Source organism: Schistocerca cancellata, chromosome 1, assembly GCF_023864275.1.
Source record: "Schistocerca cancellata isolate TAMUIC-IGC-003103 chromosome 1, iqSchCanc2.1, whole genome shotgun sequence".
In the NCBI taxonomy this organism is placed as follows: Eukaryota; Metazoa; Arthropoda; class Insecta; order Orthoptera; family Acrididae; genus Schistocerca; species Schistocerca cancellata.
In genome coordinates this window covers 751879025-751951113 of record NC_064626.1, presented here as the reverse complement: position 1 = coordinate 751951113, position 72089 = coordinate 751879025, and the positions used below count along the sequence as shown (strand labels likewise).

At 40.2% G+C, this 72089-nt stretch overlaps 1 protein-coding gene across 1 annotated transcript; it reads right to left on the bottom strand.

Annotated features, from left to right (window-relative positions):
• Window positions 1–13611: 13611 nt before the first annotated feature.
• Window positions 13612–62048, bottom strand: LOC126186134 (probable ATP-dependent RNA helicase pitchoune). The gene is made up of 12 exons (XM_049928184.1): window positions 61785–62048; window positions 61132–61239; window positions 57197–57346; window positions 52484–52744; window positions 45035–45184; window positions 44769–44933; window positions 44490–44630; window positions 27052–27212; window positions 19697–19849; window positions 19441–19611; window positions 16694–16871; window positions 13612–13897 (listed from the first exon to the last, which is right to left on the bottom strand). The coding sequence occupies exons 1-12, from the start codon at window positions 61879–61881 to the stop codon at window positions 13728–13730; spliced, it is 1905 nt and encodes a 634-aa protein (XP_049784141.1). The 5' UTR covers window positions 61882–62048; the 3' UTR covers window positions 13612–13727.
• Between the last annotated feature and the right edge of the window lie 10041 nt (window positions 62049–72089).

The window sequence follows — 72089 nt, the reverse complement described above, 5'->3', positions numbered from 1 at the left end:
GTTCTGTTTTTGTCCAATGCTAACCTTGAAGTAGCGCTTGGTTAACATATTTCCCACAAGTGTCAGTTTCTTACTTGGGACATGCTTTTTTAACTTCAACAGTAGTCCATCTAGCCACACAGTGTCATATGCTGCTGACCGATCAACAAAGGCCACTAATGTCTTTAATTTCTTTTGAAATCCAGCCTCAATGTAGGATATAAAGGCTAGGACCTTTTCACAACAGCTCCACTTGCTTCTGAACCCAGCCTGATACGTTGGGGTTATGTTGTGTGTTATTCCTTGTATTCTGTTATGGATGAGTAGTTCCAGTAGTTTGAAGCACATGCTCAGCAGTGCAATTGACTGGTAACTTGAGGGGTCATGTACTGGCTTTCCAGATTTGAGGATTGCCAGTGTGTGTGATCTTGAACTGTTGAGGCACCCTTCTGGTCTTGAGTATATCATTGTAGAACTACTTCAGTCAAGTTCTTTCATGTTCCCCTATGTGTTTTATAAATTCAGGGAATATGCCATCCAGTCCTATGGCTTTTCTCATTTTCAGTGTTTGGATGGCCTCATTTACATCTATTTCAGAAAAGGGGTCTGATAGTGTGTTATCAAGGACATGCCTATTCACTTCATTCAGTTTGTTCTTGACTTTTTCTTTCATGTCTATAGGGACCTTCTCAGCTCTTGATTTTATGTGCAGTGCCAGTTCTGATGGCGTTATCTTCAGTTGCTGATTGCAGATGATGTTTGCAGTGCCAAGTTTTGTTAATAATCCCCATGCCTTTCTGCTTGAACGAGTGAAATTTAAACTACACATCAGGTTCATCCATTTCTGCTTTCTTGCTTCATTTAGTCATTCTAATATTATTTTACCAGTATCAGGGTTTTTAGCTTGTTAGTATTCTGCATGCATGGAATTTATTATGGGTATCTCCAGCCCAGTTTTGATTATTGATTGGGCGGTGGTGGCTCTTGGGAAGCCATTTAGAACTTTCCTTGTATGACCCAATGGAGTGTATGTTCATTGGTGGAGTGGAAACACAAGTCAGGATTAGTCAGTGTGCCACCTATCAGAGTGAACGGTTTTTGGTTCTTTAGTATCGTAGCTGAGATATAGTTTTTCTCTTTCTGACCATTCCAATAATTTTTCTCCATTTATGTCACTGTTTGTGTAGCCCCAGGTTGTGTGGTCGCTGTTGAAATCACCTAGATATATGCATGGCTGGGGTACAGATGGCAAGACTGCAGTGGGCCACTGGACGTTCGGTGGTTTGTAGACTGAGACAACAGTTAGGCCACTCAGCTCAAGAGTTATCACTCCTGTATCACTGATCACCTGGCAGCACACTCCTTTAATATCAGAAAATAGAGCCATGTGTAGATGATGGCAAGTATACTATCATTTTGTAACCTGTAACCTTTCCCCTTGCTATATTGTCTACATTTATATGGGATTCCTGGAGGGCTATGATATCAGTGCCATGGTCTGTGGCCAGTTTGCTGAACTAGTCACATTTGTCTTTTGTCAGTCCTACATTGATTTGTAAAATACTAATACTCTGTCCAAAATTCTTCATACTCTGACTGGCTCTGAAAAGAGCCTTTCTTGTAGTTTGTTTTCTTGTGCTGTTGTCTTGAGTAGCCATGAGAGACTGAACTAGTATGGCTGCCGGAAATGCAGAATTTTCGCCGTCCTGCCTTTGTAGTCCATTGTACACCATCTCTGAGGTTGTCTACACGTCACATCCCCTTACCTACATACATACCCTGCAAACAAGCATACAGTGCACGGCGGAGAAAAGAAAAGAAACAAGCTGGTACAACATGGGGTGCCGACGCATCGACTCTACATACCGCAGTACTTACGTTGGTGTATCCAGTTGCCGAATACTGAGCACCAGTGCGGCAACATAGTGCCCACACGAGGAAGCTGGACATTCACCTGAATGAGTCAATGAGGATTATTATGGGCACAGAAAAATTTACCTCGATCCCCAGGGTGCACTCCATCAGCAACATCCCACCACCTGAATTACGACACCAAGAAGCAATCGATCGAGAATGGAGGAGACTGCACCACCTGAACCACTTCTAGACATTTCCTTTCCTGCTCGAACAGTCCGCAGGTATACTGCCGGTTCATAGTGCCCAACGGGCACAATATTTCAGCGATCACACATGTCGCCATCGTCAGGTGCGCTGACAACCGCGCGCCGGCAGTCGCGAAGACACGGGCTTCAGATCTGTCGCAGCGTCGATGTGCTTGCTACGTCCGCCCTGGTCGCCAGTTCCTACTTCTTGCTGAGAGTCTTCTTAATTACATTCAGTGCCGGGTCCCAAGCCTTGCTGAGATTGTAGGAGCAATCTCGGTTGATAAGATCTTCCCTGGTGCGAATTTCGATAACCTTCCTTATAATGCTGTCCCAATGTTTACAGGTCTGAGCCAGGATCTTGGTACGCTCATAATCCATCCTGTGTTTCTTGGACAAACAGTGCTCTGCTACTGCCGAATTATTTGGATATTTCAGTCAAGTGTGCCTTTGATGTTCTCGGCAACGATCTTCGATGGTGCGTACTGTTTGTCCGATATAAGTCTTCCCACACTCATAGGGAATTTGGTATATGCCAGCCTTCCTCACCGAGGTCATCTTTCACACTTCCCAGTAATGCCCGTGTTTTATTGGGTGGGCAAAAGACGGTTTTAACTCGGTGTTTCTTTAATATACGTCCGATTTTCCCCGATAGTACGCCACTGTACGGAATAAAGGCAGTGGTTACCTCATCTTCCATGACTTCATCCGTCTCCACAGGTTGTGCTGTAGTGGTGGGACGGAGAGCGCGTCTAATCTGCCATTCAGAGTACCCGTTTTTTCGGAACACGGTTTTGAGGTGTTCCATTTCCTGGGGCAGATTCTCTGCGTCTCAAATGCTGAGTGCCCTGTGTACCAGTGTTTTTAGTACTCCATTCCTCTGAGAAGGGAGGTGGCAGCTGTCTGTATGCAGGTACAGGTCAGTGTGTGTTTTCTTCCTGTACACAACCGTGGCTCAGGGAACCATCAGCTCTTCTCTTGACCATGACGTCCAGGAATGGTAATCTTCCTTCTGCTTCGGTCTCCATAGTGAATTTGATGTTTGGATGTATGGAGTTTAGGTGTGTAAGGAAATCCAGGAGCTTGTCCCTACCATGGGGCCAGATGACGAACATGTCATTGACATAACGGAAGAAACAAGTAGGTTTCCAATTGGATGACGCCAAGGCTTCCTCCTCAAAGTACTCCATGTACAAATTCGCGACCACCGGCGAGAGTGGACTGCCCATTCCGACTCCATCCGTTTTCTCATAGTATTCCCCATTAAACAGAAAATACGTGAGGTCAAGACATGCCTAAAGAGTTCGGTGGTCTTCTCGTCAAATCTCTGCCCAATAAGCTCGACTGACTCTCATAGAGGCACCCTGGTGAATAGTGAAAAAATCGGCCGTATATTAAGGAAACACTGAGTTAAAACTGTCTTTTGCCAACCCAATAAAACGCAGGCATTACTGGGAAGTGTGAAAGATGACCTCGGTTTGAGGAACGCCGGCATATACCAAATTCCCTGTGAGTGTGGGAAGACTTATATCGGACAAACAGTACGCACCATCAAAGATCGTTGCCGAGAACATCAAAGGCACACTCGACTGAAATATCCAAATAAGTCGGCGATAGCAGAGCACTATTTGTCCGAGAAACACGAGATGGATTATGAGCGTACCCTGATCCTGGCTCAGACCTCTACACAATGGGACAGCGTTATAAGGCAGGCTATCGAAATTCGCACCAGGGAAGATCTTATCAACCGAGATTGCGGCTACAATCTCAGCAAGGCTTGGGACCCAGCACTGAATGTAATTAAGAAGACTCTCAGCAAGAAGTACAAACTGGCGACCAGGGCGGACATAGCAAGCACATAGACAGATTCCGACGCCCACGTCTCCGCGTCCGCCGGCGCGCAGGCGTGGATAGCAAAGAGAGCGGCAGCGGAGGGAGGGGATTTCAATCGGCCACCCGCCGTTAGGAGCTCAGTTCGTCAGCGCACCTGACGATGGCGACATGTCTGATCGCCGAAATATTGTGCCCGTTGGACATTATGAACCGGCAGTATACCCGTGGACTGTTCGAGCAACAAATACGCCGGGAGAAACTGAAGAATCATTTCCTTTCCTGTTCCACTCAGAAATAGTGTGTGGAAAAAATGCCTCTCTATGATCACTAATTTCTCATCTCTTATCCTTGTTAGTTTTTACACAAAATGTTATGTTGGCTGGAGTAGAGTTGTTCTGCCAGCTTAAAAACACCATTTCTTTATATTTTCTCAGTAGCGTTCCTTAAAAAAAAAATTGTCATCTTACCTTCAGAAATTCCCACTTGAGTTCCCAATGAGCTCTCTAACACTTGCGTGTTCTTCAAACTTACTGGGGACAAATCCAGCAGTCTCCCTCTGAATTGGTTTGATGTTTTCCTTTAATTCGACCTGATTCAGATCCAAAACACTCTAGCAATACTCAAGAAAAGTCGCACCCTACATGCGATCTCCTTTACAGATCAACCAGACTTACCTAAAGTTCTCCCAACAAACAGAGGTACACCATTTGCCTTCCCTACCACAATCCTTAAATGCCAGTTCAATTATTTAATGCACGAACCAAACAGTGTACAGATATCATACATATGTCATTTTGAAGAGAACCCCTGAAAGAGTTTTTTTTCCATGTATACCGCCACAGCGTAGTTTGGTAATTTGCTGATAGTCAGCACTAGTCGCAAGTTCAGGTGCGGAGAGAGCTGTTTCATGAAATGGCCTCCCCGATCACCTGATCTCACTCTTTTTTTCTGTGGGGCCACATTAAAGATCTGCCTCTACCATTTGATGTAGCAGAGCTCTGGGAGAGAATACGGGAAGCAGCTGCCACAGTCGAGGATGCCATGCTGGGACGGGTATGGCAAGAATTCTATTACCATATTGCTATATCCCTGGTCACTCATGGTTTGCGTATCAAATGTTTGTAAAAAAAAAAAAATCTGAGTTTCTCTTCAAAATGAAAGATGTAAGACATCTGTACACTGTTTAGTTCTTGTGCAATAAATAATTGAACGTGTTCCCTGACTTTATGTACAACCTATATTACGCCCAGATATTTAAACAAAGTGTCTGTGTCAAGCATGACACTACAGATGCTGTATACACACTAACATCAGTTCCACTTGGTCAAATTTCCTTTTAGTTTACTATATACAACTTTTACACCATAAATGTTTCCTGTAAAAAAAGTTGCTAGGGGGCCGTTATTCTCCCTATCAGTGATTAATGTTGGAACTTCTCAAACAAAGATGGAATAGTATTAGGAGGCAAAAACCATAATAGTTACACAAAAATTGTTTATTTGCCCACTATTGCTAAAACACTAAAAGAAACTGTTGCAGTTAACATACTAGTCTCCCAAACTTACTAGAGTAGCTATCCAAATATTAGTGGCCATAGCATTATTTATTTTTTAACTGGCTCTCACAAAGCTAGTGACCATAGGAGGCACAAAAAGCCGAAGGATTACTTCAGGAACTTGTACATTCTGAAGAGAGTAATTGGACACAATAGGAGCCAAATCAGAGAAAAGATGTGGACTTTAACATGAAAGAGAGAGGATTACCTAACACTATTGATCTGTGTCTAGTCTGACAGAGCATTCCACGACACAAAGAATCAGGAACAAACACTTAAAACACAGAAAAAGGGGTGTCCATTTATAAGCCAGTTTGAAATAATTGGCTGCATGTCTCAGAAATTTACAGTAAATTCCCCTGCATTAATACTGTTTTATAAGGAAACAGGTAGCAGCATACAGGACACTATTGGTTTCTCACCTCAAAGTGTTGTGACATTTGAAGAGAAGATGAAAGAAGTCAAGCAGACATTGACAAGGAAGACAAAAGCATTAAAGGCTAGTGATAAAATTGTGCATCGCTTCCTGTATACGATATCTAGGAAGGACTATTCATATGAAATCTATGAAACAGATAATATAAAGAAGTTTACCTCATATGTAGAGCCTTACTGAATTATTGGCATAAATTGCCTCAACACGCTAAGAGTTGGAGGATAGGAAAAATAAAACAGCGCACAGCAAGGAGAATCCAAAATATGACTGAAGTACTGCACACCAGAAGCGTTGGGAAAACGATTGGGGAGGTGGTGGTGGGCGGGGGGGGGGGGGGGGCGGGAATGCCTACTTGGCCTTGTGTGCAATGACAGTGATAATAGAGTGGGTCTTCATTGATATGGAAAGACCTCAAGAGTTATCTGCTGTTGGGGATGCAAATTCTGAAGTACTGCATATTTTTTGTCTTATTTAAATGATACATTATGAACAATAAATCAGTATGGCAACAAAACCTATTGAATATTTTTAAGCAAACTGGATGTTGGATACTGATTACAAAAATCTGTAAAACCCAAACAGAAGACATGTCTTAACAATGAGGCACAATGCTTACTCACCAATATTGCACAGTGACCTGATAAATCGTAAGACTGGGACAGGTGTCCTAAACCAAATATTTTTAATAGTCATGAGCACATTGTGTTGTGTATTGTTGAACTTTATAATAGAAACAGCACTGGATATCCCTACTTCACATCAGCTGCTGTCAAAGTCACTGGCATGCATTTGTTTCCAGAATAGCAGTAGCTATTACGAGGGCTGTTCAGAAAGTAAGCTCCGATTGATCGCGAAATGGGAACCACAGTGAAAATTAGAAATGTTTTATTTTTAACAGTTAGCTACACCATCCAGCTACTTCTCTACGTAGTTGCCGTTCTGACTAAGACATTTGTCGTAGCGTTGTACCAACTTTCCAATACCCTCATCATAAAAGACAGCTACCAGTGCTTTCCGCCAATTCTCTACGCTGGCCTACAGCTCGTTTTCTGTGCCAAAATGTTGTCTTCATAGCCAGCGGTTCATGTGAGCAGAAATGAAATGCAGGGGGAGTCAATTACGGGCTGTATTGTGGGTAGTCAAACATTTCCAATTGAAAACGATGAAGGAGCATCTTCATTGCCCCTTCAGAATGCGGCTGAGAATATTGCCTTGTAGAAGAAACTGCACGACAGTTATGTAATGTTGGCTGTATAGCTTCAGGCGAAATTTCTCACCAGGTCCTCGTACTTGGCGGGAGACATTATTCTCTAGACAACTTTACGCGGTCACTGTGAGCTCAGAAATGAGAGGAGTGACGTGATGCTATCTAGGGTCATACTAGAGACACTGCCCAACACATCTGTGCAAAGCTTTATCGGATTATCATAGTCGTCTCCATTTCGCGATCAATCGGAGCTTACTTTCTGAACAGCCCTCGTATATCAAAATTTTAGAAGTAGTCACAATCAAGCTACAGTAGCACATTACAAACAGTATTGTAAGGTGCCTAAAAACGTTATCAGAAAGGCAAAGAGTATGTGGTATGAAAATAGAATAGCTAATTCACAGGATAAAATTAAAACCATGTGGTCTGTTGTGAAGGAAATGTCTGGTCAGCAGCACAAGGTCGACGATATACAGTCACTTCATAGTAAAAATATTTCTGTTACTGATAACTCATATATGTACAGCATTTAACAATCATTTTCTGAGCATTGCTGGTGAATTAAATAAAAATTTGGTTTCTACAGGAAATCATATAAATTTCTTGGCAAATGCCTTTCTGAGATTGATGTCTGAAATACTCCTCTGTGGTGCAGACAAGAGGAAGATAGATTCAATAATTAAATCACTGAAGACTAAGGACTCTCATGGTTGTGATGGAGTGTCTAGCAGAATGTTAAAGTACTGTGCTGCATATGTTAGCCCTATATTTAGCCATATTTGTAATTTTTCCCTTTAGGAATGGTCAGTTTCCTGAGCGATTAAAGTACTCAGTACTACAGCCGCTTTATAAAAAGGGAGAAAGGGATAATGTAGAGAATTTTAGACCTATTTCTATGCCATCAGTGTTCGCAAAAGTTATTGAAAAGGCTATGTATGTAAGAATAATTGATCATTTTATATCACACAATTTGCTATCAAATGTACAGTTCAGCTTTAGAAGTCGTTTAACAACTGAAAATGCTATATTCTCTTTTCTCTGTGAGGTACTGGATGGGTTAAACAAAAGGTTTTGAATGCTTGGCATATTTTTTTATTTAACTAAGGCATTTTATTGTGTTGATCACAAAATATTGCTCCAGAAGTTGGACCATTACGGAATACGGGGAGTAGCTCACAATTGGTTCACCTCTTACTTTAGCAACAGGCAGCAAAAGGTCATTATTCACAATGTTGATAACGGCTGTGATGTGGGGTCTGAGAGGATTACTGTCAAGTGGGGGGTGCCCCAGGGTTCAGTTTTGGGGCCACTCCTGTTCCTTATTTATTTAAATGATATGGCCTCTAGCATTACGGGTAACTCTAAAAATATTTCTGTTTGCTGATGACACTAGCTTGGTAGTAAGCAACATTGGCTCTGTTTCAAATAGTGCAGTACATTACCTCAGTTCATGGCTTGTAGAAAATAAACTAAACTAATGCTAAATCACAGTAAGACTCAGTTTTTACAGTTCCTAACACACAATTCAACAAAACCTGACATTTTAATTTCACAGAACGGTCATATGATTAGTGAAACTGAACAGTTCAAATTTCTAGGTGTTCAGATAGATAGTAAGCTGTCGTGGAAAGCCCACGTTCAGGATCTTGTTCAAAGACTTAATATGGTCATTTTTGCTATTTGAACAGTATCAGAAGTGAGTGATCGTTCGACACGAAAATTAGTCTACTTTGCTTATTTTCATTTGCTATTGTCGTATGGTATTATATTTTTGGGTAACTCTTCCCATTCTAAACAGATATTTTTGGCTCAGAAACAGGCGGTTCGGGCAATAAGTGGTGTTAGTTCACGAACCTCTTGTCGACCTCTGTTCATGAGTCTGGGTATTTTGACATTGGCTTCTCAATACATATATTCCTTATTTACGTTTCTTGTTACCAATATTAGTTTATTCCCAAGAATAAGCAACTTTCACTCGGTTAATACTCGGTAGAAATCAAACCTGCGTTTGGATCGGACTTCCTTAACTCTTGTGCAAAAAGATGTGCAGTATATTGCTGCATCCATTTTCAATAAGCTGCCACTCGAATTCAAAAATCTTAGCAGTAATCCAAGTGCTTTCAAATCGAAACTGAAGATTTTCCTCATGAGTCACTCCTTCTATTCTGTCAAGGAGTTCCTTGAAAAATTAAGCAAATTTTTATTGTATTACTGATAGCATTTACTTAAACGTATGGACTGACTTTTTTTTAGGTTCATGAACACTCGTTTTTATCTGTTACTATGTTTATGTTGTATTTCATGTACTGACACATTCCATGACCTTGGAGATTTGCTCCTCAATTTGGTCCTACGGTACTTGATGAGTGAATAAATAAATAAATAAATAAACAACCACGAACCTACCACGGTGTCGTAGCAGGCGGAGAGGTGATACTCCGACGTGGCGCGTCCCAGGTGGCGGATAGGGGGGTCCTCACCGGCTTGCCGGCGGACTTGAGTGAAATAAAATAGCTCTCGCGGACCAAACACACAACATCAAGAAATCCATTAGTGTCTGTTCTGGTATCCAGCGACTAGTGGTCTGCGTCTGTTTACCTAGTTGGTGCGGCAGTGAAATATGGCTTGATCTCAACAATCAAGTCTGCAATTACCGTGATCTTGTTAAAGGTCACCACAACCAACTTCAACTTGAAGTAATCATGATGGAACAAATGAAAAGAAATCCGCTACCCCAGGCCCCAGTCAACGGACTGGACTTTCCTGGTCATCGGATTCTGGGGGACCAGGAACATCATGAGGAGAAGAGTCAGAGCTTCTCAAAACCTCTTCGCAAGCACTACCTTGGCACTCTCAATGCAAACACACTGTTAAATCTTGGAAAACTAAAACAACTGACAGACATGCTAGATTTCACATCAAAATTCTTGCCATTCAAGAGACGCGCTTCGTAGATGAAAACCATTTCGACACAGAACATTACAGGATTTACAAAGGTAAACCTGCTGTCAGAAGAGGAACACTATTATTGTTTGGTACAGGGTTTGCAGTACGCAAATCAGTCATGGATAACATCATAGACTTCAATTCAATATCAGAACGTATCTCGACACTGTCCTTCAAATCAGGTAATAAAGCATACACAATTATCAACGCACATGCACCTACAAATGACCATAACAGAAAGAAGCCACAAGAAATTGAAGACTTCTGGGAAGACATGGAGGAAGTAACTAACAACGTACCAGAAAGACATGTGAAAATTCTAATGGGTGATTTCAATGCGCAGCTTGGTAAGGAGAGAAAATTCAGAGAAATAACAGGCCCATACTCAGCACATATTCGCACGAACAGAAATGGGGAACACCTCATAAAATATTGTCAAAACTTTAACCTCAAAATCATGTCAACACAATTTCAAAAACCAAGACGAAAACTTACGACATGGAAAGCACCCAACACAGTGTGGGGAGAATTTCAGATTGATCATGTGGCCATATCCAAGAAAAATTCGCGGGAAATTCTAAATGTCAGAACACGTAAAGGAGTCCTCGAGTCTGATCATTATTTGCTACAAGTTAAGATTAGGCCAATCCCAAGACTGAAACAGACAGCGCAAAACAAAATAGTCAAACCTGATCCGGAATACTTGAAGATAAACAGGGATAAAATCGTTGAAGAAATTAATAGGCATTCAATAGACACATGGACAGATCTGGCGAAGGCAGTTCAGAAGACTATGTGCTGGGGACAACCACCTAGAAAACGCAAACATAGGTGGTGGAACGCAAATTGTGATGAAGCCATTGAGAGAAGAAAGCAAGCATGGGACAAGTTCAGTAGCTACAGAAATTCAGAAACATGGAAAGAATTTCACGAAGTTCAGAAACTAGCATCGAAGGAAATCAGAAGGGAAAAACGAGCATATGACAATAACAGACTAAAAGAAATTGAGGAAGATTTCAAAAGAAATAACACAAGAAATTTTTACAGAACTTTCAAAGAAAATATTAAGGGCTATCAACCCACTAGCCTCTGCTTCCGAAGAACAGATGGATCCCTGGAAACAAACACAAAAGAAAACTGTAAAATTCTCAAACATTACTTTGATAAACTTCTTAATTGCAAAAAACCTACAGGAAAATTAACATTCCAAAAGACCACACCTAATGCCGATTCTGATCCACCCACAATAGAAGAGGTAGAGGAAATCATAAAACAAATGAAAAATAACAGAGCTGCCGGAGAAGATGGTATTATCGCCGAGATCTGGAAACTCCAAGATGAAAACATCACCAAAAAAATCCATAAGATTATCTCCGAAATTTGGATCACAGAGAAAGTGCCAGAGGAATGGAAATGTGCATTGATCCATCCGTTACATAAAAAGGGTGATAAGTCAGATCCAAACAATTACAGAGGCATTTCGCTAGTACCAGTTACATACAAAATTTTCTCTAAGGTGCTATTAAACAGACTAGAACCACAAGCAGATCTGCAAATTGGGGAATACCAGGCAGGCTTCAGAAAAGGGAGATCATGCATCGAACAGATCTGGAACTTGAGAACACTTTTGAAAGTCAGACAGGCAAGAAACACTGTAGTTACCTTTGTGGACTTTAAAAAAGCATATGATTCCATAGACAGACAGACACTCTTTGACGTGCTGGAAGAATATGGTATCGACAAAAAAACCAGGGCACTTATACAACAGATGCTTACAGACACTACCTCCAAGATTAAGTTCATGGGAGAAATTTCGGAACCCTTCCACATACACACAGGTGTCCGACAAGGAGACGGGCTCTCACCAGTCCTGTTCAACATGGTGTTAGACAAAATTATCAAGCAGTGGGAGGAACAAGTTAAAGGAATACAGCTGGGAAGAACACGTGAAACCAAAACAATCATAAAATGTCTGGCATTTGCAGATGATATAGCCATACTCAGCAATAATACACAGGAGGCAAAGGAAGCACTGGAATGCTTGCATGAAATAGCTGCCAAAACAGTTCTGCAGGTATCTTACGAGAAGACACAATATATGGAACGACAGACCAACAATGTACACACCATGCATACTGTATATGGATCCGTAGAAAGAGTCAAAAAATTTAAGTATTTAGGGGAGTACATACAAATGGGAGGATCAAACAAGGCGGCTAACATGGAACGAACGAAGAAACTCCAGAAGGCATACAAACTCACATGGTCACATTATAATAAGAAAAGCATATCGAGGCAGGCCAAACTTAGGCACTACAAAACAGTTGTATTACCAGAAGCATTGTACGCGTCAGAAACAACCACAATTGGAGCATCAGGCATCATAGACACAGAAAAAATAGAACGCAAAATTCTCAGAAAAATATTTGGACCAATTCACAGAGATGGCATATGGATGAAGCGACCTACCAAAGAGCTGTACCAGCACACTGACAGACTAACAGACGCGATCAGAAAACGCAGATTAACTTTCTATGGGCACATACAGAGAATGGACAACAACCGACTTACAAAGAAAATTTTTGATGTAGTAAACAGCTCAAGCAAGAAAACAAATTGGTATCATGAAATAGACGAAGACTTAAGGCAGATAGGGATCAACAGGCAAATGATAGGAGACAGGAAATACTTCAGAAACAAAGTTAGGAGTGCAAAATTTATTGTAAAGGAGAGAAAGAAGACAGGAACATTATGGACAGAGCAAAGGAAACAGGAGCACAGCCAAAGGATGAAGAGATTTTGGGAAGAGAAGAGGAAGAAAGGAAAGAAGTGAAAATTGTGTCATCATGTGATTTTCGAGTTCAAACACTGTCCATAAGGGCAACAATGAAATGAATGAAAAAAAATGAAATAAATAAACAAAAAAAAAACAAAAAAAATATGCAATGGAGTGAAAAACATACTCCAAAAAAGCATACTCCATAAACTTTACTTAAAGTACCTTAGCAGTATATACTAAATGTTATTAATGTCAACAGAGAGGAAAGTTATAGAAGCACAGTAATTTTAAAATAAAGAATGTATTCTACTACAGAATCGATGTAATTCAGATTTGTTACTGCAAGCAATTTTAAATATGGCAAACAGTACTGTTAATGTGGTACCCAAATGCAGGTAGCAAAGAAATGCCACAACAAAAGCACCTATCAGTGCAGTAAAATATTCTAAAACATTTAATGCTCTCCACTAAGTATAAGATGAAAGGAGATGAGGCATGTGAAATGTTAGCTGAAATCATAGATGAATACATACTTTATTGGCACTGCACGTAGTATTTTGTACACAAACTGTGTTGTTGCAACACAAGTAAGTAAATCAGTCACCAAGACATCCACAAAACTGAACATCAGAGTGAGATGAAAACAGTACTTAAAAGGATTTTCATTAAAGACTACCACAGGACTTTTGGGCAAATGATGAGTTCCATACTGCTAAGAGAATGTAACAGCAACATACTGTAAATATTAATCCTGACAGCACAGAAAAACTGTAATTACGAAACTTAACATGGGACTTTATTTGTTTCTCTTTTTTCACATAATATCTACACTGAATTGTACACTTCATCAATCATTGTCCTTTCCCAATATGAGATAATGTGTCCTGCCACTACCGAACAAACTGTCTCTTATCACCAGGTTTATTTTTATGTGGCTGCCTGAAGATCATTGCTTTGTGTTCCATCTTGCCTCCTCCAGGTTTATTCATAGTATTAAAATATCCAAAACCACCACCACCAAGTCTCTTCCTAGGACGGTTCCCTTTGCTACTGTTGACATCTGAAAAATCTATTAAGGAAGGTACAACACAGGATAACAGATTTGAGCAACTTTTATAACACTGAAAAGGCATAACCTTTAGTTGTAGAAGGCTAAGTACTACAAAAGTTCTTGAAACAATTCACATGCAATGATGGAGGATGGGATGATAAGTTTATATCAGCATAAATCACACACATAACAGTGATTTTATTAGTGTAAGCCGCATAATTAATATAATGTGCATTTTATCAATAATAGATTCATAACACATACAATGTAATGCACTTCAGCTTAAGCCATCTCTGAATCATTTGTAATATGGCATCAATATGCAGTATCTGGTCAGATTCCTATTTCCAAACACATACCATAAACTACTTAAGATATTTAAGAATCTGACAAGATGTATGTATCTATGTCCTTTAAAATATGATTCTAAGATTGGCATAAGCCAAAATGAATTAATTTGTATGCTTTATGAAATTAGAAGGTTTTGTAAGTGGATATAACACAAGGCATCATTCAAAAGATGTTAATGATATTACTGATGGAGCAATGAATACAAATTACCACTCTGCCAACGATGCACAGATTTTTACGAAAGATTTGGCTCAGTTGCAATCAAACCAGTCACGACAGTTCTTGAGAAACAACCTACAATACAGTACTAAAAAATATATGCATTAATTTAACAGCTGTCAATAGAAGTAATGAGGATTGTGCAAAACTCATGATTGAAAGAGGCATGTACATGTCAGGTGGCTCTAATTCAGTAAAACTATTCTCAGCAGTCCTAAACAAACTTTTTTATCCTTAAACTGGGAAAAGAAAGGAGTAATATGGATTTGCTTAACTGATGATAAACTGTTTGTCTTTAATGCTGATAAATTTCAACAACAGATGAAGAAACTTCACAGATCCTGTTGGAAAACAGGCTTTAACAATTACAACAAAACTATCAATCACAAAATTCAGTTTCCCAAAACGTTAAATTATGTGGCTATTATTTACTCTGTTGAGACGAAATTTCTAGGTTCTCCCAACAGAAATAGCTACAAGCAGAGAATACTAATCCTAGCTTTCAGAAACTGTATGTTTCTTCCTCAGGAAGGAAAGATGAGTTGGAAACAAGGGACAAGTCACTCAGTTCTAGGTTGAGAGGGGCAAATTCTAGTTGGGCCACTTATTTTCCCCCCCAGTCCTTTTTCCTTCCTGAGGGAAGAAAAATAAATGTGATGACAGGCAAGTACCACACTTTTTAGTTGAACATATTCCTATCAGCGGTACTAGGAATCAGCGTTTCTTAAGGTAAGTATTGGCCAACCATTCAGTATCCCTGTATAATCAACACAAAGATAATAATATTGCACAAATTATCAATGCGGCTGACTAATTTTTATGTGTACAGCAGCTAAAGACAGCATCTAGATGATCAGCAAAATGAAGAAGAAGAAGGAAAAAAAAAAAAAATTCTGAAAAGCAACAATGGCTCAGAGTGCCATTGATGATCTAAAAATAATTTCCTGAATGTGGTTTTCAATAAGTGGGTAACAAAATTTTTGATCCACATGAATTACTAGTTTTAATTTATGGCAGTGAGACAGGACTTACAATGCAAACACCAGTCAAAAACTGTGTGTTCCCAGCAAGCAACTGAGAGATGTATGATGGGATTCATTTGAGGGGAAAGTGGCAGTAGTAAAACAAATAAATAAATCACAGAACAAGTAGAGTTACACTATATAAGGGAAGATCAACACAGTGACCTAATGTAAGGTGAGCAAATGATAGAAGAAAAAATGTGGGAGACACATGGTTGTATACAACAAAAGACTCATGCATACAGTCTTGAGGTGGCCTATACCCAGCAATAGACACATCAAATGGCTGACGATGATAATGTTTGGCATCTGACAATCATTCTGTTCCTGGATTCAACAACTATCTTATGTAATACACTCACAATCTGCCAGCATAACACCTTTCAGTTAGATTTTAGTACAACACAGATTCATAATGAGGCACTAAGAACCAGCATCACCAACGCCATGATGTATTCAGCAATAAGAAATATTAAAACCAAAACTGAGAAAAGAGCAACAATGGTATTTTTTCAATATAAACCAGTAGTGGATTGTGTATTACAGACAGAGATATATTGCTTACTACTACTTTAGAAATCTTTATACTTAACACCATCTAGTTTCCCCCAACATTTCGTACTTCAGTTCCCAGGATAATTTTAGTTAAAAATTATTCAAACCATTGATTTTACACACTTGGATTGAAATCAACATAAGATGTGTGTGAATGAATGCCAGGAGAGAAGAAACGTCAGAATAAAAATCTAAATTCCGGTTGAATATAATAAAATCTCAAATGGTTGAAATGGAAGAAAAGAAAGTCAAGGTGCAGTAATCGAAAAAAAGCACATGAAAACTTGATGTGATGGTAACTGCTTGGTAGTTTAGTTAATTTTTGATGGGGAATCTTATGATATTTTAAACAGAAAAACCATTCTACTGCATGGTGAGTGTGATCATTCTTCTATCACTGTGTCTCCCACACTGGCTTCTTCACATCTGCTCACTGATAACAGACAGGAGATTTGGAAGACACAAAAACAAGAACAGCCACTTCTTTGAGTGTACTCGGTAGCAACTTAACTGCTGTTTGAAAGGACACAATTTTGCTTGAACTGGGGAAAGGAGAATAGAGGGGAGGGAGATGGAAGTATAGTGGTAGGGAAGGAGAGGTAAAACAGTAATCTTAACATACTAATATCTATAATCACCTAATTGCAAAAAAGGATACGGAGATCAACGCTTGGTGGTATTTTAAGTCCAAATGACAGAGCGACCTTTTGCAGGTCTAATGTCTCCACATTAAATATCTGCTTCAAATGGTGAGAATCGTATGCTCTTACATATGCCTTGTATGCTTCTTTTGCCGACATATTCAAGAAGTAATTTTTACCAATCAGTTTTTCCAGCTGAAACAATACATAAAGTAAAGATCCAGTTCTTAGAAGTACCTGCAGTTTGCATTACACAAAAAATTCAAAAATTCACATATATATATATATATATTGCAGGAGACCAATGGCTGGGGAAGATAAAATCACATTATGAAAATTGTTAACTATTTTCAACAATGGAGGTGTGTGTGTGTGTGTGTGTGTGTGTGTGTGTGTGTGTGTGTGTGTGTGTGTGTGTGCGCGTGCGTGCGTGTGTGGGTGGGTGGGTGTGCGTGTGGCGGGCGGGGGGGGGGGGGGGGGGGGGGGGGGTGCGCGCGTGCGAGAGAGAGAAAAGAGAGAGAGAGAATTTTGACCTAATGTAGATCTGATACACTGGGATCAGACATTAATACCATACTACGTATATCACATATCCCTAGTCCTCGCACTGTCCCCAACAATCCACAGCAAAGGAGCACCCGTCCCCCTCATTACCCAATATCACCCTGGATCCTGGATTGGAGCAACTGAACCCTGTCCTTCACCAGGGCTTTGATTTATCTATCGTCATGTCCTGAGATGAGTGACATCCAACCCATGATCCATCTCACCCTCCCAAAGTGCTATTCTGTTGCCTACCCAACCTACACAACATTCCTGTCCATCACTACAACATTCCCACTCTCAACCCATTGTATCTCATCCAGGTGTAAGACCTGCCAAATACGCCAACCAAACATATCGTATTACAGCCCTGACACAGGTTTGTCCTAACCCCTCAAATGTACAGCCATCTGTGAAACCAGCCATATCATATGCTGGAATATTTGCACAGTATTTTATGTGGACATGACAACCACCAACCAGCTATCACTCAGAATGAATAACCACCACCCAGCTGTGATCAAGAAGAGAGTTACCACCCAGTGGCACAACATACTGCTGAGCACTACATGCTAGAGTTCAGTGGCTGCTTCACAACCCAAGCCATCTGAATCCTCCCATCCAAAACCAGTTTTTATGAAGTACAAAGATGGGAGTTACATTGCAACACATCCTCTTGCTTCCGTAATCTCTGCTAACCCATGCCCTCTATCCAACTGTTTCCCCTGCTCACATCTTTTCACCCCCTTTCTAATCAGTGCCTCCACATCCTCTTCCAATTCACCAGCTCTTGTGCCTGAGTGTCACAAACCTAGTATGTGCACCTGATACCCCTCCTCCCACATTCTCATCCTGCGCACCAGCTGCCTCCTCCTGAGCTGCTAGCTATCCAGCCCATTTGTGCTCTAGCTCATCAAACAATTTCTTCTGAAAGGTAGCAAAGTTTTCATTCTTTTTTGTAGGCCTGTCAATGACTCAATGCTTCTGTAAATTAGCTGTATCAACTAGAGATTGATAGAAGGAAATTAGAAAATAACAAAAAGCAAGGAAGAAATTTCAAACTTTGGGACTCATTCCTTCAACAAAAAAATATGTAATGAGGAGAAAAAAATTAAAATATTCTGGAATTTTGTATCATATGGGGAAAGACCAGTTGGCACATGGGACTGAGGGACAAGGGAAAGTTATTGCAAACTAAAATAAAGTCATGATATAATTTGCTGGGAAATACATGCTTTTCTGTTTGCACTACGTCTTGCTTCTTTCAAACACTTATGTTTTCTTATGTTGTGAATCCAGAAATAACTCCAGACAGCTCCAAAAACTTGAGACTCTACATTATTTTTAATAGCACAAGCAGATGGAATATTGTTTTTTTGGCAGTATAGTTCATTCATCTACCCTTATTGCCTTCAATTTTAGATATTTTCAAACCATAAATAATATTATAATCAGTCCAACCACGACAGATCTGTTCACTTTGGATTGGCTGAATCAGGGTATGATACCAGATGCTGAGGACTGTTCATTGTTTGTACATAACTATTGTCTTCAACACAATATTGGTTGATTTCTTGTTAACAAATCTGGGCTTTACATTTACTCATATTGGTTATACTGAGAGCATAAAATTGATGAAACCAAAAAGAAATCAATGAGGGAAATATAATTGGAAATACACGAAGTTCACTTCTCTAGTATGAACACAAAAACATCACCAATTTATTTCTATATATGATCATGTTCTCACAGTTTCTGTTCCCACCATTTTATTTTAATAACAAAGGCCAAAAGGAAATAAGTAATTTTTTTTAAAAATGGTGTGATTGTACTGTTGTCTTTGACACTACAATAAATTACTAGCTTATCAGTATGTAATATAATTTCTTCTGTGCTTGATTAATATAATTTGCAGTATATTCAGAAATACATATTCTTAACATGCTAAAATATAATTTAATAATTGCTTAAAAAGTAAAGATTCAGTCAATAAGATGACAAAATATTGTGTAATATTATGAAACCTTGTTGACTTCCTTCTATTTCCATCAAATTTCACGACAGGAATTACAATGAAACAATGGCTACAAAAACTGGCTCAAATAAAATTAAAATTCGATAAGCCGCTGAAAAGAAAGAATCAACTCAACATATCTGTGTTCAGTAATCCTGACATGCACAAACACCAACATTTTACACAGCTCTGTTGAAAGTTAATTACCTGTAACTGAATATCAGCTATTTTATTCCAGCTGAACTCAAATTCATTGAGAGGGACTTTGGCTTGCTTCAAATATCGCAGAAAACCTAGCTCTTCTGGTCGAAGGATCAAGAGGGCATGTCCTCTACCACCTTCTCCTCTTGCTGTCCTACCAACTCGATGAATGTATTCCTGCGTGTCAACAACAAAACAATTTTTACTTCAATTGCCTCAGATTTAAGCTATTTAAATATAACAGCACCTAATTATTACTAACCTTTGGGTCATCTGGTGGATCATATTGAACTATCCAGTCCACAGCAGGAATGTCTAAACCTCGAGCAGCAACGTCTGTACAGAGGAGTATACCTGTCTCAGCATTACAGAACTGGAAGAAAGTGGTGGTACGTTTTGTCTGTTTTTGTTTTCCCTGAAACACAGAAAAAAACAAGTGTCAAATGTTTATTATATTTCTCTCAAGCCATTGTTGTCCTTAGAGCAACATTTGGCGGGTTCACTGGAGTTGTAAGCCATATTTCCACAGGCACGAATTTCTTACATGTGCATTAATTGCAGCAATGTGCAGTAGCGAGACTATGTGAATCATGTAACACACCAGCCAATAGGGACATTCTGCTGCATCACTGTAGTAAACAAATGTCGAGTATTTAGCATAAGTGTTAATTTTCCTAAGAAACAAAACAAATCTATACTGTAATTTTAATGTTAATATCCATTATTAGCCAGTCAGATCTCAAACTTCAAAAAGGATGTAGAGTGGAGGAATGGGAAGTAGGAACTTTGCAAATGAATGTAACAAACAACAGATCAGATATCAGATTTCACTTTTACATCCTGAGAGTACGCTGGGTGCCTCTTCTCAGAAGTGATTTAGAGAGTGACACAACGAGGCCTCATTAATGAGATCCTCAATGACTAACGATTGAACTTAATGCCCAATCACAGAGAGATGGCACAACAAGAAACGGAATCTGGCAACTTGTGGTGCCAGCACTAAAAGCCCAGTCATGGGGCAGCACCAGAGGTGTCTGGTACATGCATGGTGTACTGTATAGGATGACAGTTTCCAATCACGGCATCAAGTTTTCAGCAGGACTTGCCAGTGCCGATGGCAGCAGCAGCCTCTCTCTCTCTCTCTCTCTCTCTCTCTCTCTCTCTCTCTCCTGAAGATAGCACAGTCCTGCTGCAAACTGCAAACCCTAGAAGACTAGCAAGAATTGTTAAGCCTGCAAAGCCTACACAGTCATGGCAGCTTGTGGTATTTTGGCAGTGGCTGCAGCACAGACGGATTACCAAATGTTTGAACTAATGTAACTAGTAGACTGGTAGCAGAAATAATTCCAAAAAGAGACAAGGGAATGTTCATGAATGGAACAAATTGAAAAATAAAATTATGCAAACCATTTCAGTGACTTTCAACAATTTTGTAAGGTTAGCGCCCAAAATGAGAATTTTAAAACAATGGGGCCATGACTGTACATGGCCTATTGCAAATGGGTTGAGGAAATTGAAAAAATGTTTCTTGTGTCAGCTCATATGTTAATTCTAAGCACTGTAGATTTTGCTGTAACAGGACGGTTAGTAAATTAAAACCTTCAAATTAACAAACCTGCTTTTTTCTGTCGGTCCCAGCGACAGCCCCAAAAGAACAATGTTGTTTCCCTCCAGTTTAAGAAAAACTCTGCTTTTAAGGGCTAAACATAAAACATTCTGCCCATTAAAATCCAGTTTTTATACAGTTCCTAAAATGTCTAAGTGGGCTTTTGATTTCTTTTAGTTTCACACATGTCACACTTTGTGTCATATGATGGCTTTATATGGCTATCAACGGATTCCATTGTAGCGATACCAGGAAAAGCATTTAATGAATAAGGTAGCGATTTCGGCCCTGCCTCCCAAGTGACTATGGTCACATGACCTGACATCACTGTTGCCAAATTCTGATTTACGAAGTGCAAGCCACAAAGTGTTGTCGCTGTTGCTGTCGAATTTACCTGTTTGCTTTTGTGGGGTTATGGTTTCCAAATGTAGAAAGCTTACAATTCAGCAAAAGCTGATGATTATTCACAATGTGAAGACATTTACAACATAAAACATTCTGACATGACGAAGAAGTACAAATTGGCACAGCCGTCATTGTATGGCATTCTCAAAAACAAGGAAGCATTGCTAAATGCCAAAGCTAGTGGTTTCTCTGGATGTAAAGAAAGAACATTCACATGTCAACATTCAGTGACACGAAAACTAATTCTTTTAAAATGGTTTCAAGGAATGAGAAGTCGCAGCATTCCCGTAAGTGGAAACATATGACAAAATCGCCCCGTGTATGTGTGTTAAAAATTTCAGTGCATCAAACAGCTGCTTAGATAATTTCTCAAAAAAACATCATAATCTCTCATTTCACAGTGTAAGTGGAGAGAGTGAGGCTGAGCATGTAAAAACTAAACCATTGGAAGTACCTTACATTACTAGGACTAATACAGAATTTGAGCCAAGAGACATTTTTAACACAGATGAAACACCTCTTTTTACTTCCTATGAGAACTCATTCTGTCACGGGAGAAGAATGCCATGGAGGTAACAAAAAGTAAAAAAAGAATGACTGTGCTATTGTACGTAAATAATGATGGAAGTGAGAAGTTGCCTCCAATGATAACAGGGAAATTTAAAACTCCCAGGTGTTTTAAAAATACAAGAATGCTACCATGTACTTACAAGTACAAAAGCAATGCCTGGATAACACTGGAAATCTTTAGAAGATTTCTCAGGCATTTATATGCCAAGATGGGTGCAGCAGATACAAAAACAGTTCTTATGATTAACTGATGCTCTGTACATCTCAAGGAATGTACATGTTGTGCTTCTTCCACCAAACTGTACAAATAGAGGCTCAACATTTTACAGGCTTCATACACATTTGTTGCTGCTGGCTTTGTGTAACACAACAGACTTTCTATTCCTAACGCTGTCAGTACAAGGGTGATCTGCAATATATGATAACTGAAGGAAACTTCACAAGCCAAGACTGCTAAAAAATCATTTTACTGGATGACCAGATTCATCACTGGATCTTGTGCTTTAAAATATTACAACATACTGTCTATCAGTGTTGCAGGTCATTTCACACTGCATATACACTTCAAACACTACCATGATTATGATGATGGGAAAGGTATATGTACAATGTGAAGCGACTTGCAACAGTGATGGACAACACTTTGCAATCTTTTAAAGCATAAGATCCAAAGAACCAGTCATCAAATAAAATGCTTTTTAGCAACCTTAGATTGTGACGTTTTCTTCAGTTACCACAACAAACTGTGCTGAATTGTTTTGTAAAGGCTAGTTGTGGTATATCAGTTGCTGACTAAGATGAAATTGTTCCACAAGAAGAATTCAGTGGAGTCACAGATTTTCCTGGCAATGTGAGTTTCCAGAAGTTTGTTTCTTGTGATGATGACATTTGTACTTTCACATCTGAGATTAATGTAAGTGAAATTCTAGTGAACAAACAGTGAATACAAACTAGTGGTGACAACCATCTTTAAGAAGAAGAAGAAGAAGAAGAAGAAGAAGAAGAAGAAAACAAAAACGAGGACAACAACATTACATAGTCTTGCAGCTGCTTTGCAAGGATTTGATATCACCAGGAACTACTACTCTTAATGCAACAACTTATCTCACTGGTACAGCAAAATAAACAGCTCATCTTGATTTTAAAAAAGAAGAAAAAACAATGTGTTCTTAAAAAAAAAGTGATGTATGTTATATCTCGATGGTAGCAATGAAAACCTCGTAACACCATTTTGTCAAACGTTACAGGAGAAGCAAAAACAGAGTCTTAAAAAATATCTGAAGTGATACAAATAATGTTGCTACATGTGTAACTATGTAGTAGAACTTATAATAAAATGTTTCCCCGAGACGTTTAAGTCTCTAATTTATATACAAAATGATCGAAGCAGAAGAAATAAATTAAAATTTGTAATGCAGCCGGGACTCGAACCTGGGTCATCTTGTTTGCTAGGCGGAAATGCTAACCATTACACCACCTAGTTACTGACAGACTGGCAAATTCCATGCACTTCACTTTCAAATCTTGCTTTAGTATCAGAGGTGCCAGTTACTTGGTGTGTGTGTGTGTGTGTGTGTGTGTGTGTGTGTGTGTGTGATAGAAGAAATGACTACCTAGAGATACACAACTGGCAGGACTGACTGCTTGATAAAATCCATGGTTAAACTCAATGATGAATAGCAGAGACACTAGACAGTCCAGACTAGAACTCTCAAGCAGCAACAACTGAATTACTTTCATAACAATACACATTTCTGCCTAACACAAAGGAGACATTTCTAAGTTTGTGACACCACACTACAGCTTTGTGCTGCAGCTAAAAGGAGTTAAGGAGTAATTGTTTATGGGAACAATATGCTGCTGTTGGTATAGGGTGAGACCAGATAATATGATGAAAAGGAATCTGACACAGAACTACCAGGAGAAACTGCATTATGTTAAACCCTGTTCACTGCTTGTAATAGGTAGCTAACGGGTACTCCATTTCCAAAGGGAAATAAGAGAAATCAGACATGATAGCCATATAACCAGGGAAGTAGTATGTATTTAATGAAACCATTAACTTTCAACCTCATATCAAAAGCACATGTTGGAATGATCTGATGATAATGGTCATGACAACTGAAGGAAACAATGTGGTTTTTGCTGGCAGGTAAAAGCCAGAAGAAAATACCAGGAATTCCATGCCAGTTTTTACCAACAAACTGGTGTGAACGATGTGTTAGTGTAGTACAACAAGTACAAAATGTTGTATGCAGGCTATAATGTATGCCCCCTTAGCCATTTTGGGCATACGTTGTCTCCTGATCAGCCATTCAAAGCATATAATACTGTTACAAGACAAAATAGATGAAATATAGAAAAAATTTAATGCATCCCATGCCTCCCTCTTAAAGGGTCTCTTCGAGGGCCATCTATTACTGGTATTCTTGGAGTCCAATAGCTGAACATTTTATTTTATGAAACTGTCAAATTCCTTATGATTAACACTGAACTGATCCTTCAACTCAACCTCCTGTCAGGTAGTCAACCACATCATTTGTGCTCACATCAAGTGTAACAATAAAAGCAGTATCTATGGTTTCACACCTGTCATAAAGTCTACATCACAAACATTCTTTCTTTGACTGCCTTAGACTATAGGCAGTCCCCTCTGATGAAACATTGAAGATATTAGCTATCCTTTAAGTGGTTTCAAATCTCAAAATTATTTAAAAATGACACTTCAGCAAAGCAAGAAATGGCATTCATACTATAACAATAATGTATCACCATGGGCTAGAACTAATCAATCTACAGCAATTCCAAGGATATATCTTCCTTGAGACATGCTGTAAAGTGAGACTGACACAGTATCAAACACCATTGTCAAATTTCTCCCAACACACACTATGAACACAACGGCCATATAACATCTGAGCTTACAGCACCCTAGGCAGACTGCAGTGGATCATATTTACTAAGTCCACAAGTTCAAAGCCGTACTCAATGCCCACTAACCAACTCAAATCCCAGAACCCCAAAACTGGCAAAAACTTGCAAACCAGTGGAAGGGTGGCATGAGAGAGTATAAAGCGAATTAACTTACTCGCAATTCTGTGTAGCACTCTGTACCTGCATGACCTCCACTCAGCTCTCAGTCAGAATAAATGATCACAGTTCCTCCAACAGCCTACTCTGTAACACACATCCTGTTGCTGAACACTCAATGAAATGGAGAGACCAATATACTAGGCAACTCATATGCTACTTTAATCCCTCCTTTGTCCCTTTCCATGCTATTAAACAGCCTTCATTTCACCCTGTTCACATATTGCGGCACCAGGGGCTGCCACAAATTTCCCCAAGTGAAATTCTCTGATATTTCCTTGATTTCTAGACAAGTTTTGGCATTTTTCCCTGACAAATTAAACATTGGCAGCCCCAATCCTTTACGGGTACCTGCAGAAACAGCCTACAGTTTTGGTCTGTCATGGAAATCCACTCGTGTGGCCAGTTATTCACGAGCCACAGACAGCATGTTGTTGAAATAAGACCACAGTGATCAATCCATGCAACAGGTAACTTGCTCAAATACTCTCAGAATCAATAATAATGAGGGTAAGTAGCAACTCACCGTAAAGATGACTACTGAACTGCAGACAGGCACATAGGAAAGACCATCACACCCTTAAAACTAGTCACAGCTTTTGTCAGAAAACAAGAGCAGTCACTCAGGCACAACTCATGCAAACACGATCACTGTCTCCACCCACTGCATCTACAATCTCTGGGAATCAGATCCAAACAAACAACTCTCATGCCTCCCTGCCTCTTACCAGCAGCTGCTGATTTCCAGAACCTGTGGCAACCCCACGCACTAACAGCTTGGCTTATTTTCTGACACTGTCATCCCATTTTGGCTCATCTCCTTTTATACCACCTTTCTTTGCACTGTTTTCATTTGCATTGTGCAACTATTTTTATTTTATGTCTCTTCCTGGACCTTTTATCTGCTAACAGATCACTATAATTTTCTTAATTTTGTACCTGGTCTCTTATTAGTCCACTGTTACTTTTCACTCTTTTCCTGCACCTTCTGAATATTAATGAATATTTTCCTTCCTCTAGTACCATACACTTTATACAGTACATGGCCTTTTTACATTTTCTTATTTTCTACCTTCTCCCTTTGCTTGACAAAGGAAACACTTAAAAGTTTTGTGCATTATTTATTTGTGCTCCTGTCCTTTATTTTCCACTTGTAAATGCTTTGCCAAATGCTGTCTCAAAAAGTGGGAATTCTAATGCTTTACTTCCTACTGTGAATTAGATTAATAATGTGTGGCAGGAAACTAATGTGCAGCTAATATCTCATTATAACAGATTTCCACCTTTTGATTCATTAGTAATTTTACTCATACACAAACTGTATCTCTAGTCCTAATTTAGAAGGTCAGACATTGCAGAAAGTCATTCATCTGCAGTGCACAAGTCACTCATTCTACACTGCCTTGCAGAACATGAAGTGCCCTCTTCACTTATCCAAGACAGCACCATGTATAGAAATTGCACAATGCTGGTTAGAAATACAGACAGACATACATACATAAATTTCCATTATGAAGAATGATTGGAAATTATGTAGTAAAGCAAAAGTTTTTATTTTAAGTGCCATAAGGTGTCAGTAAAAACATGTTCAAATTAGGAGTGAGGATGGAACTGGCTTGATTACTTGTTAAGAAAGTGTTAGCAACAGATTACGGGCACAGTCTTCAATTATTCAGAGCTGCATTACGTTGTTTTAAATACCAGTTGTATAAAATTGAATTATATGTTATTTTGAGCAATGCTGCAAATTAACAGCCAATTTAAAAAGCTACTTTATAGACGTACTGCTAACAAAAGGGGCACCGGGGGTAGTAGCACACAGCACGCAAATGCCTAGAGTGAGCTGTGCAGTGATCAATGTTGATGAGTAAGTTATTACACCCACGAAGAGGGTATCTATGCACTGCAAATAAAATACAATATAATACACTTAGCCATATACTTACATGTATACACATAACAGGTAGGTCAATGTAGTTGAGTAACTCATGATGGTATTTCACCGACATACATGAGCTGAAGAAAACCATAACTTTCTTCTTTCTGTTCTTCTTAAGGAATGTAAATAGCAACAGAAACCTCTTCTCTGAAGGACACACAACGTAACCTGTAAAAATGAGGAAAGGTAACATTAACTAAACTTACACTACAATTTATTAAAAGTTGATACACTGTGGTTTCTATTTTGCAATCTACACACATTAAAAAAAGTTTTGCATCATCCCGGTTCCTAGAACTCCTGAAGATGGGTGTTGACTGTGAATATTGTATCACAGACATAGTCCCTTTGACTGTTCAGAGATGTCACTAAACCAGCCCAAAGATGTAAACAACCTTGCACGAGCAATGCCTATTAGTCGGAGGGGATCCGACAGCAGATCAGTTACAGTCACTCCACCAGGAAGGAGGTACATGGCTCATGTTATCTGCAGTTCAACCATGCCTAGATGGTCAATAATGACATTCAATCACGTCCACATTGTTACTTTGTCCAGGAAGGGCTCTTAACAAGGGAAGTGTCGAGGCATCTCTGAGTGAACAAAAGCGGTGTTTTTCGGGCATGGATGAGATTACAGAGTGGCAGGAACTCTCGACGATACGCCTCGCTCAGGCTGTCCAAGGACTACTACTGCAGTGGATGACCGCTACCCAAGGATTATGACTCTGAAGAACCCAGACAGCAACGCCACCATGTTGACTAATGTTTTTTGTGTAGCCACAGGATGTCAAGTTAGGACTCAAACTGTGCGCAACTTCACTCCCAACGTCCATGGTGAGGTTCAGCTTTGAAACTATGACACCATGCAACACAGTACAGATGGGCCCCAACAACATGCCAAATGAACCGCTCAGGATTGGCATCACGTTCTCTTCACCGGCAAGTGTCGCATAGACAATCGTTTGAGACATGTTTGGAGGCAACCCAGTCAGGCTGAATGCCTTAGACACACTGTCCTGCTAGTGCAGCAAGGTGGAAGTTCCCTGATGTTTTGGGGCGGCATTACGTGGGGCCGACGTACACCAATGGTAGTTATGGAAAGCGCCATAACGGCTGAATGATATGCGACTGCCATCCTCCGACCGATTGTGCAACAATATCGGCAGCATATTGGCAAGACATTCATCTTCACGTACGACAATTTGTGTCCCCATTGTGCACATCTTGTGAATAACTTCCTTCAGAATAACGACATCGCTCGACTAGAGTGGCCAGCATGTTCTCCAGACATAAACCCTATCAAAAATGACTGCGATAGATTGAAAAGGGCTGTTTATGGGCAACGTGACCACCAACCACTCTGAGGGACCTACGCTGAATCGCCATTGAGGAGTGGGACAATCTGGACCAACATTGCCTTGATGAACTTGTGGATAGTATGCCACGACGAATATAGGCATGCATCAATGTAAGCGGATGTGCTACTGGGTATTAGAGGTACCGGTGTGTACAGCAATCTCTATCACCACCTCTGAAGGTTTTGCTGTACGATGGTACAACATGCAATGTGTGGTTTTCATGAGCAATAAAAAGGGTAGAAATTATGTTTATGTTGATCTCTATTCCAATTTTCTGTACAGGTTCATAATGAAACTTGGGGAGTCTGCTGACAAAATATTTCTGGTGATTTAGCAGGCATTTGGGATGAATATCTATCATTGCAGCAGGTGTTCCAGTGGCACAAGGCATTTTTGGAAAGCTGGATTGACATCAACAATCAAATTCACTCTGTAAGCCCTTCAGCATTGAAAGGTGAAGACATGCCAACTCAGCACTTATCTGATAGCTCACTCTCTGTATCTACCCAAAACCATTGTCCCATGAGACTGTAACCAAACAATTGTAAACTGAAGTGTGTGCAAACTCTGGTTCCAAATATTTTTAGGAACAACCGCGAAGCCAACAGAGTGCTCATTTGTGAACTTCTAGAATTGTTAAAAGTGATGCTGCTTGTCTGGGCGACGTCATAATGGGGCAATAGTTAGGTTTTCAAATATGGCCCGGAGTCAAAAAGACAAAGAGTTCTAAGTGACACACTTCACAGTCAACATGCCCCAAGAATGCATGCCTTAGCCGACATAAAGTGAAGGCAATGTGATTGTCTTTTTTAATGCTAGAAGTGATACTGTCCTTCATGAGTTTGTAGCTGCTGGACAGACTGTCAATGCTGCCTTTTATGTGGAAGTGCTGAAAAAGGTTTGTTTTTTTTGTGGGGGTGGGGGGGGGGGGCAGTAATCATGAGCATCAGATTAGCAATAGCCAGTTCCTAGAAGCTCCACCATGACAATGCACCCAGTCACTCCATCTGGTCAAAAACAACTTGGCAATGCAGCCACACCCCTACTCCTACAGTTTTTTTAACTGTTTTCCTGGTTCAATACACTCTTGAACGGATACCATATTGCAATAAATAACAACTTGAAAGAGTCTATAAAGGACATTACAACCCACATCTTCCTGAGTGCCTACAAGACTCTGAAATCTCACCGGCAAATACATATGACACAAGACAGTGCTATATTGAATAATTCTTGTGCATTATACCACTCTGATCAATAAATTATTTTTTATGGAATTAGTGACATTATGTTCCGGACAAGCCTTGTACTCTTATCTTCCTGTTGATCTGTCATTCCGTCTGCTTTATGACTGCTGATAGGAAATTCATTTTACCAAACATCTAATACTGATTTCTATATTTTTTCTTGCAAATCTAAGTCCAGCAATGAACCACAGACCTTACCACGATAAGGTAGCTTGTGCTGTACCATAAGTGCAACCTTATCAGAGAAGTATGTGTGGACTGTGATTTCGTAGAAAGGTTCTGGTATAATGTAAATAGAAGTAAAGGATACTCGCTGTAAAGCGTAAGCACTGACTCTTCTACAGGCAACAAGCACAGGTGCACACAAAAAAAGAAGAAAGAAAACTTGCTACCTTTCAGAGTATTTATTTTAGCTACAGTACAACTACACACAGAAAACACATGCACCCACGTCCCTACATGCTCCAGCTTGATGAACAATGCCAGTGCTGCATTTCAGCAGGTGGACTATGTTGGGGTGGCGGTTGTGTCAGGTAGGATGGGTAGAGGGAGAGAGAGGCAGGAGGCAGGGAAAGGGGTTGGGGGTTGGTGGTTAGCACCTAGGAGGGGGGCAGCCAGTCTGCAGGAGGGAAAGGTGGTAGGTGTGTAGTAGAGATGGGTCGTTCGCGAACTAACGGGTCCAAACAACGGTTCACCAAGATGAACGGAAGGAGAGAGGAACAAATTCTAAGGAACGGTCTTTCATAATTCACTTTGGTTGCAGCTTTCTACTTGTAGTTCCCAGGAACGGGGAATGGTCGGTCTTGTTACCACTGCAGCACATCAGGCGGTCTCATTCCAGCCTTGGTCCCATTCCCGTCTCTGTCTCTGTCTCCCTTGGCCAGATTCGTCCTCCTTCACATGGCTACTTTTTGCAGTTCTACTGCCAACTGCTCCTAGTTAGTTCAGTATCAGAGTAGTTGTTCGTTTCGTTCGCTGCGCACGCCCATTCTAGATCTGTTTCAAACCTTTCTTGAACCCTGAACTTCTGGTTCTTTTTGTATTTTATTCAGCATCCATGACTGGTAATTAAAATGTATTTTATATTTACATAAACCACATAAACATTCATTGTATGTAACACATACATCTTTTCAGGTAACAATAGGGCATATCAGCTTACTTCATTATTTCGGTAAACAGCACAAGATATACTTACAAAAAGGCAACCTTTTTTGTTATTACACATGCAAAGGAATTCGGTACGGCATTCACGTTTGGCCATTTTCAGTCTTTTTTTGACCCAATGTAAAACAGCATGTTCATTGTTCTGGAAAGCAGACAGGCTTAAAAAACGAATGAAGCCTGCACTCCATAATTGACTGTCTGTCTCATATTTCATAAAGAAAATATAATAACTTCTACAACATTAATTCAGGGGCACAGGGTGGCACACGAAAAATCGACCCTAGTACTAGACTGCTCACTGTCGCACATCAATCATTATCTATTGTTTTGAAGTTATTTGCATTAGCTTATTTGCTATTTCTTTACTGCCTAATTACTACATGTTTCGCTATTCTGCTCGTAGTGGTCAACAAATCGTGCGTAACTGGCAAGCTGTTTGCACTCGGGGCTGGTTTTTCGTATGCTACCTTATATTATTTCACTGCTATCAGCCACATAACGCTACAGTTGGCTAAACGATAGATTATGCAGAATTGTGGAAATTACTTCTACAAGTCTGTGAGAATCCTGTACTGAATAAATACTCTGTACTCCAGGGGAGAGGCAAGTGCCCCCTCTTGGCACCTTCCATCCTTCAGTCACCTATGCTACTAATTTTCAGTTTTTCATAAGCACCATATACCATGCACAAATGAACAGTGAAGGAGTAAAAATGAATGGTTCCCAAAAAAAGAGCGAGCACCAGTGAACTAATTCCCAAGGATGAATGAGTTTGCCCATCTCCAGCTGTATAACCCACCCTGGCATGTGATACACAGTTGTCAGAGCCAATAGAGACATGATTTGGGAGAAGGTGACAAGACAAAGGAAGGTGGTAGGAAAAACTGTTTGGTGGAGGGTGTGGGGACAGTGGGTTACCAGAGACTGAGGCCAGGACAATTACGGCACAGAAGAATGTTTTGCGAAGGGTAACTCCCACCTGCATAGTTCAGTGTAACTGATGGTGGAGGAAAGAATCCAGATGGCCCATATTGTCCGTGGCAACTGTTTGACCATTCATCCTGGTGGACAGCTGGTTGGTATTCAGATTGACATAAAAAGCTGCGCAGTGTTTGCAGCAGAGCTGGTATCTGACATGGCTCCTTTTACCAGTAGCCTGGGCTCTGATGGGATGAGACAGGATAAGCCAGTGACAGGACAAGAGAATGGGGCAGGTCTTGCACCTTGGTCTTCCACTGGGATATGATCCCTGTGACAAGTGCCTGGGGAGTGGGAGTGGCATAGGGATGGATGAGGAAGTTGTGTAGGTTGAGTGGGCAATGGAACACCACTTTAAGAGGCGTAGGAAGGATCTTGAGTGATATGTTCCTCATTTCAGGGCATGATGAGAGAAAAGGCCCTGGAAAAGGACATAGTTCAGTTGATCCAGTCCAGGGTAACACTGGATGACTAGGGGCAGCACTCCTTTCTAGCTTATTGTTGAGGGTGGTGGGAGGATTGGATGTGTATTAGGATATACCACAGGAAATCTTTTTGTGCACAAGATTAGGGGCAGAGTGTCTGTTTGTGAAGGCCTTCATGAGACCTCGAGTATACTGGGCAAGGGAGATCTCATCACTGAAGATACATCATCCACAGACTGTATGGGAGGGATGTTTTAGTGTGGAGGGGATGGCAGCTATTGAAATGCAGACAAAACTGTGGACAAAACTGTGGATGGAGCCATCAAGAGGTGGAGGTCAACATCCAGGAAGGCAGCACCATTGTGTTTAGAACAACCAGGTGAAGTGAATATGAGAGGGGATACTAAGGTCGACAAGGTATCAGGATAGGGTATCTTGGCCCTCAGTCCGGATCATGAAGATATCGCCAATGAACCGGAACTAGACAGAGGTTGCCACATCCTTTTTCAGAGTTTTGATAATCTCCCATCATGCCCTGAAATGTGGTACATCTTACCAAAACTGCTTCCCACCCTTCCTAATGTGGTGTTCAGTTTCCCACCCAACCCATACGACATCCTATTCCATATCTATGCCACTCACACCCCCAACCCATCCCCACAGGGCTCATATCCCTATGTAAGACTAAGGTGCTAGGCCTGCCCAATCCACTCATCGAGCACTTCTGGTCACATGCTTATCCTAACCAATCAGAGGCCAGGCAACCCATGAAAGCAGCCATGTCTTATACCAACTCCGTTGCAAACACTGCACAGCTACCCTTGCAACACATCCTTCACTGCCGTAATCTTCCTGGCCTCTACCTCTACATCTGGTAGCCCACTGTCCCCGCAGCCCCTACCCAATATTTTCCACTTCCTCCCTCTTGTTTCCCCCCTTCCCTCTCAACTCATGTACAACTGTTCATCATGTGCCTAGCACACCCACCTGAAACACCCACTCTCACATTCCTAGCTGGTAAACTGACTGCCTCCCTCTGAGCCACTAGCCACCCAACCCCTACCTCTATGCGTCCCACTTGATACCACCATATGGCTCCTAGAGGAAGCCAGTAGTATTTTCAGTAACAGCTGGGGCAACAGTCTGAATGGGAGAACCGACCTTGCAACATCAACCATGGCACTGTCGTGTTGGTACAGCAAATGACTGAAAGCAAAGGGGAAACTATTATTGTTATATTTCTCAAGGACATGCAGCTCTATTGTATGGTTTGATGATGACAGTATCCCCTTGGATAAAATATTTCCCCCATTCAGACCTCCACATGGGGACTATTCACAAATATATCATGAAGATAAACAAATTTGGGTTTCTTGAGACTGCAGCATGGGATCACTTAATCCGGTGGATACGTTAGATGATTTAAAAAGAGAAACTGATATACTGAAGTTAGATTCAATGCAGATTTGATATGAGCAGTTTAGCTGAGTACAAGGTAATAAACACAACATCAAATAGGGGAAATGCAGGAGTAGATCTAATAATGAATAAGAAAACAGGAATGCAACTGAACCACTATGAACAGCAAAATGAACATATTCTCATATCCAAGAAAGAGACAAAGCATTCACTATATGCATATAACTCAGAGCTTAATGAAGAGACAGAAAGAATGTACAATGGGATAAAGAACTGTGCAGATTGTGAAGATACAAGATAATTTAATAGTGATGCAGGACTGGAATCATCGTTATAGAATGCAACTATTTAAATATTTCTATGTTGGTGATATTCAGTCATCTAGGAACTATATTTAGATTATAAATTACAACAGTAGCTATAACTGCATATTATTGAAATTATAGGGGGACATCATAAAGAAAGATGTAGGGAAGATATTTCATTAAATGGGCTACAGTGTCACATGGCAATTAAAAAAGGAGGAATAAGCAAGATATAGGTTGCAGGAATGGAGATTAAATGTAGTATGCATTTAATACAGTGGCAAAGTTTTGTATATGTGTGTGTGTGTGTGTGTGTGTGTGTGTGTGTTGTTGTTGTTGTTGTTGTTGTTGTTGTTGTTTGGAGAGTTGCAGCACACCAGTCTTCACACTGAATACCACAGCTAGTTGATCCAGTGGAAGTCTCTTCATTTCTGCATAACTACTGCAACCTACATCCCTCTGAACCAACTGATTTTATTCGAGCCTTGGTCACGCAAACCTGTCCAATCTCCAGTGGGCAGCGGGCTGGCTGGTTGTACACAGACAGGACTACTACAATGTTGGGATGTGCAGACGTCGATCACAATCAAACACCTCACTGCACAACTGGACTATTCTGCTTGAAGTGCTGACACACTCTTCCAGCAGTTGGGGTATTCCCAAGTCTGTGCCCACTGGTTTCCTCAACCATAAAGACTTACTACATCTGTTTGGCCCAATGAAAGATGCACTCCATGGGAAGCAGTACGTGGACAATGTGGAGATTATTAATGCAGCAAGACATTGGTTTCGACACCTAATGGTAGAAAGGTAGTATGCAAGCTTACATGCACTTCTAGTAAGGTGGCGTAGGACCGTCACCTTGAACAGATGCTGTGTTAAAAGGGAAGGTTTTGAAGCAAAAAGTGTGAGGAATAATATGGCATATTGGAATCCTGAAAAAACTTAACCTTATATCATAAAAAAATGTATTACTTATGGAATGCCACTTGTACAATATCAGCTTGAAACGTAATTGTCTCACCAACTGCTTATACCTTATGCTCACATAAAGGCAATGCTCTAAGGTCTCCATCCCACCTATAAAGGCTGATTCATCTGTATGTGCTCAGTGAAGTGAATAATTTTTTGACCAGTGAGCTTTTGGCTACTCCACACAAATCCCGTCAGAAAACACTGAAATATCTCTTTTTCAAAATTGATTTTCTTTTTATTGCCAGTCTGCTCTGTGTACTCTCTCTGCTTTGTAATTACTTTGCTGTAAAAACAGCAAAACTCATTTACTACTTTCAGTGTCTTCATTTTCTAACCTAATTCCTTCACCATCAGTGAAATAACACAACATTTTGCCCTTTATTATACTAATGTTCATTTAATAATCTCTTTTTAGGCACTACCCTTTCTGTTCAACTACTGTTTTGAGTCCTTTGCCATCTGACAGAATTTCAAAGTCATCAGTGAACCTGAATGTTTTTCTTCTTCTCCATGAACCATAAATCCCTTTACAAATATTTCCTTTGTTCATGAAGAAGCTACTAAACTGTCTAATTCTCTTCTCAGTTACCTGCTTCCCTTTCTTGTCCTTTAACTGCAGTCTAGTTCCTGTAAAAATTGAAAATAATGCAAGTCAATATTTTGCAACCATGATTTATTAAACTGATAATTCAATAAATATACTTAAAAACAAAGATGATGTGACTTACCAAATGAAAGTGCTGGCAGGTCGACAGACACACAAACGAACACAAACATACACACAAAATTCAAGCTTTCGCAACAAACTGTTGCCTCATCAGGAAAGAGGGAAGGAGAGGGAAAGACGAAAGGATGTGGGTTTTAAGGGAGAGGGTAAGGAGTCATTCCAGTCCCGGGAGCGGAAAGACTTACCTTAGGGGGAAAAAAGGACGGGTATACACTCGCACACACACACATATCCATCCACACATGTGTGTGTGCGAGTGTATACCCGTCCTTTTTCCCCCCTAAGGTAAGTCTTTCCGCTCCCGGGACTGGAATGACTCCTTACCCTCTCCCTTAAAACCCACATCCTTTCGTCTTTCCCTCTCCTTCCCTCTTTCCTGATGAGGCAACAGTTTGTTGCGAAAGCTTGAATTTTGTGTGTATGTTTGTGTTCGTTTGTGTGTCTGTCGATCTGCCAGCACTTTCATTTGGTAAGTCACATCATCTTTGTTTTTAAGTATATTTTTCCTTCGTGGAATGTTTCCTTCTATTATAACCATATCACTGATAATTCAATAATATTCATACCTGCCAGCACTGTCACTCTTTGGAACTGGAATCATCACTTTTTTCCTTATCCTGAGAGTATTTTGCCTGTCTCATATCTTGAAGACTGATGGAATAATTTACAAGACTGATGGAATAATTTACTCCTCGCTGTCACATCAGCCATCTCACCTCCATTTACTTCCTCTTCCCTTTATATGACATTGTCATCAAGTTAATTTCCCTGGTGTACACTTTCTACATAGTCCTTCCACCTTTCAGCCTTCCCTTCTATGTTTTGTGCTGTCATGGGTCCTTAACATTCATACAGCTACTTCTCTTTTCTAACCTTTATGCATTTTCTTCAGTTTCCTTCTGCAGTTCATAACCAATAATTTGTGATGAGAGCCCACTTCTGCACCTCGAAAAGTTTTGCTGTTTAAAATCTGGTATCAAAATCTCTATCTTACCATTATATTAGGTTGATGCACAAGTTTGTAGCACTTCTGCTTTGCAAGTTGGTATTCCATTTGCTATGGGCTTATTTATCAGCTGTCATTTTTTATTTGTACGTAACTGTTGTTATTTGAGTTTATATATAGTCATTTTATCATTTGGAGATACTGAGTGGCACTGTGGGCAGTAGAAAATGGAGTATGAAGTGGAGAAATCTGAATATTTCCGATATATCAGTCTTCTTGAGTTCAACAGATGGGTGATGGCAGCAGAGGCAACCAGAAACATGTGCACTGTGTATGCGGATAATATCACTGATCAGAGACTGGCAAGAAAACGGTTTTCTTATTTTTAACGATTGTTTTGACCTGATGTTATGGGGAAATTGCAAGAAGGAGGTGCAAGAGCAGTTAGATGCATGGGAGGCAATGGCAGCACAATATGGAATGCATTTCTCTGCAAAGAAAAGTAAAATAATTGTCACAACAAGGAAGACGAATAGGCCAAATGTGGATATAACTTGTGGAGGGGAAAAACTACAAGTGGTAGAGAACTTCAAGTACCTGGGAAGCGTGATTGAAAGTAAGGGGGGAAACGCAATGGAAATAAATGAAAGGTGCAGAAAAGCAGGGCAGTTCTACAAATGCATTAGGGGGCTTATTTGGAGCAAGGAGGTGCCACAGAAATCCAAGGGAATTATATACCGAACCTACTTTGTCCCCATATTGGCATACGGAAGTGAGACATTGGTAATGCACAAAAGCGACAAAAGTAGAATACAGGCTAGCGAAATGAAGTTCCAGAGGAGCAGGTTGGGTGTAACAAGACGAGACAGATTGCGAAATGAGTATGTGAGGGAAAGACTAAAGGAGGAACCAGTACAGGACAGGATAGAAAAATCAAGACTGCAGTGGTATGGACACATGAAGAGAATGGATGAGGGAAGAATTCCTAAGAGGATGTTTGATCTGCAACTGGAGGGGAAGAGGCCCAGAGGAAGACCAAGAGATAGATGGGTGAAGGGAGTGAAGGAATGTGTGACGAGAAGAGGAGAGAGCTGGACGAAGGTGGAAGAGGGGGAATGGTGGAAAGACAGAACACGATGGAGAGGCTTGTGTTCCCGACAGACCCAGCCAGTGGCTGGAAACTGTCCAAGATGATGATGATGATGTTTTGACATTGAGACTCCACATTCTGGAAGACCTTTGGGATCTGATGAAGACCGTTTATACCCAATAATCCATGATGATCCACTTCAGTGGACTCAAGAACTGGCAAATGTAATGAACTGCAGTCATTCCACGATCGTGTGACTTCTGCATGCAATGGGGAAGTTTCAAAAATCGGGTGTAAGGGTACCACATGCTTCAAATCACAAAACTTAAAGGATGGTCACATGTGTAGCTCTGCTTGCTAATTATCAGCTGGCTCATAAACAGCACCGACCATTCCTATGTCATATCGTTAATGGGGATGAGAAATGATGTCTTTAAGTCAACTTAATGAAAATATAGGAATGACTGAGCCCAAACAAAGCAGCAACATATACAGAAGATAATGTTATGCATCTGATGGAACAGCAATGGTGGTGTACTATGAATTGCTTCTCTGAGGTGCATAACCATCACTGATGACATTTACTGTCAATAACTAAGACATCTTGCATTCACAATTCAAGAACAAAAACCAGGAAAGCTGCATAAAGTGATGCTACTCCACAATAACACCCATTTGCATTTTGTTACACAGACAAAAAACACCATACATGAGTTGGGAAGTCATTCCACATCCACCTTATTCACCTGTCTTTGCGCTTTCAGATTTTCACCTTTACCACACACTATCAAACAATCTTCAAGGGACTTCCCTTCCGGATGAAAATGCGCTCCCAACACAGCACGGCGAATTCTTCACCTCAAAATCACATTATCTCTACAGTCATGGAATTGAAAAGGTACCTCAACTTTGACAGACTGTTGCAAATAGAGAAAGAGAATATATTATTGATTACTCAAATCTTTTGTGTGTATCTGTTGCGTTTACTAAACTTACAGAAAAACACTACAAACGTATGCACCAACCTAATACCCTCTTCCAGTGTCTGAGTTTCTTCCATACGTACAACATTCTTTCATGATAGCAACGATTAAACTTCTTTCTGTGTAAAATTCTAGTAGGTAGCTTCCTCTCATTTCTTTCCCCCAGTCCAAGTTCTCCTACAGTTTTTCTTTCTATTTCTTTTCTTACCACTGAATTTGAGTCACCTATCAAGATTAAACTTTCATCTCTCTTAGTTATCTGAATAATTTCTTTTTCTCTCAACATAAATGGTTTCAATATCTTCATCATCCATGAAGCCAGCTGGCATGTAAACTTGTACTACGATGGTGGGTGTACATCCTTCTCAAAATAATGTGTTCACTGCACTGCTCGTAATAGCTTACCCACATTCCTCTTTTTTTTACCCATTATTAGACCTATTTCTGCATTGATTCTATTTAATTTTGCTTTCTTAAATCTGTACTCACCTGATCAGAAGTCCTGTCTACCTGTCACAGTACATATCTAATTCTCACTATATCTATTATCAACCTCTCCATTTCCCTTGTTCAATTCTTTAACCCACCTACCCAATTAAAGCAATCTAACATTCCACACTTTGACCCACAGAATCTCAGTTCTGTTTTCCTCGTGACATTATCCTCCTGATGCCACAGATCCAAAGGGGGACTCTCTTAAAACCATTTTGGCTAATATTACATGCCAGATCAGTCATCATATAATATTTTCCCTGAAAACACAGGAAATGCTGCTGCCCCTCCTCAGGAACCACAGATTTATTTGACTTCTCCGTATACACTTTGTGATCAAAAGTATCCCAACACACCCCAAAAACATATGTTTTTCACATTAGGTGCATTGTGCCCCCACCTAATGCCACATTCTCCACATCGGCGACCTCAGTAGTGAATAGACATTGTGGGAGAGCAGAATGGGGCACTCCGCAGAACTGGCAGACTTTGGACAAGGTCAGGTGATTGGGTGTCACTTGTGTCATACATCTGTATGCAAGATCTCCACACTACTAAACATCCCTAGGTCCACTGTTTCCAATGCAATAGTGAAGTGCAATATGAAGGGACACATACAGCACAAAATCATACAGGCCAACTTCGACTGTGGACTGACAGAGACCACTGACAGTTGAAGAGGGTCATAATGTGTAACAACAGGCAGACATCTGCCCAGACCATCACACTGGAATTCCAAACTGCATCACGATCCACTGCAAGTACTATGACAGTTAAGCGGGAGGTGAAAAACTTGGATTTTCATGGGCGAACAGTTGCTCATAAACCACACATCATGACGGTAAATGCCAAACAATGCCTCGCTTGGTGTAAGGAGTGTAAACATAGGACGATTGAACAGTGGAAAAACATTGTGTGGAGTGGCGAATCATGGTACACAATGTGACAATTCGATGGCAGGGCATGGGTATGGCGAATGCCTGCTGAACGTCATCTGCCAGCGTGTGTAGTACCAACAGTAAAATTCGGAGGCAGTGTTGTTGTTATGGTGTGGGTTTTTTTTTATGTAGGGGGCTTCCACACTTTGTTGTTTCGCTTGGCACTATCACAGCACAGGCCTGCATTGATGTTTTAACCACTTTCTTGCTTTCCACTATTGAAGAGCAATTCGGGGATGGCGACTGCATCTTTCAACGTGATCGAGCACCTGTTCATAATGCACGGCCTATAGCGGAGTGGTTACATGACAATAACATCCCTGTAATGGACGGCCTGCAGCGAGTCCAGACCTGAATCTTATAGAACACCTTTTCAATGTTTTGAAACACCGACTGTAGGCCAGGCCTCACCGACTGACATTGATACCTCTCCTCAGTGCAGTACTCCATGAAGATTGACTGCCATTCCCCAAGAAACCTTCCCGCACCTGATTGAACGTATGCCTTAGAGAGCGGAAGCTGTCTTCAATGGGCCAATAACATGTTGAATTCCAGGATTAGTAATGGAGGGTGCCATGAACTTTTAAATAATTTTCAGCCAGGTGTCCAGATACTTTTGATCACATAGTGCATATCCTTTTTGTTGAGATTACACCTGTGGTACAGCTATTTTTTGTATCATTGAGACACACAAGCGAGCCCACCTCAGCAATATCCATGGTTCACACTTCAGCATGTACAACTGTACCACCTTATTTGATGCGTTCTGAGGCAAACGGCTGCATCATTTGGCTAAGGAGATCATAATAGAATTTGGTGTATTGTTTTACTAATGCTCGAAGGCTTACTGCTAGACTACTTTTATACATCATTCCTTCCAGTGTTTGAACAGTCCCATGTACACGAGGTTCACTTTTTAAAGCTGCACATAGATCACTATTACTGCGTCCCTTTTCCCGCAGACTTTTTAACCTGTACTGTAAAGACTTTTACAATTTCCCTGCCAATTTTCTTATGGACTCTACATTGACAATTATTTAAGCAAGATAGATGGTTTTATCACTGGTAATATTTTGGGCCATTGCTTGTTGATGAGATCCCTCGTGATTCTGATTTAGGTGATATTTACGTTTGTCAACTCTCAAAATTTTTAAATTTTGCAGCTGTATGACCAATACTTTCAGTAAGCTCAAAGGTACCTGTTGTGACAGTGCCACGAGATTTAAAAGTGCCACTACGTCAGTACGCAAACACGGCGATAGAGGCGCTCCGCAGCTCGGCTGAGCGCGGGAGCGCCACCTAGCTATGAACGGCGTCGGCCGCATGTCACGGCACGGCAGTTGAGTGACAGATACGGAGTTGGTAGCATGAAACCCACTATTGTTTCTACGTTTGTATATCCACGCAATTTATTAGTGAATTAAAGGTTATAACAGTGCCATCAGTTCTAAGAGTAGCACAGTTTGGGAGCTGACAAGTGTGAGTTCGGGACGGAAAACAGATCATATGACACCCCAGAAAGCCAGCTCATTGTGGTCTGGATAAAGAAGCCAGAGAAAACAAACAAATCTGAGACCACCAACATGCCATCATAAAAAACTTTCATTTTCTCTTAAACATAGTACTGGTACAAGAAGGGAGGGGGTGGAATGTTTATCATTTATTAACCAAGATGGCCCTATGATCCTTCGAAAAGGAGTGTATGCATAGAAGTACAATAATTAAAATAAATAACATTGTTGGAGTTGTGGAACATTTTTCAAACAATGAAATGCAAGTTTTAAGTCCATTGTTGACAGAGTGTAACCAAACAGATTCACACTGGTGCCACAGTCGTCTGTGTTGTGCTTTGAAAATAACTCTTCTGCAGCAATGGATGAACTGACAGACTAAGTTTTGCATGGGTGAGTAAACTTTATTATGAATGTTTATTATTTATATCATTTTTATGTTAATAACATCTCAAATGTTTACTCTTACATACAGTAAAAATGTTATCTTAAACAGTTTCATAGGTAGCATTTAGGGCCTTATTTCTAAACATCCTTCCAGAAGGCTGGTAGGATTGCAAGACATCTTTCCTATTTCCTTGCAGGAAAAGGATTACCCTAAATGTACTATACAAAATTCTGTACAGCAATGATGATTTAACAAATAATGGTGTAGATGTGGCCCTAACTCCTCCTCTGAATGCCACAGGTGACATTACTGAAGAAGATTCAGGTTCTGGGGATAACTCTTGTAGAGATAACTTACCTGCAAGTCAGATAAATGCAAATGTTTTGATTACTGACCCACATATTCAGACTTTGACTCTACATTCACCAATGAAAACAAATTATTTTCAGAAAGAACAAATACCTCGTACACCTTCAGTGAGTAGCAACAACAGAAATGATACTGATAATAAGCATCAGATATCTCAGTCAGCTACTCCTCCTTCCTCAAAAAAAAATAGAAATGGGATTCTGTTTCAAAATGCAAGTCTAGGAAAGAAGAAAGTTTTAACTGGACAAAAGACAGCATTCCTGAATCAACTGTAGAATGGCCTCTAATGAATACTGTACTTAATAAAAACAGTACGAGTCCTCTAGAATACTATTAAAAATTATTTGATGAAGAGGTTATTAGCCTGATGGTTACATATTCCAATAAGTACGCAGCGAAAAGAAACAGATTTGGAGACTGCACTGAAAATGAAATGCGGGTTTTTATAGCTGTTTTTCTCCTTAGTGGGTTTGTGGCCCAGAGGAAGAAAATGTAATGGCAAGGAGAAACTGACAGCCATAATGAATTTGTCTCCAATGCCATATCAAGAGACTGATTCAATTTCATTTTGAACAATCTTCACGTTTGCAACAATGATGAACTGGATCCAAATGATAGATTTGCAAAACTCAGAAGATAGTTATCCATGCTCAATGAGAGATTTGTAGCTCTTGCACCACATGAGCACCCCCATTCAGCTGATGAGTCGATGGTGCCATATTTTGGACAACATGGATGTAAACAGTTCATCAAAGGTGTATAAATCATTTTAAAAAATTACATTATGTCCAAATAATTTCAAGTGTTTACATAATGGTATATATTTCAGGAAAACCAATTTGATATGGATATAAGTTCTGGTGTGGAGGTACCAGCGATGGATATCTAATATGGCTGGAACCTTATCAGAGAGCTGGAACTTGCAGATAAACCTATAAGGGCAAGGGTCTGGGGTATGGAGTTATATGTACATATGCTGGTCAGCTGCTGCACAATATTCCATACTGATTTTTCTTTGACAGCCTGTTTACCAGCGTTCAGCTTTTGCAAGATCTCAAGAAAAGAGGCATTGAAGCTACTGGGACAATCCACCATAACAGAATACCTAAGATCTGCATTTCGTTTCCACCAGAAAAATTCGAGGAGGAGAACAGAGGAACATACGAGTCATGTTCAGATAAAAATTCCGGTAAAAGTCTGAACATATACTTTAAATGTTATACTCTGAAATAAATCAACATGTTAATTAACTTTCTTTTGTTTCAGGAATATCAATTGTCATGTGGAATGATAACAGTGTCATTATTTGGCTACCAATTATGACCAGGCTCTGCCACTGAGACAGGTAGGCCAATTCTCCAGGGACAATAAACAGAAAGTGTCAATGCCTCAACCTAGACTGTTCCAAGCATATAATAATCATATTGGTGGAATAGATCCTTATACAGAACATACATAAGAAGAAAAAAGTGGTATTTTCCTATAATAGCACGTCTAATCGATGTTGCTGAACAAAATGCTTGGAATCTGTACAGGTGTAATGAGGGGCCAATTGATCATCTCACATTTAGGTGCCGTATTGCCACTGCAATACTTAATGGAAATAAGAGTATTGTCCAAAGCAGAGAACGACATTCCAGTGTAAATGAAATTGAATCACGCTGTGATGGGAAAGAACATTATGTTGGTGATTTACCAGTAGATGGCAAAAATAAAATTACAACTGCACTGTAGAATGTGCAAGAAGAAGACCACCAGTAAGTGCCTCAAGTGTGATTTGGCTCTCCATGTTTCACGTTTTCTGCCTTTCCATACTAAAAACTTGTAGTTGATGTAATATTGTTGAAAATGTAGTCATATTATCCTGCCATCCTTCCAGAAGGAAAACCTATTGTGACTAGACTACAATGTAGCTGTTGTAAAATCTGTTTTGTGTGTGTGTGTGTGTGTGTGTGTGTGTGTGTGTGTGTGTGTGTGTGTGTGTGTGTGTAACAACAAATGCTAATAAAGTATTAGAATATAAAACAAAAATTTTTTAAATTTTATTTCAGGACTATCTGGGTTAAAGTACTTGTAACACACACATAATAACTGACAATAATCTGCAAAGTATTACAAAATACTAACCTTGATCTAAGCCTTCCACTGTGGCCTTATCTTTCTCGTCATCTACTCCAACATAGACTGGTTCTTTCTTTAAGGCTAATTTTGTGAGTGCTTCTGTCTTTGCAGTTGTTGTAGCACTGAAAAGCATAGTCTGTCTGCGCTCTGTTGAAAAAAGTTAAGACATTTTCTTTGATATCCAAACAGTAACTACTAGTCACACAAATACAAGTATTTTAACATACAGATTGTCAATTATTGCATACAAACTCTACAGATTATGAAAACAAAGGATTTGCTTACTTGGCAATAGATTAATAATCTGCTTCATTTCTTCCTCAAATCCAATGTCCAATATTCTATCAGCCTCATCTATTATGAGGCACTGTAGATTTTTATACAAGAAATCTGCAGTATTTTGAAGATGGTCCAATAGTCTCCCAGGTGTTGCCACAATGATGTTGATACCTAAAAGGGCAAGTAATAGTTTCCAAAAATAAATTCCACAGACACAATATAGCCTCAAAAACAAAAAGCACACAAATTTACATGCATAGTAAGTACTTCACCTTTTGCAAGTTTTTGGGCTTCAGTCTGCCTGTTGGCACCACCCATTAACAAACCATAGGTATGGTGGTGGTACTTCATAAGTTCCTTTAAGACGCCAAATGTCTGCATGGACAATTCCCTTGTTGGAGATATGATTATGCAACCTGTGCCTAGAATGATTCAAATAAAACAAAACTGAGATGTTCATACACTCTAAAACCTTAGTGTAACATAACCGCATCATGTAGACAGCACAGTGAGTTGCTCTCTCTCGCACACGCACACACACACAAGCACACAATGATTGTCAATGGTTGCTGAGGTCGAACTGTGCATAGAAGCTGTGACTGATGGGAAAGAAATCTGTGTGTGGTGAGGGTATAGAGGAGACTGGGGCAAGGAGAGGGAGGGATAGCAGGATCATGGCAGGAAAAGGTGCAGTGCTGCTTGTGGGAGCATGCAGTGACGTGGTGGCGACAGGGTAGGGCGTAAGGGGTTTGAGAGGGGGAAGCAGAAAAGGAGAGATAAGTAGAATGAAGGAAAAAGGACTAGTGGACATGTTGATGAAATAGTAGTTTTTTTTTTTTTAGTGCTGGAGTGGGAGCAGGGAAGGGCATAAGTAAGCGAAGGACAGGGACTAGTGATGGTCGAGGCCAGGTTCGTTATGAGAACATAGGATATGTTGCAGGGAGAGATCGCACAGGTTGCTTTAGCAATCTATCCTTTCCATAACACTATCATTAGTCTATGCTGGATTTTCTGCTGTTTGGTAACTGGATCATGGATACATATGTTATACCTGGATCTGAATAACAAAGTGATTGACAGCAAAAAACAGCTGAGCATGGAAGGGCAAAATTTTGTCGATTCACCAGTGTGTGCGCGTACAATATGACTCTAGCAGCAACAGCTGTGCGGGTCCATACTGACGATTTTCTCGGGCTCTGTGTTAATGGGCAGTGAGTTTGCTTTACAGGACACAAATCCTTCTCACTTAACAAATGCAATTCTTTGTACAAAATTAAGCTGTTTTCCTATTATTTTTATGTCTCAACAAAAGTAACAGGACTTGCATTGTCTTTTACAATAATCATGATTTATGTTTGGTTGGCATATTGAATACGAAAGGTGAGCTCAAATGAATCTGAATCCTTTATGCGAGTTCAAGAACTAACAACATTAACAACGTGCACTGCAATTGAAGCCCTACAACATATGTCTCGACAAGGTGAGCAGGGCTTTACTTGTAAAGCTGTTTCATCAAAAACAACTGCAATATCAGGAAAACAACAAATTGCTACTCACTGTAAAGATAACATGGTGAGTTGCAGACAGGCACAATGAAATACAATGATGTATCCTTCAATAATATAAAATTCTTTGATTGAAATTAATAGCCAAACATCTGGCATGTAGTTACACAGAATGTTGTAGTAAGTGTGTTTATCAACTGAACTTTCCATACTACTACGTTTACCATGAATTCAGATTAAAAATTGTAAATAGCAAAGTAACCGTCCCTACTTTTGTTTTCACTGTAGTTTCCTTACAGTTTACTATTTCCAAACCCAAACTTCGCAAAAAAAAAAAATATATATATATATAAAATAAAATAAAATAAAATCACACCCCCTCCCTCTCCCTCTCTCTCTCACACACACACACACACACACACACACACACACACACACTGGATCTTGTAACCCAATACTCTGCCACTGTCAGGTATTCCAACTCTGTTGCCCTCACCTTTATACTTTACGACCTCCATGTTTCTTCTTGAATCATAAATCACACACACATGTGCATGTGTGCAGACCACATCCGAAAATATTGCATTATCTGTTTCTGATGTGATCAGAGAACTCATTCTGCCTTAGCAGTGCAATAAACATGAAAGTTTAGATAATATATTTAAAAAGAAAGGTGATGAGACTTACCAAACAAAAGCGCTGGCAGGTCGATAGACACACAAACAAACACAAACATACACACAAAATCTAGCTTTCGCAACCAATGGTTGCCTCGTCAGGAAAGAGGGAAGGAGAGGGAAAGACAAAAGGATTTGGGTTTTAAGGGAGAGGGTAAGGAGTCATTCCAATCCCGGGAGCGGAAAGACTTACCTTAGGGGGAAAAAAGGACAGGTATACACTCGCACACACACACAAATGTGACATGACCGTGCATAACTGTGAACAACATTGCTACAGTCCCTGTCATAACACTGAATTTACAAATTTGTTCAATGTGAACATGTTAGCTGTGTGTAAAATAGGGTGATCGAATGAGGTAATGCAGAGGTTAGCACACCAGATTCGCATTCAAACAATGGTGCAGATACCTATGTGGACTTCCTGATTTGTGTTTCTGCGATTTCCCTAAATCACTTATAGCAAGTTACGTTGTTGAAGGGACATTAAAATCTGATCTTCCTTCTTCCTTTTCATATATCTGTTGTTGTATGAAAGAAAAAAACTACAGCGTTAGTTGGAATAGATTATAATGTTATACTATCAGTTCCATGCTTGAACACAGGTGGGAGAAGACTGTTGTGCGAGAATGTGTGCAGCAAACTACTGTTCCGCAAGTAACTATTTTGATGACCTTACTATTCCATAAGCCACGTTTCAAACCCACCTCTCTCTCTCTCTCTCTCTCTCTCTCTCTCTCTCTCTCCCTCTCTCACCACACTCATCCATCCATTGAATGTAGAACATTTTGAATGTACGCTGATCAGCCAGAACATTAAGACCACCAACCTACTATCGATACAAACCTGTCCAGACAATAGCAATGTCACCTGGTGAGGAATGACTGCTAGTCAGGCAGGTGCATGGTATCAGTGAGCATGCTGGAAATTATGTAGAGTGGGGAAGGCGCACAATCTGTCTGAGTTCGACCGAGGGCAGAATGTGATGGCCTGGAGACTCAACAAGACCATTTTGGAAACTGCACGACTTTTCAGGTATTCGAGAAGTGCTGTGTTGAGTAAAACCACATCCAGACATTGTGGGGTTGGGCAGCCACCCCTCATTACAGATGTCAGACACAACATAGGTTGGGCAGGACTGGCTAAACAGGATAGGTGGCAAGCTGACACAACTAACACCACACTTTAGTGCTGGGCAGAGCACAAGTGTGTGTGAACACAAAGTGCACTGCACTCCTGATGATGGACCTCTGCAGCTGATGACCCATGCATGTGCCAATGTCAACACCACAACAATGGCAACAACAACTGAAATGAGCACATGGTCATCAGCACTGAATGCTGGGGCAGTGGCAGAGCATTGCATGGTCTTGTAATCCCAATACCTTCCTCACCATGCCAATTGGAGGACACAAATCCATCATGTTCCAGGGAAACAGCTTCTTGACACGTGTACTGCAGGACAGAGACTAGCTGGTGGATGCTCCTTTATGCTCTGGGGAACATTCATGTGAGTCTCTGAGGGTCCAACGGATTTCCCAACGGCAATGGCATTTTTCAACAAGATAATTTGCCATGTCACAAAACTAAGAGTGTGATGGAGTGGTTCGAGGAACACAGTAGTGATTTCCAATTGATGTGCTGCCCCCACCCCCTGACTCACCACATCTGCACCTGATCAAACACATCTGGATGAGATTGCATGTGGCATCAGAGCTCATCGTCCCTCTCCCTAGAATTTATGGGAATTAGGTGACCTACATGTGCTGATGTGGTGCCAACTCCCAAGCAACCTACCAAGGGCTCATTGCTTCCATGCCACAATGTGTTGCCGCTGTTATCCATGCCAAAGGTGGACATACGGGCTATTAGGTAGGTGTTCATAATGTTCTGGCTGATCCTGTAACTTAATTTGCAAATGTTTGCCAGTTTGCATTGGAAGTGTCACAGCTGAAAACTGACACTGATTTTATTTTCGATTTAACATCTGAGTTGCCCAGTAGCTGGATCAGAATAACAAAGTGATTGAAGTCTAATTGTTTACAGGGATGCTACTATAGCAACAACCAAACACAGAGCATGCTTGGTCATGCCTTTTGTTCTGTTTGTTTTACGAAGCTTGCAATGGAAGCGTGCAGAAAAACATAGTAGCTAGCCCGAAAATGTAGCAATCTGTTCATGTTTTGTGTGGTTAGAAGAAGAGAGAGAATTTTGTGAATCTACTGCCTCCAACAAAAATAGACAAAACAATTGCAGATGGTTCAAAGATTTATAAAAATACTGTTGTGAAAGTTTATAAGGAAAAATACTGTGCAGAACAGGAAAGGGGTGGTTCACCTAAGTTATGGACATATGGTAAGAAGAGGAGAACAGAACAGCAAATAATGAACTTACCAACAAGATTGTGTTCATCGTCACACTTACAGATAGAACAAGAGGAAATAACATCCAGCTGTAACAAAAGATAAAAGAATCTATGCATTACTCTTCGCGGGGGATAATTATTCAGCGACAGCAAGAAATCTTTAACAGTTGTCAGAATGCTCAGTTACAGGGTGATTACAATGAGCGATTGTGGGACAGTGGAACTTTGTGGAAACATTTGTAAGGACATGTGGAAGAGAACTAATGAATAAATCATTGAAAGAAGCACATTTTAATTTCCACATGAAAGAGTAACATTTATTAACTGCGTACCACATTTGCATTCCAGGTTACTTAACTTGCTAAATTTGATGACCATCTGCAGCCACCACACCCAGGACCATACTAAAGATTGCTCTACTGCTGCCCAAAACATCTCAGGTTGGATGTTGGCTACCTTCCTCGCTATGCTTTTCTTCAGCCTGCAGCATGTGTTAGTGTCCTATCGATAAACTCTATACTTCAGGTAACCCCACCGCCAGAAATCACATGGGGTCAAATCTGGTGTTCTTGGTGGCCACAGAGTTTGGGACAATAGGTAATTCGAACGTCCAAATCATGTCCTTTAACACCAGTGCGGAAAGATTGCCTATCCGAATCCTTAAATGCATTGATACTCTTGTAGAGGAGCAGCACTATTGTTGTTGTTTCAGTAAACTCAAACAATGGAAACTCCAGGGTGGAACATCAACGATATAAAGAAAAGGATAGATTGTAATTTTCCGTAAAAGTGACACGTTGAGTTGCAGACAAGCACATTGAAAAGATTGTTAAGATGTAGCTTTTGGCCAAGGCCTTCTCCAGAAAAGAAAAGGAAACACACACACATTCACTCACAGAGGCAAGCACACCTAATGCAAGCGTGATCGCCATCTCCAGCAGCTCAGTCGGAGGTGTGCTTGCTTACTTGCGTGACTGTGTGTGTGTGTGTGTGTTTGTGTGTGTGTGTGTGTGTGTTTCTGAAGGTGGCTTTGGCTGAAAACTTATTTTTTGTGGGATTAGGGGTTGGACATAGTAAGCTGTAAGGAAACTACAGTGAAAACAAAAGTAAGGATGGTTACTTTGCTATTTACAATTTTTTAGACAAAATTCATGGTAAATGTAGTAGTACGGAAAGTACAGTTGATAAACACACTTACAACAACATCCTGTGAAACTACATGCCAGATATTCGGCTAATAATTTCAATCAAAGAATTTTATATTATTGAAGGATACGCCATTGTATTTTGATGAATATATTATTACAGAAGTTCATGGCCTAACCCTTTATTCATTTATGGGCCAAAATTTGATTCAGTAATAGACTATTCCCTCTTGTATTGTAATTGTGAACATCACTACTGTATGAATGATTTTATATCCTCAGAGAATAAATGCAACTATTATGCTGTTGTTGTATTTAAAGCTTTTTAAAAAGAATGAAATAACATGTATGAAACCCAAAATTACTTTTCTCTTGCACAATTCAATATTTGACTGTGTATAAGGAGTTAACCCAAAATCTCATTCTTTATGACAGCAACGAAGGGAAGTACAGATTCTATAACAATGAAAACAATCAATTTCTGACAATTTAAGCAGATAAATAAAAAATCTACTCAAGTTTTTTATCTATCCAGCTGAAGTACAAATCCTTATATTTTGCTAGTCATAATTATTTTATGCCAAAAGTAACAGACACTGCTAACCAGTTTAACAGTTCCATGAAAACTCTAGTTGCAGTGTGTTACAACTGATGGGTCATGACATTATGGGCAGATGAGAGTTAGCTTACAGCACCACCACAACTCTGACAATACAGGCTAGATGGTAGTCATAGCACATGGGGAAAAAATAATTCTAAAATAAAAGGACAAAGCAATCAGCAAAATTAAGGAAGGTATAATCATCAATATTGTCTTACATTGTATTTTGTCTCAATCTTGTCTAACTCTTCTGTACCTCTATACAAAGAGAAAACAATGAAGATAAGCCAAATTATTCAGGCTACCACTGTTATCACAACCCTTCTAAATGAGTTTGCTCAACTTTGATAAAATAATTTTTCTTTATATTAAATGGCAATTCCTTCCATTAATTACATATGCTCTTCATACAGGGTGACAATTATTGAACTATATGAAAAGAAACTCAAATTAGTTACAAACAACGGCATGTACACACTTTATTCAACATATAAACATCACTACAGATATTGGGATTTATGTTATAATAAGCTTGATACACCTGCCATCATTGGCGATGATGTGGCGCTGATGAATAGCAAAATTCTGCATGTCCCACTGAAGTGTTGGAACATCAATGCTATTGATGACCTCCTGTATGGCTGTTTTCAGCTCGACAATGGTTTTGGCATTATTGCTGTACACCTCATCTTTAATATAGCCCCACAAAAAGAAGTCACAAGTGTTCAGATCCAGAGAATATGGAGACTAATCAACGCCCATGCCAGTGGCCTCCAGGTACCGCAGAATCAGAATGCGGTACCCAAAGTGCTTCTCCAGGACATCAAACACACTCCTGCTTCAATGGTGTAGAGCTCAGTCTCGTATGAACCACACCTTGTCAAAATTAGGGTCACTTTGGATAATGAGGATGCAATCATCTTCCAAAACCTTCAAACCGTTCGATAGTCACCATGCCATCAAGGAATATTGCACCATTTATTCTGTGGCTGGACTTACACATCATACACCCGTTGGGGGTGAAGAAACTTCTTGATCATGAAATTTGGATTCTCAGTCCATCAATGGGGCAAATTTTGCTTATGATTAACTCATCCTAATGACAGTGGGCTTCGTTACTAAACCATACCACACTGTGCACACCAATTCCCATCATGCCCAGTTGCCAACCAAACAGTTTGAACATCCTAATGCATACCATACAGAAGTTACGATGATTTTATTTCATCTAGTTCAATAATTGTCATCCTGTACATAGCCAATTTGCTGCGTTAGTGATAATTTAATAGGGAAGAAACCTTTACCTAAATGTCCTCATAGTGACAACAACAACTGGATAAAACTAATGAGGGAAACTGAAAGAAGAAAGGCAAGGAAAATGCTCTGCTACATGTTACCTGGACCATATTAAATGTCACATATTCTTACCATTCCGGGGCATGAAGTGCAATTTGTATATAAGTTCCACTGCTGGCACAAGAAAGGCAAGAGTTTTTCCAGAACCAGTTTTAGCTGAACCAACCATGTCCCTGCCCTCCAAGAGAGGAGGAATTGCTCGTGACTGGATCTCTGTCATTGTAGTGAATCCCATGTCAGCAATTGCTTTCAAGGTGTTCTCACAGACCTTGTCAGCCAATGACTCAAATGTTCTGTTGCTCAGTATCTCCAACGCAATCCCTGAACCTGGTACTGTAGGGAAAGAACACATTTGTTAGAATTAATTATCAAAAAAGTTCCTTATACAACAACAACAGCCAGTACAATACTTTTTTCTTTTTTTTTTTTGCATGGCACTCAATAAAATCCAAGAGACTATATAGTTTCAAAGGCAAAATTCATTTCTCAGTTTTTACAATTGCTATATGGTTTATGAACAAATGTAGATATCAGCAAAGTTGCATCATCACAAGTTTCATATATAAAACCTAAACTAAATTCCACCCAAACAGGCCTCCGGCACCGACCAACCACCATGTCATCCTCAGCTGACAGGAAGCAGATGTAGAGGGGGGTGTGGTCAGCACACTGCTCTCCTGGCTGTTGTCAGTTTCCATGGCCGGAGCCACTACTTCTCAGTCAAGTAACTCCTCAATTAGCTGTACAGAGGCTGAGTGCACCCCACTTGCTAACAGTGCGCAGCAGGCCCGGACAGTCACCCATCTAAGTGCTAGCCCAGCCTGAAAGAGCTTAACTTTGGTTATCAGAAGGGAACTGCTGTTACCATTGTGCAAGGGTGATGCGGCAAGACAAAAAATTTGTGCTAAGTAATAATAGCATCTACTATTCAAGTGATTAGTTCCTGCATCACTTTTCTTAGAATCAGCCACTTTTACCCCATCTGCTGCCACACACAGTGATGTATGTTTCACCGACAGGCCAGGCCACGGCTTCAGGCGTGAGGCTCTGCTGTGGCCACCGGTGGGTGCATGGAGCCGGGCATGAGACTGTGCTGTGGCCAGCGGCTGCCTCATGTCAGTCAACGTGTTATAAGCTACTGTATGTCAGAAATGGATCCTTGTTCCTTTCTAAAGTTTCACATTTTATGCACCTTCTATTATGTAGTCAGCGCAGGGAAAGATGATGTGGAGCCAATGGCTATCTCTGGCATTTATTGAGGTTTAATATTAGCATCTCTGAACACCAATTTACATCTACGTACATAATCTAAACCACTGTGAAAAGCATGCCAGAGGGTTCTTACCATTGCATCACATTTTATGGTTTCTTCCTGGCCCAGCTGTGTACAGAGCACAGGAAAACAAATGCTTAATGCCTTTGTACTAATCTTGTCTTCACAGTCACTGCAGAGTAATATGTAAGTTGCTGAAGTATTTTTTGTACACTCTCCATTCAATCTCTTGTTTCTCTCCATTCCATCTCTTGATGATGATGATAGATTTGCGGAGCACTGAACTGCGCGGTCATCAGCGCCCGTACAAGTCCCAATTTTTACACAGTCTAATTGTTTACACAGTCCAATCTAGCCATTGTCACGAATGACGATTATGATGACAACACAAACACCCAGTCCCCGGGCGGAGAAAATCCCCAACCAGGCCGGGAATTGAACGCGGGACCCAGTGATCCACAGGCAGCAATGCTAACCACTAGACCATGAGCTGTGGACATATGCTCTTGAGACTTTGTAAATAATCCTTTGCAGGATAATTGGCTGCAATCTTCGACCGTCTGTTAATTAAGCTTTTTATTCATTTCTGTGACGCTCTCTCAATAGAGAAAGAAATCTGTGATCCTTCATGCTTCCCATAGTTAAATATAGTCAATAGTGTATGGTTTTTCTGTGTAATCAATGGATTTTGATAAAAGTCTGCTACAATAGTCATTGAAGGTTTCACACAGTCGTTTTGACAGACAAATTTCTTTCAGCATCCTTTCATCTACAGCTGTATGCTTTCTTACACATCTATTATGCTGTAATCACTGCTTCTTTGGAAGTTCTTTATAGTGAATGTTTAACTCCAACAGTCTCTTCCATTACGAACTGTTCTAATGTTTGATGAACTACTATTTAAATTGAACCCACAGTATGTCTAAATGCTCCTGTCCAGACAAAGCTAAGAGTTCCTAACTGGGATAGGACATTACAGCATCTTTATCTAGTTTATTGAACATTACATCTTTCTATTTGTTTTAGTTGCCCTTCACATTTTAGTAATCATTGCTTCTACAACTGCCACATGGCTAATAATACCAATTTCAATACAGACTCCATCAAAAAGGTATGATCTACCTATTGTCTTTAGATCTTAGTTAATTTATTTCCACAATGAGTAGGAATCTGAACTATATGTTCCAAGTAGTTTTCAGGGAAATATTTAGTATTATTCCACAGGATGTTTTGTCCAACCCACCCCTAACATAATTAAAATTATCACCATCAATTGTTGGATGATGAAAGTCTCCTCCAATAATGACAATATGGTTGGGAAACACGTAATGATGAGTTGGGGCTTTTTTTTATGAAGTTTCTGTTTACATCTGGGTTGATTTCTGTGATCAATAGTATGATTAAATGACGAGTTTATGCTCATCATTGACACTGAGTCTTGCCCAATCAATCTCCACGCAGTTTCAATTTCTATCTCGGTGGGTCCGAGTTTCTAGTGCACAGCGACAGATGCACCAATTTCATTTCCAATTAGCCTATCCTTTCAATACACACTTCCATTTTCCCCAAAAATCTCACTGTTGTCAATTTTGAACTCTAGCCCAATTTCTGTACATAGTCTTATATAAGCATCACTGTCTTTTTTAAGATTGTCTCAAACTCTGGAACTTTGCTGTGAACGCTCTGATAAGTGATCAGCTGGATTTTGATCCTGTCACCTGCGGGGATCATTGCTTCGGGTCTTACACGAATGCTTACCACAATCGCCCCCATCAGCCACCAGATTGGTCTGATTCACTCCACTACAACCTCTACTCTTGTGCCAATCTCTTCATCTCTGAGGAGCACTTATATCTGATGACCACGACTGCTTGTTATATATATATTCCAATCTCTATCTCCTTCTACTGTTTTTACTCTCCACATTCCCTTCTTCCTGTCAGCTTTTTCCACATACTTCTTTCCTCACTGATTCGCTGAGCACCTCCTCAGGGTCCAGCCGGGTGCAGTTGTTTTTGAAACAATATTTCGACAGCGTACCTCACCATCAGCTTCAGGTTATATCTGTAGATTCAATGTCTTTGCTACATCCCACCTCCCTTCTACTTTTATACTTTTATCAACCCCCCCCCCCTGACCTTTCCTTCACTGCCAGTTGCACACTGCGACAGGTGGAATGTGTATATGGTGGTGGTGGTGGTGGTGGTGGTGGTGGTGGTGGTGGCAGCGGTGGGGTGGGGTGGGGTGAAGGTGGGGGTGTGGGTGTGGGGGAGGGAAGGAGGTAGTGCCGCTGGATGCTGAGCGCAAACTCTGGCCCCTCAGCACTCATGTGGCCTGTGACAGGTGTGGAAGTCACACTTAGCCAATGCTATAATTTTAGTTGTCTAAATGTTGCGTGCCAAGCATTGCTGAGAGTGAACCCAGTGTCTCTGTTAATAATCCCATCAGCCACTTGCACGTCAATAGCCTCTTCCAGAACACAGCCCCAAAACGTCAAGGTTTGTTTCTTCGTACTTCATGGAGTCCCCTACATACAATGATAATGGCATATCAGCCATAAGACAGCAAAATTACCACAGTCCTGGCTTGATGCAACATTAAATGTGTTTTCCGTCCACCTCCAAAAACACTTGCCCAATTAGGTACAACAAAAGATGAGATGGGGCCCAAAACCATGTGTTTACTGAATTCTATATACGAGGGTTGGAACTTAAATAGTGGTAACTATTTACTCACAACTGATACAAAAGAGTTTCATGCTTGCACCTGATACTGTCCTTCAAAGTAGTCACCATCATTGTGTCGAACCTGTTTCCAGTGATGTGAAAGGCATAGTAAACCATTAGCAGAGCCTGTTTTGTTGACGGTGCGAATGGAGCAGTCTACTGCATGTCGAATTTCTGGAACAGTTCTGATGCAAATGCCACAAAGTGGTTCCTTCATCTTTGGAAGCAAATCGAAGTCACAAGAAGTTAAGTTCAGGGCACATGGTGGATGGTACAGTACTTCGCAGTCCCACTGACAGAACAGAGCAGCCACAACTTGTGCTGTATGCGCCTGTGCACTGTCATGCAAAATGATCGGTGGGTTGCGCAGAAAGTGTCACCACTTCTTTCTCAAAGCTGGTCACAGGAGATGCTCCAAAATTGAACAGTAATACTGTGCATTGATGGTCTGCCGTGTAGGAACGTAATATGTTAGGATAACACCATCACAGTCGTACACGAGAGTCACCATAACTTTCACCATACTGGAACTCTGATGCACTTTCAACTATCGCGGCAACACATAATGACCCCATTCGTTGGATTGGTCAATTTTCTGTACCAATGTGCTCCATTTTCAGTTTATGCTGTGAATGTGTACAAATGATTTTCTCATTAAATGTTGACTTTCACTGCTGGCTCTACTCTTTTATTCAGTAATACATGGTAGCACTAACAAACTATCCACTCTACTTCAACAACCCAAAAAACATAATACACAGCACATTTACAACAAAATATACATACGTTTTTTCCCAATGTCCTGGCTATCATTTTCTGCGTTCTCCATAGCTTCATTTCCAGATTCTCTCTCTACATCTGCGTTCTCTGCTTGTTCTTCACTATCTTCTTCCTCTTCTTCAATTTTCTTTTTCTTTTTTTTCTTTTTCTTCTCATCTGCAATGAAAAAATTTAGTTTGTCAACAATATTAACAAAGACTTGAACTTATATCCTATAAAGAAGAAGCAAGTCAAACATGTACTAATGTACTAGATAACTAAATCTGATTTAGTTGTAGTGAATTAATGGCGGTTGGGTTGGGTTGATTTGGGGGAAGAGACCAAACAGCGAGGTCATCGGTCTAATTGGATTAGGGAAGGATGGGAAAATAAGTCAGCCATGCCCTGTCAAAGGAACCATCCCAGTATTTGCCTGAAGCGATTTAGGGAAATCATGGAAAACCTAAATCAGGATGGCCAGATGCAGGTTTGAACCATCGTCCTACCGAATGTGAGTCTAGTGTGCTACCAATGTGCCACCTCACTTGGTGTGAATTAATGCCTGATAGGTGTAATGGCAAACATTTTCCACAGACTGGGTTTCTGGGAAGCAGCACTGGAACACAACTGACATTTTTATCTACACACATAAGGACTTTACAAAGCAGCTAGTGAGTTATCAACTTTTACACTCTTGCTACTTTGTTCACCATTCACTGCTAAATACAGAACATCTGAAAACTTGTTATTAATCATAAACTCCAAGAACACACTTGGTGCAGTGGCTGATCTTGGTGCAGTGGCTGATGAAAGCAGTAGAATGAATAGAAGTTCAAGACTTAGGATCAATATCCACTACCGGCCTCTCCCCAGCAAATAAGGCAGTGTACACCGTCACAGATGTTGCCAGTCTGTGTTGTCTTTGCTGCACTCATTCTTGACTGATTGACTATTGGGATTGTGGGACTAAACAGAGAGTCATCAGTCCCTCCTCAGTCAAAAGATTGTTCATCTGGCAAAGCGACATCACCCAGAAACTTCATCAATTATGAAATTACATAGGAGTGGCCAAAAGCGGCACCGAAACAATGTTTACGCTAGGGCGAGGAACAATTTGAAGACAAGTGAAAGTGCATGGTTCAGGACAATATCAGTCACAGCAGACAAAGGATCTCCCAGGACTCATCTGTAGCAACAGAGGCATCACCTTTACCTGACCCCCTCCTCCTCCCAACCCAATTAAAGGCTAAGGCAGTCATACAATACAGAATTCCTTGTAACTAGGAGATTTATAATAGTGAAAGTGAGGAGGCTAAAAACATAATGGGACATTAAAGTGAGAGGAATAATCAGGTCAGTAGGTGGCTAGGCTACCCATGGCTCTGCAAACAATGGCGGCTGTGCTTGCCACAGCCATCCCATCCTCAATCCATTACAGGAAAAGTTTTAAAGAGTGGAATAGTATCGATATTCATCAGAGGGTTACCCCTAAAAAGAAAATAGGGTGTGGCAGAGAGATGTGCTAACCACACCCAAAATCCATTGAAACAGAGTAAAAGAGGGATGGCCCTAGCAGCCATCAACAGAGGTAGGTTCAAGGGTCACCCAGACCCACCATGTGGCAGAAGAGAGACCTCAATTTCAACCACCACGCCCCCACTCCGAAACTAGTTTAAAATGCTACAACTGGGAATAAAAGCCACTTTCATGAAGAACACAGAGGAACACTTCAACTGCATGCATCTCTTCCCATAACCACTTCTGCAGTCCTTCCCACCTCCCTTGAGTTCCCAACACAAGGTGTGATGCACTCCGTGTTGAGGGGTGCATGTCACATGGGAAGATGTTCTGTGAATGGAGCCTACATCTATGAAGTGCTTGGCAGAGGGTACGTCCCATTGCACCTGTAGGTTTTTTTTTCCACTGCACTCATATATGGAGTGTGCGAAGCATGATTGTTTAAACGCCTCCATGTGAGCTTTAATTGCCCAAATCTTGTCCTCACAACCCCTACAAAAGTGTAGGGGTTGTAGTACAGAGTAGTCGTCATTTAAAGCTGGTTCTTTAAACTTTGTCAGTAGGCTTCCTCAGGATAGCTTACATCTATATTCAAAGAGTCTGCCACATCACTTTCTTCAGTATTTTTGTAACACTCTCCCACAGATCAAACATACTGTAACCATTCATTTTGTCCTTCTCTGTATATGTTCAATACCCCCTGTTGGTCCTATAAACTGAAGTCTATCACCTGCTTTACCCATGACTGGGCCTATGTGCTCATTCCATTTCATATGCCTACGAAGTGTTACACCCAAGTACATGTGCGAGTTAACCGATTACAACTGTCACTCACACACATTATAGTCATAAACTACTATCTTTTTCCATTTTGAAAAGAGCGCAACTTTAACTTTCAGGACATTTAAACCAAGGTGCCAATCTCTGCACCACTCTGAAATCTTATCATGTACTGAATGACACAGAGGCTGCTCATTTTCACTAAAGACCTTCAACTATCTCTAAAACTACACATCGGAACAAAAAACACTGTAAATCCAATTTGGATGTCTCAGGGAGGAATACCCAAAGATACCACACTGAAACCGCCACCAAACCACACGCGTGGGTGGCAGGGAGGGGTACTACGAAATCTTTAATGAGAACCCCAGTTTTTTATTGCAAATCATGATTCTATGGCGAAATCTACATAGGTTTTGTCTGAAGCATTTTCTTTGTTTTGTCACAGATGGTGCTGTAATCAGAGGAATAGAAATGGGTACTTGATCATAATTTACGACATGTTACCAATGGCCCTTGAATACCCAAAGGCATGTGGGACCCCACATCCATGTTCGAGGATTGGATGAGTCCATATTTTATAACTCGTAATTGGAAACCACGTTCATAATGTTGTACTCTCCAACAGAGTTTGCTGCCAGTACATTTACCTATCATTTGGTGAACAGACGTGCAACTGGACATTAATGTTGCAGCCTCAGAAAAAAATTTAAAAAAAATGAAATAATGATCCTGATTTATGGAGAATGTTGAAGCTGCTGTACACTGAGTGTTTTCTAGAGGAAGCTCACTCTCATTTGTTCTTTTAAAAGATTGTGAACGTCTTATGTCTGATGAAAGCATACAGACCAACAAAAGGGTACAAAGCAAACATGTTATAGCAGAAGCTAATGAGTACCAGGCAATTAAACCACAATTCCAATGTGCCTGTAGATAATATTGTCACAATACTGCATCACCATAAGTATCAGCCATATCATGTGTCACTGCATCAAGAACTTCATGGCACTGATTTCCATAACCGAGTAGTGTTTTGCGAATGGACATATCAAAAAATGCCAATGACCTGCACATTCTTTGTTGAATTACTACTTTCCAATGAGTCTGCATTCACAAACCATGGTAGAGTTAACTGGCATAAAATGCATTACTGGACTGTAGACAATCCCCCATAGTTGATCAACGTTCTTGGTTGGTTAACGTATGGATGGCATCATGGGGAGCAAACACATTGGTCAGTATTTTATTGAGGGCACTTTGAATGGACACAAATATCAAAATTTTTGGAACAGGAACTACTATTGGTACTGTAGGAAGTTACCCTGGACATTCAACAACACACGTGGTTTCAGCATGATGGCTGACAGTGCATTACACAACTGAAGCATGGGCGGTATTAGATTGTCTTTACACAGGTCGGTGAATCAGCAGAGTTGGTCGTATTACTTGGCCCACTAGGTCGCCGGATTTCTTTCTGTCACTACCCACAGTCAAATAAACCCAAGTTACCACAGTGATAACGCAGACTCAAATCGTCTTAAAGTAGCTTAAGACGATAATGTAAAAGATCAGTACATAGCCATGCATTTCACTGATAAGAGTGTACTACACCGTAAAATAGACACATTCGGCATCATGCAAAAAACTACTTGTTGAATACATACGTTTATTGGATTCTTCGTCGTTTTCGTGTTTCCTTTTGGCTGTATCATTCTGGAGAGATTCTTTTGTCACAAGCGTGGGCAACGTATCTTCTGCACTTTCATCTATGCCTGAAATGGTAATTACACAACTATAGTTTTTCCAGTAGGCCTGAACACACTCCTTCACATTATTACACACATCACATAAAACCATGTCCACAAACAACTGTAGTTTCTGTCAGTCACTTCACCAGTAGCAGATGTAATGGAGAACATGAGGGTTGGACAGGTTTATTTCACCGGTGATATTCGGAACTGTACTCCACTTTATAGTAAAAGACAAGTCAATAGTTACACGTTTGATTTTACAATAATTTCGGGTACAACTCAGTAAAGATGAGGTGTCTTGAATATCACAAACGTACTATTAATCCGCAGATTGACTGTAAAGTTATACGCAGAGAGTACGTTCAGTACATAACATAAAGTAAGTGTATTTCCACTAGTGTATACTACGTTTCAATCAACAAATGTCAAAAATTGTTAAGCTAACTGAATGCATGAAAATCAAATATACAACCTAGTACTAAAATATATTTTACTTTTCAATTAGTTCCTAACTTGAAATGCACATAAACAACAAACACGATATGGATGTAAACACGACGCCTTACTTTCTTCGGTGTCCTGTGTCTTCGTCTGCAGAAGTTTAAGCTTCTTCTTCTCACGCTTTTTGATCTTACGCATCAAAACTTTCTCTGGCAAAGGCATGTTGACTGCTGATTAAGGTTTTAAACTTAAACACTGCAACGCAATCACAACATAACCTCCACAGTCCACACGCAACGTCCACTACACGAACACACGTTTTTTAAAGTTGCACCAAAGATATGTTAGCTGCAGAGTTCTGCACATGGAGGTAAGAATCCATGGTTCTGCGCATGCTATTGTCCTACTAGCCAACGAGAACGAGCGGCTCCAAGTCCAAAGAGCTTCAGCAGCAAGAGGTTCCATAGCGTGGAAAGCTAGCATCACGTTTGGCTTAATGGAAAGTGACGTCAAAATCACACTCTAACATAACAGTCGCGACACTCACTGCTGTAAAAGTTGTTACCGTTTGTGTTGTAGTTTATGCAGGTTAACGCAGCTAAATGACAGGTAACATGATTTAAGGGAAATAATAAACTTATCCTTTATTCGCACAACACATATTAATACATCTGACTACCAAATTATATTACGTTGCCCCATCAACAAACACGGAACATGTATATTCCATAGAGTCTAATGCACTCTGCACATCATATCTTGTGCGCCACTATACATGGTGGAAAATGTTTGTTCACATATCCCCAACACTCCCCCTTGAACAAATGTTTTTCAGATACTCAACACTATACATCCCATGTTAAACCATAATGTTTCACCAGCTTCTGAAATTTTTCCTTACTGAGAGGCTTGGTTAGGAGATCAGATAACACTTCTTCCAAGCATAGATAACTGAGGATTATATTCCCCTGTTCCACATGATGTCTTATAAAGTGATGCCTTATGTCAAAATGTTTGGATCTTACGCTGGTGACACTATTTTTTGCAAGTTTAATAGCTCCCATATTGTCACAAAATATCACAGTTAGCTTTAATGTTGGAGGAGATTCTATTTCACTCATCAGTGTACAGATCCAAAGAGCTGCTTGGACAGTGTAGGACAAGGCCATATATTCAGCTTCTACAGTGCTCAAAGCAACAGTTATTTGTCTCTTACAAGACCATGATATCAATCCTCCCATTAGTCTAAAACAATTTATAGTGATGGAGTGTCTGCTTTCCAACTCATTTCCCCAGTCAGCATCACTGTATCCTTCCAACTTTACATTTCCAGTTTTAGAATATTTTAACTTATAATCAGCAATTCCATTTAAATATCTGAATATTCTCTTGACTGACACCCAGTGCTTTTCTCTCGGATCACTGCAAAACTTGCTTACTTCATTTGTGGCAAATGCAATGTCTGGTCTCAAAGTCTGTGCTAAGTACAGCAGACTTCCTACAGCTTCCAAATAGGGCACACTTTCCTTACATTTCTTGTCATCATCAGTTATTAGCAGTTTTGCATTGTTTTCCATAGGAGAAGAAACAGGTTTACAATTTTCCATATTGAACTTTTCTAAGATCTTCCTTGTGTACAGAGTTTGATCAACCCATAATACTCCTCTGTTGGCACTTCTTAGAATCTTCATGCATAAGTATTGATAATTTCCCCTAAATCATGCATATTAAATTCTGACCATAACTGTTCTTTAAAAAAGTCCATCTGGCCTTCACTATTGGTTAAAATTAAAAAAATCGTCTACCCATATGGCCATGATTGCAATTTCTTCATTGCTCCTTTTATGATATAGACTGGGATCTGCCTTTGACTGTAACATGCCCAGTTTTATAAAACTTTTGTGCAAACTTTTATTCCAGCAATGGCCACTCTGCTTTAATCCATATATACCTTTCTTCAAACGCCAAATTCTCCTTTTCCCTTTATAGGGTCGCTTAACATCATCAGGTGGAATCACATATATTTCCTCTTCCAGTCTTCCATTCAGGTAGGCTGTTTTCACATCCATTTGATGGATTAAGAAGTCTTCCTTTACAGCCAGAGCTAAAAGGTATCTTAATGATAAATTCTTCACCACTGGTGAGAGAGTTTCATTGTAATCTATTCCTTCTTTCTGGAAACATCCTTTAACTACCAATCTGGCTTTGAATTTTGGTATTGCACTCTCAGGATTTTTAACACAAAACACCCATCTTGTTCTTAGTGGCTTTTTATTTTCAGGCATGTCAACCCATTCATATGTATCATTATCCGCAAAAGATTGCAGCTCCTTTTCAATAGCCTTTTTCCAATCTTGACCATTTGAACTTGCTAAAGGTTCATCAACTGTGATTGGTTCATTGTTGATTGTTTGGGCAGCATACATTTCATAATCTGGATATTCTTTTGGTTTTGCTATATGTGAAGACCGCCTTAAACTGACTTCCTCTGTTGAATCTTCTTCCTCAGTTTGATTCTCGGGTAGCATATCAGGTTCCTCTTTATTCTCATCTTCCTCTGTTTCAGTTTCCATCTCTGTTTCAGCACTATCACACATTAGCTTGGTTGTATTACTGTGTCATTTTGACTACTTTCCTTTATTTTAGGTCTATAATCCTCCACAAATACTACATCTCTACTACTTATTACCTTCTTATTCACAGGATTATAAAATCTGTAGCCTTTTGAATCCTCACAGTAACCAACAAAAATATATTTTTGAGATTTTGCATCCCACTTTCCTCTTACTGGTTTTGCAATCTGAACTATGGCTTCACATCCAAAGACTTAGATGTGGCTTCTTCCCAGTCCATACTTCATAAGGTGTCTTGTGTCTCACAGCTTTGGTAGGTGATCTGTTAATTAAATATACTGCTGTTGACACAGCCTCCGCCCAAAAACACTTAGGTAGTTCAGCATCGCTTAACATACTTCTTGCCTTTTCTGCAATGGTTCTGTTGGCTCGTTCTGCAACTCCATTCTGAGAATGACTGTAGCGAATGGCAGTCTGATGTCTAATACCCATTCCATTCAACTGTTCCTTAAACCGTCTGTTTACATATTCTGATCCATTGTCTGATCTAATGATTTTAATTTTCTTCCCAGTCTGTCTTTCGACCATTTTGCAATAAACAACAAATACATCATTCACTTGATCCTTGCTAATTATAAAATAAACATGCATGTATCTAGAAAAATCATCTATGAATGTCAGGAAATAAAAGCTACCTCCTAAGGATTCATTCTGCATAGGTCCACAGAGATCTGAATGTATGAGTTGCAAGACTTCGGTAGATCTGCTCTGACTCGATTTAAATGGCAATCTAGCCCGCTTCCCTTACAAACACACCTCACCTTGAACATTATTCATTCCATAATTTTCCACCCCAGTTGCCATATTCTTCAGTAAAGTCATACTTTTCCTATTCAAATGTCCAAGTCTCCTATGCCACGAAAAACCTTTTGCAGCATAAACAGAGTGATTTCCTGTTTCAGCAGTATTTTGAACTGTATTCACTTTGTAAATACCTCTAACATTACTTGCAGTAGCTGCAATGTCACCACAAGAGTCTATCACTTTGGCTCCCTCTATATCAAAGATAACTTTATTACCCTTCTTTACTATTTCGCTTACTGACAACAAATTAGTTGCAATATTCTTTACATAATGTACATCATGAGGAGTAACCATGTCTTTTCCCCATTCACAAGCAAATTAAGATCCACTTTTCCTGCGAGCTCACACCTTACCTTAGATCCGTCAACTGTAGAAATTCCAATGTCAGTCCTTGACTGAACATCATACAAACCAGACGGAGCTTTGTTAATGTGCACAGATGCTCCTGAATCTAGAAACCATTCAGCATGATCGTCACTCGCTTCATTAAAAGAGTAAAAAACAGAAAATGCCTTACCTTTATCGATAGTCTTTCTCTCAGGACTACTGGAATTAACATGCTTCTTTTCTTTTATACTTAACTTTTCGTTACACTTTGAAGCAATATGTCAAATTTTCTGGCATCTGAAACATCTTATTGGCTTCTTCTTCTTGTACTTAGAGTATAAACCTGACTCTGTTTCTTTTTCTGAAGCATTAGAATCTGGTTCATTCTTCATGTCCTGTAGAATCTTTACCTTCACACTGTCCGCTGTAATGGATATTCCCAAAACCCATAATCACTGGCGAATATTTCTCAGGTAGTCCAGCTAACAATAAAATTCCAATCCATTTATCCGCAATTTCAAAACCAGTATTCCTCAGACGATTGGAGATTGAAATTATTTTATTCGCATATTCATCGACGCTTTTACACTTATTCAGTCTTGTGGTTATCAGCTCACGAAGTAATCCTACTTTTCTGGTTAAACCACCATGTTCAAATGCGTTTTTCAGTTTGTCCCATACCGCCTTAGCTGACATAGTCTTTTCTATGTGAACATAATTCACTGGCTCAATCAAAACGATTACATTTGATTTCGCCTTCCGATCCTTAGTTGCAAAACTTGATTCCGTAGGTGCAAATTTACCGTTTACGAAGTCCCAAGTCATCCAGGTGCAAATACGCCTCAACGGCAAATTTCCAGGCTGCGTACTTTTCGCGCCCTACAAGCCGCTCTATTTGCGGTATCTGTGTTGTACACATTTTACAATTATTTTCTTCTTCGTATAGCGTACACCATCCAAGTTTATACGAACTTCCGCGCACCTTTTGCGCAAATACACGTCACCTTAAAGCTTATTATTTCTTTAATCCAGTACCTGGGCCCATAACCTGTTGTAGTTTATGCAGGTTAATGCAGCTAAATGACAGGTAACACGACTTAAGGGACAAAATAAACTTATGCTTTATTCGTACAACACATATTAATACATCTGACTGCCAAATTATATTACATTGCCCCATCAACAACACGGAACATGTATAATCCATAGAGTCTAATGCACTCTGCACATCATAGGCACGCTGGAAAATATTTGTTCACATATCCCCAACAGTTTGTCAGATGGGGCGACACTAGCGCTCCAAGCGGCGAGTAAGGTGAACATCATACGCGTCGTAAGCATAATGTTTGTTTTCCAACCATTTACTATGTAATTTACGAAATATTTGAGTTATTTGCTGCCTTCAATGGTTTGTGTAGTATCAGAAGGCATATATGTTTCTCAAAATGATTCTAAAATAAGCGCAAGTATAGACAAAAACCATGCATCGAGTGGCAAGCTACAACACATTCGTGAAGAAACACTTGTGATGTTGGATAAAATTGCAGCTTACTACATTGATATCAAAAGAATATAAACACACAGACTCGCACATAAGAAGCGCAGACATGTTCCTCTATATGCAAAAGCGATCGACAGCTCATTTATCGTTCTGTAGACCTACTGTGTTTGTCATTGTTGCCTGTTGCCACAAGTACGACCTTCATCTTTATATTATTATAAGTGGGACAAGCAACTGCCAAACAGGGGGAGAAATATGTTGAAAACATTATAATGAGCTGATTACATTACATTTCACGCAAAACCAAATATTTTAATAATTTTCAAACAATCTGTCAGTGAACCAGATGCTAACAAAATAATGTCATCACACGAAGGAAGCAAGGAAAATTAAGTGACTAACAACAGACACCTACCCCCATGAACCATGGACCTTGCCGGTGGTGGGGAGGCTTGCGTGCCTCAGCGATACGGATGGCCGTACCGTAGGCGCAACCACAATGGAGGGGTATCTGTTGAGAGGCCGGACAAACCTGTGGTTCCTGAAGAGGGGCAGCAGCCTTTTCAGTAGTTGCAGGGGCAACAGTCTGGATGATTGACTGATCTGGCCTTGCAACACTAACCAAAATGGCCTTGCTGTGCTGGTACTGTGAACGGCTGAAAGCAAGGGGAAACTACAGCTGTACTTTTTCCTGAGGGCATGTAGCTTTACTGTATGGTTAAATAATGATGGCGTCCTCTTGGATAAAATATTCCGGAGGTAAAATAGTCCCCCATTCAGATGTCCAGGCGGGGACTACTCAGGAGGACGTCGTTATCAGGAGAATGAAAACTGGCATTCTATGGATCGGGGCGTGAAATGTCAGATCCCTTAATCGGGCAGGTAGGTTAGAAAATTTAAAAAGGGAAATGGATAGGTTGAAGTTAGATATGGTGGGAATTAGTGAAGTTCAGTGGCACGAGGAACAAGACTTTTGGTTAGGTGAATACAGGGTTATAAATACAAAATCAAATAGGGGTAATGCAGGAGCAGGTTTAATAATGAATAAAAAAATAGGAGTGCAGGTAAGCTACTACCAACAGCATAGTGAACGCATTATTGTGGCCAAGATAGACACAAAGCCCATGCCTACTACAGTAGTACAAGTTTATATGCCAACTGGCTCTGCAGATGATGAAGAAATTGATGAAATGTATGATGAGATAAAAGAAATTATTCAGGTAGTGAAGGGAGACGAAAATTTAATAGTCATGGGTGACTGGAATTCGAGAGTAGGAAGAGGGAGAGAAGCAAACATAGTGGGTGAATATGGATTGGGGGAGAGAAATGAAAGAGGAAGCCATCTGGTAGAATTTTGCACAGAGCATAACTTATTCGTAGCTAACACTTCCATAATGAGATTTTCACTCTGCAGCGAAGTGTGCGCTGATATGAAACTTCCTGGCAGATTAAAACTGTGTGCCTGACCGAGACTCGAACTCGGGACCTTTGCCTTTCGCGGTCAAGTGCTCTACCATCTGAGCAACCGAAGCACGACTCATGCCTGCTCCTCACACCTTTACTTATGCCAGTATCTCGTCTCCTACCTTCCAAACTTTACAGAAGCTCTCCTGTGAACCTTGCAGAACTAGCACTCCTGAAAGAAAGGTAGGAGACGAGATACTGGCAGAAGTAAAGCTGTTTAATAAGTCACAGCTGCAAAACATTAACACGAATTATTTACAGACGAATGGAAAAACTGGTAGAAGCCAACCTCGACGAAGATCAGTTTGGATTCCGCAGAAATGTTGGAACACGTGACTGACCCTACGACTTGTCTTAGAAAATAGATTAAGGAAAGGCAAACCTACATTTCTAGCATTTGTAGACTTAGAGAAATCTTTTGACAATGTTAACTGGAATACTCTCTTTCAAATTCTAAAGGTGGCAGGGGTAAAATACAGGGAGCGAAAGGCTATTTAAAATTTGTACAGAAACCAGATAGCAGTTATAAGAGTCAAGGGGCATGAATGGGAAGCAGTGGTTGGGAAGGGAGTGAGACAGGGTTGTAGCCTGTTCCAGATGTTATTCAATCTGTATATTGAGCAAGCAGTAAAAGAAACAAAAGAAAAATTCGGAGTACGAATTAAAATCCATGGGGAAGAAATAAAAACTTTGAGGTTCGCTGCCGACATTGTAATTCTGTCAGAGACAGCAAAGGACTTGGAAGAGCAGTTGAACAGAATGGACAGTGTCTTGAAAGGAGAATACAAGATGAACATCAACAAAAGCAAAACGAGGATAATGGAATGTAGTCGAATTAAGTTGGGTGATGCTAAGTGAATTAGATTAGGAAATGAGACACTTAAAGTAGTAAAGGAGTTTTGCGATTTGGGGAGCAAAATAACTGATGATGGTTGAAGTAGAGAGGGTATAAAATGTAGACTGGCAATGGCAAGGAAAGCGTTTCTGAAGAAGAGAAATTTGTTAACATCGAGTATAGATTTAAGTGTCAGGAAGTCGTTTCTGAAAGTATTTGTATGGAGTGTATCCATGTATGGAAGTGAAACATGGACGATAACTAGTTTGGACAAGCAGAGAATAGAAGCTTTCAAAATGTGGTGCTACAGAAGAATGCTGAAGATTAGATGGGTAGATCACATAACTAATGAGGAGGTATTGAATAGAATTGGGGAGAAGAGGAGTTTGTGGCACAACTTGACAAGAAGAAGGAACCGGTTGGTAGGACATGTTCTGAGGCATCAAGGGATCACAAATTTAGCACTGGAGTGCAGCGTAGAGGGTAAAAGTCGTAGAGGGAGACCAAGAGATGAATAGACTAAGCAGATTCAGAAGGATGTAGGATGAAGAAGCTTGCACAGGATAGAGTAGCATGGAGAGCTGCATCAAATCAGTCTCAGGACTGAAGACTACAACAACAGCAACAACAGACGTGAATGAAATACGTACTAAACATTTCACTTTTGTAAGACACAACTAACTGCACTTAATGTAACCACTTTATCGTCAAAGCAGGTCTGTGTTGACGATTCACACGAATCTGGCACTGCCACATGGTGAGTTGAACTAGCTGCTTCTGTGTCGTAGGACTGTTTTACAGCTTTAGATGGATTGTCGAATCTTTGTGGCAGTTTCCCCTTCACCATCAGTTGAGGTGGCTTATTTGGGATGTCAAACAGTGTGGGTACTGCATTACACACGAGTTTATTATTGTCTGCGTTCATGAACTGGTTTTGTTCCAAAAGTAGCGAACAAAACCTAATATTATTATACAGGTAAACTAAGTCTTTTTTCAGAAGATCTTCTCATCTGTTATTAACGAGCCATTTTCTGCCCGTAAAACGAAACATTAATCATTACACACATGTATTTTGCAAGTGATTCCTGACGATACAGTTTAGTAACATGATAGTATATATCTCTCAGGATCCTTAGGAAACCTAAAAAAAAGACAGCTGTGGTGTCTTCTACCTATTGTTGCTGCAATTTATTGCGCAACAAACGCTCCCGCTTGTAAAAACCATTGTATAAATCAAAATAAACAACCACTATTCGCTTTCATGATCGCGTCAAATTCACAGTTTAAGTTACTGGCCGCTTGAGGCGCTGCTGGTGTGGTAGGCAACAAAATCGAGGCGAAGCGTCGCGACTGTTATGTTAGACTGTGGTCAAAATGATGTGTACACAATGCGACCATGTAACAGGCGCCATATTCATTTGACGAATTTCTTTTGTCATGTTTCGCAGACAGACTTGTAAACTGTTTCAAGGCAACAGTACACTGGAGATTATTCACAAACGTCAAGCTTGGCTCGATTTCTTATAATTAGATATCAATAATGACACATCAGCGACACAAGCCACTGCAAGATGAACAATAAGGGCCGGCCGTAGTGGCCGAGCGGTACTAGGGGCTACAGTGTGGACCGCGCGACCGCTACGGTCGCAGGTTCGAATCCTGCCTAGGGCATGGATGTGTGTGATGTCCTTAGGTTAGTTAGGTTTAAGTAGTTCTAAGTTCTAAGGGTCTGATGACCTCAGAAGTTAAGTTCCATAGTGCTCAGAGCCATTTGAACCATTTTGAACAATACGAAGTATCAGAGGTAGCGCAACTAATGTGTCGCTACAGCTTGTGGCTTTCTGTAGTTTCATTGTGCGCTACCGTTCACACATGATGCTACAAGTTTTACATAGTTGCACAGCTTACAATATGGCGTCAGTGGAAATGATGTGGGAGGGTATGAATTTTATAGTGCAGGTTGTGGCATTAGAGCTGTGACAAGAAGTATGTACAAGGAAGACGAAACCCAAATGTTGAATCCGTAAATAGATTTCGCACATGGATAAATCAAGGGCTACAGACACATTTATAACAGAATTAACACTCGGACACGAAAACGTTGTCTGCTGTGGCAAACTAACAGACAGCTGCAATGTAAATATGATTGCAGACATACCACTCTTTCAAGATTTTAGAATCTTATTGTATTTGTTTCTACAAGCATTTCGAATAACTCATGTTTAGTTTAACAGCTGCCACATAACACTCTGTAGCTATTTCATCCACAATATAAACCACAATTTACACAGTTTTCCATCTCACAAATCGCAAAGTTCATGTACTTCCAGAAGCCGCGAAAGTGCACCTGTCGATCGTTGCTTTCACTTTATTCAGTAATAAAATGAAAACATACTGAAACCGAATGGAGGGCAGCACCTATTACTCCACGATAACTGCTACTGAATGCTTGTGTTTCGAAATACTGCCGCCAGGGCGCAGTGAGGGAAGGAAAGTGGCGCAACGAAGTTGAACTTCATGTTGCATGACAAAAGTGGCGTCTCTTAAGTTGTGCCACTAAAAACTGGGTGTTCGTCCATCCAACTGCACTATGCCACTAGTCGTGACGACACTTTTGTTGCGTTTGGGAACCCGGCTTCGGGGTAATATTCAAGGTTTCTAAATTACAAGCAGTTAGAGTGAATGTTCCCGTTCTACTATGTGCCGATATTTTTGTGCTTTTAACGCATGCTGGAACTTTTTTATTTATGTAATAGAATTATGTTCTGCAATATGCTATGTTCTTTACATATAAAACACACACACATATTTATGCACTCTCTCAGTAATGAATTTCTTCGATTTTGTGACTTCTGTCCGATTAGAA

Excerpts from the sequence above, each read along its gene's own strand:
- LOC126186134 (XM_049928184.1), bottom strand. The coding sequence starts at position 61,881 with ATGCCTTTGCCAGAGAAAGTTTTGATGCGTAAGATCAAAAAGCGTGAG. Across the intron at positions 61,240-61,784 it reads GACACAGGACACCGAAGAAA|GCATAGATGAAAGTGCAGAA; the intron begins GTAAGGCGTCGT and ends TTACCATTTCAG. Across the intron at positions 52,745-57,196 it reads CCAGGACATTGGGAAAAAAC|TACCAGGTTCAGGGATTGCG; the intron begins GTATGTATATTT and ends CTTTCCCTACAG.